Raw genomic sequence first — 50,643 nt, forward strand, 5'->3', positions numbered from 1 at the left:
ATAGGAGCTGATGTACAGAACAAGAGATTCTTTTAACTTTAAGTACTAGTAAGAGGAAGCATTTTAAAAATAAAGTTGACTTCTAAATTTCAAAATGGCCCATCCTCAGTACAAAATGGGTATCTTAAAATAGCTGATCTGTGAGCTGTGGCTGCACCCAATGAATTCCCATGACCCACTGATAGCTTCCAGAATTCACCACGTCMAAGAAGCCAGCGACACTTTGCTCACCTCCATCTTCTCAAGTGCAATGCRGTGTATATGGTTAGTGGCAGAAGGGCTTTTCTGACCTTCCCTTCTTCAACTGGTAAATTTATACGTGTATCCAACATAGCATCAGTTGTTAAAATCTGAGAAAGTAAGTTATTGCTTGATCAGTGGAGTATCTTCAGTTCTACCTTTGTGTTTTCAGATGAAATAATATCACAGAGTTCAGAATTTTTATCAGAATTAGGTCAGAAAACAGGGAGAAAGTGAGAGGAAGGAAGGAAGGAAGGAAGGAAGGAAGGAAGGAAGGAAGGAAGGACGGAAGGAAGGAAGGAAGGAAGGAAGGACCTGGAAAACAAGTTAAATTCCTGGATACATAGCATACCTAGGCAAAGGATAACCTGCACATGCATGGGGAAAAAGATATTATTGTAAATTCCAAAATAGCTGACTTTTTTAGTATCTTGATGGCGGTGGTATTTTATAGTTGCCTTAACTAATATATACCCCTTTAACTGAAGTATCTGAGGCCATCTGTTTCATTTTAGCATTAAGTCCTCTTGAAATAAAACTATTTTAAAAGTTTGGGAATAATGTTAATGGGAAATGCAATTATATACAATTGCTCCAGAATGCAGCAAAATGGTTAGAAGATTTTAAAATATTAGAATATCACCTGAATTGGCAGTGCTTTGCCCACCTGTGTAATTGTGTATTAGTTTTAAGATTGGCCATTTTATTTCTGAGGAAAGAAACAGACCTGGCTTGGAGCTGAATGCAGACTTACTCTTATGTTACCTCAGTTTTTGAGACTCTGCACATGTTCGCCTTTGAAACCTCACTTTGCAATTCTGCATTCTCAGATTTTKAAGATCCAAATGATCAAAAATAATAAAGATGAAGTACTACAGACAGACTTGAATTCTGTGACAATGAGAAGAGTTTCTTAGTTTTATTATTTCCAGCTATTCCCATGCAGAATGGCTTGTAGTGTAAGTGGTAGCAAAACTTTTCCGTGTTCCAGTAACACTTTCGATGCAAAGTATTCATGGAGAAAAAATATTTAGAAAACATACAGGTGTTTGTTTAACACATTTGTATGGGCCTTTTTACTGGAAAWTTTTATTAGATTGCACATATTTCACATATTGCACATATTTGCACAATTTAAAAAATTGCACATATTTCATTTTTGCTTTTGCGTAATGTTTAAGAAAAAGGCATTAATATATAGTAGCGTGACAAATATCTGTTGCTTTTGAACTGAAGGCAGATGTTTCTTACTTCCTCAGAGGGTACCACTCATGCTCTCTAATTACAACTAGAAAATTTAAGATTAAGATTCCCAAATAAAGAAATCTATGATAAAGGTTCCTGAATAAAGTAATGGAATAAGTGATAAGGCACTTAACTAACGAAGAATTAAAGGAATAAAATATAATTAAGGATATTTATCACAGCCTTAAGGAAGGCAAAACCAAACTAATTTGTATCTTTTTACATGCTTGATTACAATGATATTGTCAATATGAAATACTTACATAACTGTAAGGTATTTGACTTGTTACTGGATGATTATTTGCTTAAAACAGTAGAGCAATACAAACTCAGCAATGGCAAGTAACAAGTAAATTCAGAATTGCTTAACTGGCATGTCTGCAGACTGTAATTGTGGATGGCAAATCTTGTTTGAGGAGGGACATACAAAGGTGGTCCTCCAGGGATCATTTCTTTCCCTTTTTCAGTGACCTGGAAGAAGAGAGAGAATCAAAATTATTAATATTATGGATAATGTAGGGGCCAGGAATATTATACAGACCACAGAGAAAAGGCAGTCTGCATCACCAGAGTACTCAGTTTGCATGATATTTTAGTATTCTAAGACACAGCTAGAAACAAAGTACGAAGTAAAGTGATTAATAGGAATAAAATGCAACTTCCTGGAATAGCCCCTCTTCTGTAACACATACAACCTAGAAAAAACAGTTGCTATCTGCTTTGCCTTTGTATACAGAGCTCAGAGTGGTAGAAATCGGATAACTTGTTGCAGATATAGCAAATCTTCTGCTGGCAAATTTTCTTAATTTCTGCCTTATTTTAAAGTGCAAGTTATGATGTATCTGCAGCTTTCTGACACTTGCAGACTGTTTTATTTTTCTGCACCATCCTTGGGACTACCAGTATTTTCCGCCTGGCTCTTTTCTTTGGCAGAAAGCAGTACCCACGTTTAAGTAGCCTTTTAAACTTTCCTCACACTAGGTACTGAATTCGTTTGTGAGACACTGACTGGACCCATTGAAGTGGCCCAAGGAGCAAAGGATCAGCTGCCGTTCAAGAAGATCCAAACCATTAACAGTAGAAATCTCTAAAATCTAATTTCTATATGAGGAAGCAAAATTTTTCATGGGCAAACTTTTAGTTTTGGGGGAAAGGGAAGGAAGAAGCTCTTGTAAACCTCAGTGTTGCAGTTGTGTGATTATGGCAGTGAAGGTGGAGTAGCTGTTGGAGTTAAAATGTTTTGCAGTTTTACAGAGGAGGGTGCCCCAGGGATTGGTAACACGTTAACTGAGGAAATACTAGGCCAGAGGAAAAATGGGGAATAATCATGGGGGAGAATGACATGCTGAAGAAAGTCTGACCTTTTAAAACCAAATGCAGAACTTAGAGAGGTTGTTGCAGGTCTGCAACGTCTGTGGCTTCCGTTTATTGCTGTTAGAAGATAGCTCGGGAAGAGTTATGTCCTTCTCTGGTTTTCAGTCCTTATATAGGACTGAAAGAAGAGTGGTCTAATTTCGTCCCCAAAGAGCAGCATTAACTACTGCTGGCACTGGGTGTCTGAAATATAAAGCACCGGCAAGTTTCTAGTCTTAGTGGTGCCGAATGCTTCAGTTCTCAGCAGCCCCGTGGGTGTAGAGGAGGCTGGTGGGGTGTGATGCTGTGTGGGTGTCAAGCAGATACCCTGGAGGTGGCAGCCTTAGTAAAGGCCGTACTTGGGGGATGCATATCTCTGTTGTGGCAGCCAGTGACTGTGAAATGAACTTCCTGGTAATAGTAAATAATCAGCTGAGCRTAAGTTTCTTCTACTCTGTGTCCAAAAAAGGTAACTCTATCTTTCAATAATAGAGAAACCTCAAGTAGAAAATTAGAAAACTTTATTATTTCTGTACCAATTATTCTGTATCAAACGCTGCATTAAGTTCTGGGGCCATAATTCAAGGGCAATGTTGAATAAGTGGAGAAGGCACAATTAAAAAAAAAAAAAAAAAAAAAGCCTTTACAGACAGGAAGAACATTTCCCAGAGTGTCAGATTGCCAGAGATGGGAGAGCCCTCTGGCTCGCCTGGTGTACTATTCTTGTCTTGAATTATGAATGGGAGGAGAAGTAGTGGAGGGAGGTTCACACTGCTAATGAGGAGAAGGGGTGAAGGATCTGCAACCTTTCCCTACAAACACCTTCTTTGGGAAATGCTGGGTGTCACATGCCAAAGAAGGCTGAAGCATCCTGCTGTAGCTGTGTGTGCTCCAAGCCAGGACAAAATGAAAGCCCCGATGGATGGCATCCTCTGAAGTCTAACAAAGTTTTGAGAAAAGATCCTTCAATTTCTTCAACAAGGGAGAAAATTTTGAACCTTATAAATTCTCATATAGAATTCCTACATTCATTCCTTAGGACAGATCCAAGACAACTACAGCAATTTATTGCRGTAAATGGAACATATTCTTAGATTTCTGCATTATAAATAGGCAAGGTCAAGACCCCCAAATGTACCATTTGTCATCAAATTTAGCAAATCTAACAATGACTTATTTCATTCTGGTTTACAGCTTCAGATCATTAGGGTAACATTTAACAGTCATTTCAACATTTAACAGTCATTTCAACTTTTCATATACAAGTTGAGCCCAGTAGAAGAAGTCACAATCCAGTGGTCCAGAACATTATAAGAGGTACCGAAAATGAACTCGAGTTTGGAAACTGCTATTAATATTAAACACATTTAAAATGTAATCTCTTTGGAAAGATCTGCAGATTTTTAGGAATGTGAAAAGTAGCCTTTTAATTGACTCCACCCTCAAAGCTATAAATGSCAGTGGACATGGCAGACTTACTTGGAAAGCATTTTTTAAAATCTGGATAAAGGAAGGAATTATTTCAGGAGTTTGGCTTACTGCTCCCCTTCTAGAATGTTCTGTGGGACCACATAGCTAGGGCTACAGAGATGTCTATGTTCCTTCCAATTAACAGAATAAATACATTTTCAAGAATGGCTCGGTTCCTGCTGTGGAGCAGAGGGTGGCCTGGGTAACTCCTTTCTAGCCCATTTCCTCTCATATACAAGATCTTTATTTCATCCACCAGCCTGTAGTTTCTTGKTTTGTTTTGTTTTGTTTTAACCTCAGGAGCTCTCTGAAATTGGAGATGCATAAAAGGGACTGAAACCCAGGTCCCCAGAACAGATTTTCCTGAATAAAATCCTAAAATATGTGCCAAAAATGATTTTGCAGTAGACGGGAGAAGTTAACTGCCTTGCAGTGAGGTTAGTAGTAGCTTTCTGCTGTGTACGATTGCTATGTCAGATAGCAGCATGAGATCCTGAAGAAGGATGCAAATCTTTATTTCTGGCCTTTTCTGGACACCTAATTCTATTTCCATGGGAGACTGCCCAGAACACCTCCTAAAATTGCACTGCTTATAGGATGCGTAATTCCTTTAAAACACGACCGGAAACCCTAATGGTCCTGCTTTTCTTTGACCGTGGTAAACATTTGCAGTATTCATTAAGTGTTTGGGGAACCTAAGTGCACCTTCTTGCACCTGTGATGGTTCCAGTTATATCACCTAATTTGCAGGGACATGGGTTCACCATAGTGAGAATCTAATATTCCTCAACTAAAAAAATGCCTATTGTACAATGTCGCTTACCTATTTCATCCATTGTTTAATGTAAGGTTTAATGTAAGATATATTGCAAAATGCAGTACAGGAAACTGACCCACTCACAGTCATACTAATGTTTTCTTTTCCTCACCCTTGCTCAACATATCTCTGATTCTSTGTGCAGGGTGTGAATGTCCTGAGCACGGAGAGGGGACGTTGCAGGATCCAAACAGGATCCAAAYAGGATCTGCTCCCCATGGCTCCATCGTCTGGGTGGCTGCAAGTCTATGCAGTATTTCTGCAGGGGTGTTTTACACYGGTTAATTCTCACAGAAATGGGGCACAGAGTCTCTAGCTTTCTTTTATCTCCCATGCARTAAATAAGCAGTGGGTATGATACAATCTCTGAATGTATATGAACTGGTAGATGTAATTATTCATGAAGGAGATTGTTCTTGTTCATGTATGTGAGTCCCTGCTGAAGCTGTACCTGGTTACAGATGACTTTTGTCCTTGCACAAGAAGTGTAGTTACCATCTCTTCATGAGCTGAGGAATGAATGACTTAGTGATACTGAGTGCTGTGATTTGTTATTTCATCTATGTTTGGAAGATTTTTATTTTCTTTCATAGATTTTTGACCTCATTTTCTAAAGTATTTCTTAAGCTTGAAGTTGTCATATCTCTGCAGGAATTAAACTAGTTATCCCAGACCTTTATGGTCAATAGGAGAAAATAAATAAATAAATAAGTAAAGAGAAAGGAATTGTACTTTTAGGGTGTGATTCATTGCACGTTGAAGTAGTCACCCAAAAATAGGTTAGACAGACTGTGTCCTCATAGTACCTACRTGATTGTAAAGGAAACCTGAGGTGACCAGCTACATTGGAGGCAGCTGTAGTGCAGTGCAGTTGCCTAGAGCTAAGTAAGGTGATTTCCCAAAAAATTTAGTGGACAAGGTGGGCTATACCCTGTGTGCCCAGCTCACAGCAGACAATTGATATTGTAGATAATGGATAACATACTACTCAGCTGGGGGGCAATGGACAGGATAAAGATCTGAATCAGAGGGTGGGATATTCCATGAGTGGTCTATATATATTTGTGTGTGTCTGTGTGTGTATGTACATATATATATTTTGTTTGTTTGTTTGTTTGTTTTAAAGTAATGAGGTTTCAGAAGGACTCAGCTCAGAGGCAGCTGCTGAAATCACTTCTTGGTATACAGACTTCTTGGGACACACAGCCAGTTCTAAAAGGCTGTTTTTAGATCCTGGACATATCTGCCAGCACAGATAAGGAGCCGCCTGCCAATTCCAAATACACACACGACATTTACTCAATCACACACAAACATAAACAAGCAAGTAAACAATTTCCTCCCTCCCGTAAACTAATCAAGCTATTTCTCTGTCAGATGGAAAAGGAAAAAAGAAATGGCCTGCTATTGTTTTTTTTTTTCCCTGATTTTAAATACAAGGAGGGGCCTAGATACTATATTAATGCATGAGCCATTTAAGTACATAAATAGAAATATGCTTATTTAGGCATGTCTGGAAAAAAAATGCAAATAAAATTGTAAAACTTTTGCCAGCTTTGTCAAATGAGATTGGAATCCATCCATTATATGAGAGCCTTCAATTTTCACACTATGAATCAACAAAATCAATTAATGAATGCTGGGCATAATTGGCCAAATTGATTGCCATGTAAAACTTATTTATCATTATGGTGTTATCATTATGGTAGGGTGGTAGGGAGAAATTTGGCTCAGTAACTTCCATTTTAAAATGCCAGTCTTTCTATAGAAACTTAAGAGTTTTGGCTAGGAGTCAGTGACTGACCTTGTTTAAGATTCAGTATCATGATTGTTTTGGYTTGAGAAGCCTGATCCTGCTTTCATTGCCTTGGAAATTTCTCTCTTCTATTGAGGGGCTTTCAGAATTTAATTTGATTGAAGAAAAAGTGCCCTGGGACTTTCCATGAGTATTCAAGTAGTGGATAATGTGAATTTTTATGATGACATAACCACTCTTAATGTGGCTTCTGACTCATTCTTGATATAGTCAGGCATAATATTGGAGATGTTAGAGTACTGGGAAGATAGTGCAGCCAGAGAATGTGCCATAAGKATAAAAGAATAATTAAATTAGATCTCCTCAGGATGCATATTTAAATGGAGACCAAAATGCTGCATGTACAGTACTTGAAAAATAAATACTTGCACTGCCTAGTCTGTGATTCAGCTGTCATGTGAATTAAATGAAACTTTTCATACAAACTGACTTCAATGGAAGCACTTAGGAGAGTAAGTTACTCTCATGCAGAAGTGGACTAAAGGAGTCATAGATGTATTTCCTTTTGTCTGCTCCTGAAACCACCTGTAGACAGGCAGGTGCAGTAAGAACAGAACTAGCCATTGTATTTTATCTATTATTTGTGCTTCAGTAGCTGAGTCAGGAGGCTTGAGTTCTCTCCTCACTTCTGGCATAGTGTTGAAAAAGTCATGCCACCTTTGAGCACCACGGTTTCCTTAGCTGCACGTAGGAATAACAGGGTAGAATAATCTTTGAAAAGAGAGATTTGTAGATGAAAGCATGTGAATGAGGAGAATTTTATCTGCTGTCAGAATTCACCACCAAATTCAGTTCTTTCTCCTTTTGCAGTACTTACACTTTCCAATTGGTATTTCAGAGGTTATAAATACATATCCTGTAAGGCTGAGAAATAGCATTATTTAAGGCCTGCCAAATGGCATTATGAGGTCAAACARAACATCAAAAGTAGTTTAATTTTATTTCTGTTTTTGTAATGAATAAAGTGTAGAACTTTATGCCGTACAGATTTTGTTTGTGCCATGACTTAATATCGCTTTGATTTCACTGATTAAGATTTCTTGAACTTTGGAAGGCCACCCAAACAACAGGAAAACTGTTGGAAACTCAGACCCCACGCAGTGGGATTTGCTTCCATATTAAGACATTTAAATTCAGATGTCTGAACGTGAAATAGGAATCTGCCACTATAGTCAATAGAAGTGGAGGTAACATAGTCAGTAATGCCTCCAGAATGATATGGTCGACCAGCTAATGTAGACCAGTTTAGGTCTAAACACCTGCCACTTTTGGGGGGTGTGAAGTATCCCACTAGTTGTCACTGAAGAAAGCTGTGGGTCCCTTGTAAATCCCTTCTCCTACCCGCCTGCCAAAACATCTTGGAGCATCTTCAATGGTAGGAGATAACTGTAAGGCAACTGAATGCTCTAGACTTGATTCAGTCTCACCCAGGCTTCTAGTGCCAAATCTGGTGGTATAATGGGTGCCCAAGATACGTGTTTTGGGATGGCAAATATGTCTTTACCTGTGAAAGAAACATGCCCTTCTGGAGTGGCAGCTGCAAACCAGTGGCATACCTTGGAACTAGATGGATGGTCTGGGTACAATTAATTGAGTTGAACTTTCTGTATCTTGATTTAGGTTGTACTGAACCTCTTTTTAGACTCCACTGACTGTATTGACTAGATCTCTGTTGATTATAACGGAAAGATGCTGAGACATCTAGCTTAMATGAAGATGTATAAATTTAGGTATATTGGTCCTTAATTGATTTTTTTTTTCCCGCTATTTTAGTCAGAAACATTATTCTAACTAGGTTTTCCATTTCTAAAATATAGTTTACTTCTTTTACAACAGTTGCAAATATGGTGCCAGCCAGATAATGTAGTATAATAAAAACACTCTAGACACAGCTCTGGTTTGTCTCTGGAAATGAGGAGAGGCAGCAGAAACAGCCTTTTTTGTCAGAAACAGCCTTTTCTGTCATGTTCCCTGAGCACACAACGCTGGCCAAACTAAGATTTTGGCAGTAGGAATTCCCCTGTCTGGAGACCAAAGTCTGTAGTGATAGCAATTTGTGACAGATTGTTGTGTGGAGTAAACTGATACCATCCTTGTCTTGGCTTCAGCACTTCCCGGCATGGGACATCAATGGGGTTGTTATTTACTGCAGGAGTAACACCAGGGGAATCTTGTTGGGTAAGCACTGCAGGATCTGGTTCATAATATCAGCTCAATAAATCTCTACAGGAGCATGCCTGGTAATCCACTAGATATGTAAGGGATCGCTTTCCTGGAAGGAAAAGCAGTTGTTGGAACAGCCTTTTTCTTGGGAAGAGGGACTACAACAGGACCTTGGAATTTACGAATACTGCCTGTTACATTCCATAGCACACCTAGAGGAAGGGATCTTCTTTTTGGAAGACTGATGTTTATACAGCAGGTGCTAGGACGTTTGGGGCGGGAGATGGTTACACTTACTCAGTTTTAAGGCGTTAGGTTTTTAGATCTGCACAACTAAAGCACTTAAATGTTTGGTTTGGTGTTGTTAAAACTACTACTCTAGGCTAATACTCTTGGTATTTTAAAAGCTAGTAGGACTTTCAGTAAGGTTTAATCTCTTCAAGGAGATTTGTGAAATTTGACTACTGTACTTTCAAAGCTCCATTAAAACAAACAAACAAACAAACAAACAGCTTTGATTTAGTACCGTGGCTTATAGTAACTTCCAAAGTGTGTGTGTGTGGGGATATTTCCATCCCTGCTAGCAGCCAGGGAAGGACTCACCGCCGGGCTTGAACTTTGGAAGTCCTTGCTACTAGTGCGTGCCCTGCAATGCAGGATACGTGGAACGACAGAGCCATCGCAGCCACATCGCCATCGCCGCTGGTGTGGATGCAGCAGCTGTGATAATATTTCAAGTCAGGCCCTGATTAGTTAGGGAAGGTCAGCTATTTCTGACTGGCCGCACCCAGATAGAGAAACAGAATGAAGCTCTGCCATCCATGTCCTAAAATAGAAGGCCCTTTTCATCTCTCAGGCTTGAGTCAGCCTCATGGAACACAAATTAGGAGACACAAATCAACTGACAGAGTGTAGGGAAATACAGACGGAAAAGCAAGCAAAGAGAAAGTCCTTTGGATATGAGCTGTACTCTCCAAATTGCTCTTTAGTCATTTGATCCCAATTTTTCTTTTTTTTTCCTTAAGACATTAAAGCATTTGCTTGAAGATAAATTTGATAATGAAACTGAGTGTGGCAATATTTTTTGGAGGCTTCTTTGCATCTTTGGGAGTTTTGCTTTTTTTGGTGGCATTTGGAACTGACTATTGGCTTCTTGCTACGGAAATAGGAAGATGCTCAAAAGGACCTGAGGATGCTGGGGTTAGTATGTGGTTATGGGTTTTTTGTTGGTTTTTTTTTTGATTCATAACAAAAATTTTATGTGTATGTTTCTTGGATATATTCATTTTGTAAGAACTTTCTTCTTTATGAACTTTTGAACATCCTGACCTTCTAGGAGACCTACAAAGGTGATCCAAAGCCTCTTGTAACCAACTGCAATCAACTCTAAAATTAACTTGTGTTTTGTGCTGGTGCTTTTTCAGTATGGCATACTTTCCAAGAAACTGTAACTACAGTGACATGCTATTCCATACCTATATTCAGCCAAGATGTATTTCTTTGTGGACAATTTCAATTGGACTTGATTCAGCTAATTGGAAAATGATATGATAACCTATGATAATGGCTTTTTTTGTAGGAAGAGAAGGCTACTTTCCATCATGAAGGTTTCTTCTGGAGGTGTTGGTTTAGTGGAGATGTAGAAGAGAATAATGCTAGCATGTGGAAGTTCTGGTACAGTAAGTAACATTTTTCTTTTGAGTTATCTACAGTGGTTTGATCCCAGAGCTGGTTTTATTTTTCTTGTGAATCCTTGACTTCATACAGTATCTTGGGTAACAATGTTCCATAGCTCTCCTAAAATAAATTCTTGACAAATGCTTTCTTAATCTGCACTAAAAGAAACACTGAAGTCAAATCATATATTTTTAACTACCAAGTCAGGCTTTAAGTGTTGTGACTGTAATGTTAACCATGAGTCCATTCTTACAAGGATGATCTTCTGCAGTTTTTTGTTAGCAGACTGATTTTTTTCCTAAATGTCAGGAAAGAGGAAATTCTGTAAATTTTTCCTTGCCAAATTGCTTCAACTGACTCTAGCAGCAGGTTAAGGAGGGCATGGGGGATTCTACCGTAAGAACGGAGTAGGTATTTCATCTCCAGGAGAATCATTATACTTAAATTCATGGACTCCTGGACATGTATGTGAACTTTGGAGGCTCTCAGAATAGAGGAGGATGTTATTCCTCTACAAGGTGCTGTTGGTTTTCTTTCAGCCCATATTCCAGCAGATAAAATAGTGCTTTGCCAACAAAATCTTCCGTGAAGAAGAGGTCCATCAAAACTTCTTTTCCTGTCTTTTACCCTGTCTCTGAGTCACAGAGCTCTGTGCACTTGCTTGTGCAGGTGCCATAATAGAAGTTTGACCTTGATGGCCCCTCTTTTGCTAAATTGCTTGCTCAAGCTTAGATGACAAATTTAGTAGTCACTGTTGTTAATTTCCTCTTCTTTATCTGGAGAATTCTGCAGGCAGAAATAGGAAATTTAAATGCAATTTAAACTATAGCCAGCCTTTACCATTCACAGTGGTAAGGTGATGCTTTTTATGAGCATTTAATATAAAGGGTGAAATAACCCTCCTTTTGGGATATCGATTCCATAGATTGAACTCATATTTGTTCAGGCTATAAACTTTATGAAGATGCTTGATATTTTCTTCTTTCACAAAAGAAAAAATAATTCCCTTATTTTTTTTTCTTTGGGACGTACAATAGTGAGAGGGACATAATTATCCCTCACAAGAGGGATATGCATGCATGGGGATATGCATACAAGGGACATGAATGCAAAAGCACACATATGCATTGCATATTAATTGCTGTGTACCAGATCCTTGCCCCCAGCAAGCCTGCCTTACTGTTCCTATAGTACAAACTGAGCATGAGTGCCCTTTAGGGAATATGCTTGGCTAATTATCAGGGTGGATATCTCTTACTAAATCAACATACACTGTAAAGATATTGCCAAGGAAAATCTTGACTTGAGAAACACAGCTTGTCCATTTGAAGAAGACTTTTAAAATACTTTATTGTTAAGGCAATAAAACATTGATCTTTAACTTTCTTTTTATTTTAGCCAACCAGGCACCTTCTAAGAACTGCACACATGCCTACCTCTCACCATTTCCTCTTCTCCGAGATGAACACAACTCAACCTCCTCTGACTCTTATGACTCTGCAATCAGTAGGTGGCTTTTTTTTTGGCTGGATACAGTGTCAGTAGTTTCATGAAGACAATTTAGATGCTTCAGTATAAAACAGTGTTATCACTCCACACAGTTTAATTAATAGAGTTTTGGTGTTTCATACTTCCCACGCTTACAACATACTGTCACTGTTTAGCAATGTACTTAAATGAATACTATGCATTAAGTTTGGGAGCAGAATGGAAGTTATTTCTGAAAAAAAACCCATAGCTTTCCTTTTTAGTACTTTATCTCCAACATGAAAAGTAACTTTTTGGAGCTGAATGCACTGTATACATATTCCTTCCTATATATTTCAGTTAAACTATTTGTTGTTAAATTAACAAGGCAATGTAGAGTTCTACTGCTTTTGTACTTTAYGGGGAAGGAGAGAGTAGAGTCTTTAAACTGTCTAACTTTAGTCAGCTAACTCAGATATACTGCAGCGAGTGCTGGAGGTGCCAGTCTCCCTATTGACACTCTTGGGAGCTGTGGCACTAAAACATATATTATGTTAAACAGAGATATTAACACCAAGAAACTCTAGTGGAGTAACAGAGATGTAGGCAAGTACATATACATATATATATGCATATAAATAAATACATGTATCACAGTAGTTGAAAACTTCATGTTTGAATAATACCAAGAAATCTGTCTTTACAACAAAAATTGGTCACATGTCATCAAATCAAGGGCCTTATGCCAATGTATATAAAAGAAATCACTTCTAATAGCTATTTCATATGATTTCTAAAATAACTTGTGATGTGTGGATGCTGTATGTCTCTTATCCTGATGGCTTAATGACTCAAGTGCTCTTTTCCTGTCCTGAAGTTGTAATTATACCTTTGCTAAATCTGAAGTGTCTTTAGAATGCAGTCTTTATGCTGTGCACATGAAAAAAAGCTGAATTGATAATAATTCTGCTAATTTGTTAGCTGTTTGTCCAAGAAGAATTTAAACCTCATTCTTYGGAGTCAGGTATCTAATCTGTAACTTCACAGCACATTTAGAAAAGTTTATCTTTCCAGGTAAAAGTGACAGAATCATAAGTGCCTTATTTATCTAGGCAGAGTTTGTGTCTCACTCATACATTCAGAAAGGATCCTTGAACTATATTGCATGATTACACAGAAGTGGACAAACAAAGAATAAGGAAGAGAGAAGAAATATCATCAGAAGTTTAATTAATTTTAGTTAATGTTTGCTGAAAGAACCACTGCTCAAATAAAATTTATCTATCTATATTTCATTTGAGGAGATTAAAATAGACTGAACTGTACTATATAGATAATGGCCCATGTAGAGTATATTCAGTTCCATTTTTACTATATAAACAGATACAATTGGATTGCTTTGGAGCTCATTAAAACTGTTGAGATTTATTCTTTTTTAACGTATCTAGTTCATTYTCAGCATTCAAGTGGAGTTATTTGCAGTAGCAGGTATGCTTGTTCACGAATCTTTCACAACTTCGGTAAAGAGGGTTATGTCATTGTCTCTTCTGTTAGTTCAACATTAATTTCTGGTTTAGTCTAATTTGACAGTTGTGCCCAGGATATTTAGCAAACCAGCTTTTAAGCCTTGCTGTAACTGCAGTCACTAAATTGAGAAATACTAGAGGTGAATTCTGTTCTCGATTCATAGTGAAGGAAATACTGTCTCTGTGAAAGCCTGTGAAAAAAGTGAAGGTGCTGCATGTGACTTCATGCAAAATGGATTTTATCAAAAATTTCTATATCCACATAGAAAAAATTCTATATTCGCATCTAATACCTGTGTCAACTGTACAAAGAACAATGCACTACCAAAACATTGAGGTTATTGTTCATTTTGCCATATTTTCTGCTGTTTGGTGATAAAATATCTTCTTTTTCATGTCTCCTGGCTTTCTCAACACTCACTTTGCGGGTTAAAAAGAAATCTACACTTGGTCTCCTCACAAAGATTTATCATAAGGTTTTTGGTGGGTCAGTCAAGTCCTGCTTATGTTAGGGGTGAATAAGGAGAATTTTTCTGCCCTTTAAAAAATACTCAGCTTCTTTATAAAAAGATATAAAGCTGATATAAAGGCTTTAAATTTCATTAAAAAAACAAACATGCATGTATAACGTAAAATTTTCTAAATATTTCTAACTTTCTTTTAACTGAACTGCTACTTTTCAATTAAGCAGTTCAATTTTCAATTAAGCACATAGCTTCTTCTTTTACAAAGTGTTTGTCATTAGAGGTTTTGGGTTCCTATCAAAGTAATTTTGGTTTAACTGCAGCCCCTAGTGGAAACACAAGTGAGCTTTCTCAGTGGAGTCATCTGGTTCGAACAACTCGGGCAAAACTAAGTTTCCCAAGGAACATATAATCTCTGATAATTTTTGAGTGGTGTGGCTTGACCAAGTTCTCTGTTGACATAACTCCTTTGGTTTTAGTATCAGTAAGAATTTGACTCAAAGCTTTCCTGGGTCATAATTAAAAGAGACTCAGTCCATGCCCTCGTAGTTTATTTAGATCTTTTCATGTGTTGTTTTTAAGCTGTAATTCCTATGTGCTTTTGTAATAGTTCTGGCTGCAGACACTGGATGCTCTGAAGCTGAGAGTTKAGTACACTTGAATAGTGCACTTCGTAAAGTACATTTTAGACTAAAGCTTTGGTTCATCCTGCTATGAAAAACCTAGCTTATGCTCTGTGTGTCAATAGTTACTTAGGTGGAAAAGTAAAGGCTACAATGATGTTTATAGTGGGGTTGTGAATCTGTGTTTTAAAGCCTAAAGTTTCCTTCCATCATTACTGACAGATGCATGATCAGCTTGGAAAGGTTAGAAAGAGCTGCTTTGAATTTGCTGTATTTTTTAATCACAGTTATTATGGGGTTAGTTTATTCACTGGTTTTGTTAAGTATCTCAGGAATGGGAAGAAAGACTGATCTTGTCCCTTCCTAYATATCTTACCTGCAGTGTAGAAGTATGCGGCAGTATAAACCGTTTTTTATAGTTAATGCACTTTAAGGAGTCTTAAGGCTCTGCGATTTATCTTAACCTTAAATAGGCATCTAAGTGAAATTGGGGTAGCCTGACTGTAGGGAATTTCCGTAGTGGTACCATGGTTTGTAAGGATAGCTACTTTATTGTGCAACTAGTAAGTAAACCCATGCAGCACAGCATTGTGGTGCCAGCACATTCATTTGTATGATGATATACAAATGCACACAGTACAGGTTAAAAGCTAGGAATAAATTGAAAAAAAAGAATAAAGAATTTAACCCATACAAAAAAACCCATCCCAGGAGTGGTGGTATTTGCATGCTAAAATAAATGTGCTTACATCCATGTTTGTATTATCATGATCAGATTAGTTGGAGCTATCCTGTTAGGCTATTTTGAAATAGTAGTTAAGTGCTAGCTAAATTAATTAATTTTATTACACCATTAGGTTAGTTAATGTGGACATTCAATGAATGTCACATCTTTTATAAAGCTACTTCTTCATTTAGCATAGGAAAATGATAGGCCTGTTTTTGAAAAATGTACGAAGTCACACAGAATCACACAGAATGGTTAACTTTGGAAGGGACTTCTGGAGACCATCCAGTCCAACCCTCCTGCTCCAGCAGGGACACCCAGAGCACGGGGCACAGGGCGGCATCCAGGCGGGTTTGGAAGAACTCCAGAGAAGGAGACTCCACAGCCTCCCTGGGCAGCCTGTGCCAGGGCTCTGTCACCCTCACAGCGAAGAAGTTCTTCTTCACATGGACATGGAACTGCCTGTGATTCAAATTGTACCCATTGCCCCTTGTCCTGTCCCTGGCCACCACTGAGAAGAGTTTGGCCTCATCCTCCCTATGTCCTCCCCTCAGGTGCTTATATATATTCATGAGATCACTCAATCTTCTCTTCTCCAGGCTAAACAGCCCGTGCTCCCTTAGTCTTGCCTCATACGAGAGATGCTGCAGTCCCTTAATCAATGTTTCTCTCCACTGGACTCTCTCTAGAAGCTCCACACAGGTCCTCACACAAGTCATCTCATTGGCTTCAGTGAAATTATTCCTGAGAAAAAGCACAAGGTCTAGCACTTAGTCAAGAGATTAGTTTTAATCCTGAGTTAACTCTTTTCAACTTTATTTGGAAATAAACAGTAGTTCCTTAACTGCTGTAAATTGCCCTACTGCCTTCTGAAATGAAATTGGAAGCTATTTAATGGCTCTGCACTGACCCATTAGTTTAATTTGTAGCTGCTAGTACTATTTTTCTTGACCATTAGTATTTTATTTTGTCCAGTGTTGGGCGCATTGCCAGCAGTTAAAGTAGTGCTTAATATAATGTAGAATACAGAATGTTTATGAGACTGACAAGAAATTCTGGTTCAGCAGCTATTACATCTAAAATGGTGTGATCAGATTTATTGGGAGGTTTGTTATGGGGTAGAAATTAACCTAAAGTAATCTCGGAAATACCAGCAATGACATATGAAAATAATAATTGMGTAGTGAAATGTTAGAAGTAACCTTTTTCTAGAGGAAAAAAAAAATGCTGTTAGGTAATACAGTCACATAATTGCCCATGAGAGATTGTAATACAGTACATTTACTATTGTAAAACTCCCCAGCCACCAAGCAGTGATAAAGCAAGAAGTATTTAACAAAGCAATGTGTTCACACTGTGAATATTATATTTGTTTTACTGTTCAGATTATTTTTAAAAAGAGGTTATTACTACTGTGGGATAGTAAAGGGTATTAAGAAGCAATGAGCAAAGTTTCGCAAGGTTTACTGTGTTTCCAGTTGCACCTCGTGCTGCTCCTGGCCTCTGTGATCTCATTTACGGTTGTTTATCTACAGAGCAGATGCTCCTGATTTGTAGCAATTCAGGCACTTCGTCTTACATTGTGTTTTATACTGTAGGTGCCCTTTTGATACCTCCTGTCAAAAACATCTTGATGTCTCTTAACATTATACAGCGAGATAAAAAAGGTGGAACTGGAAAACTAGAACTGGAAACAGTTCACTTCAGGATTTGACTTTGTGGGTGAAAGCTGAAGGCAGCTTTTCCAAATTATTTTCCCTATCTGTAGTAATGATCACAGAGCTCTGTGCTCATTTATGTTTCAGAAAGGTTTTTAGCTTTACAYTTCTTAATAATTCATCTTCAGGATTAAATGGTTGTTTTTTGTAGGCCATAGGAAATGCATGGCCCAAGTCTTTTAAGTGGTCAAGATTTTAAAACACTTGCAGCCCRTAAGAGCAATAAAATATCTAGTATGTTTTCAGGAACTTGGAGTTAACATCTCCAGTGGAAGATGGGTATTGTATCGTGTTGTTGAATRACCTGTCCCTGAATAAGCTACTATGGACCTTGTAAGGTGTGTGCTGATACAGTATAAAAATACGTAATTGAGCTGACACAGCTGCGCAGCTTTGACAAATATAACACTTCTTCTCTCTCTTCTTGTACAAGGGTAACACCTTCCGGTATGAAATTGTGCCTTTATAATCAGAGCTAGGATCTATTATACTAGCAAAGAGGCTTTTGCTGTTATTCAGCAATTTCTCCGGAATTCAGCCCACTATTCAAACCTGCATACTTCTCCTAGTTTTCAAATGATGCAGGAATCTCTAGAGGGATCTAAGTTAGGATCTTTTGGGAGAAGAGCAAGTAGCAAGGCAAAATTACAAGTCATGCACTTTAGAGAGGGAACCCTTCAGCTGTAACGCTGCCGAGCTACCCTGAATGGTGCAAAGCTCAAAGCCAAGCGTGCCGCATGCGCCTCTCTTTTCCCCTAAGCACTGCTTTATTTTTAGGCCTGCCTGGCACTGCCAAGGCAAATGTCCCTCCCTGAAGGGCTGATGTACTGAGACAAGCTACAGAACCTGCTGTTTAGCTCTCCTGCACGTACAGCAATGATATCTAAGGTAAACAAGGCGGTAGTGCCTTGTACTTTTATTACTTTCACTATAGGAAACACCTGGAACAGCTCAAGTTCTTGAAGCAGCTAAATCAAACATATCTGTGAAACTCATACATTTAGTTGCCTGCAGCCTTTGAGGAGTCAAGGATATTCCTTAATCTCTAGATCAGAATTTGGGCTATCTTATAAACTGTCTCAGCAAGAACTGAAATGGTCCCAGCTCTTGCGACACTTTGTACAGGTACACTGAAACATTATTCCTTGAAACAGGCTCCATGACTGTCAGTCTTCCCTTTCTGTAAGTTATGAAGAAGTGTCATTCAAAATAGCATATTCTGTTGAAATCAATTTTCAGAAATGTTTGAGCAAATCAAACTTTTCTGGTAACATTTCTCAAAGACTTCAAACCTTTTCTGTGAAAAATAATTAATGAATCTGTGTATTGGTTTTGTGTTTTGGAAAAGTTTTTGTCAGAAATTAGAAACATTGCCATATGACTTAGGCAACTGACCATGATGATATTGAAAAGGCTTTTTCCAGGTCCATTTTGGCTAGTGTGTCCTATTATATAGCATGACTTTGAAGTACCCAGTGCCATCCATGTAAAGAGTTGGATGGTTATAGAGTGATTTAGCAGCATTAGGTTTTAAATGAGGAAGTAATGTCCCATGGACTTGGGGACTGCGCTCAGGCTTTGCAAAGTAGCCCCATGGGTAAAATAATAAGAAATTGCTTCAAAGACCCAAGACTGAAGGACTTGAGAGATTTACCTTTCTAGGTCTCCATTCACTGTCTGTTTCCATTAAGTAAATCATTTAACTATGTGTTTAACTTTAAACAGGTGCCTAAATCCCATAAGACTTACCTACTTAGAGCAGAATGCATACTTAACTGCTTTGCTGAACCACAGCCCTGTTTCTTASCTACTATTTCCATTAGTATTTATTTATATGGAAAGAAGGCTTGTATTGGATATGAACCAAAACAGGTTTCACCCTTCTGCCAGCCTTTTTCACCCAGATGATAGCACATTCATCTTTCCTACGCTTTTTAGCATGGCAGAAAATTATGTCTCTGAATCTTTGCCCAGATTAGAAAAGATGTTATTTAAGAAGTGCCGCTAATGTAAATGTGGGGAATGTGATCTAGCCAATACATTTACAAGACTGATACAAGCAAGAGTGTGTACTTTACCACGAGATAAGCTGGTAAACTTAAAAACTAYAGATTTATGGAACACATTAGTGGGGAAACACTAACCAATAATATCTAGTGCACCTTTAAATTCCAGATGAAAGCAAACCTGAGTTATGCCAGAATAGTTGCCTCTAACAAGCTCTAAAGATTTGAAACTTTCAGGATATGAACACAATGTAATAGTTGCTTAGATGTGTTTTGCCATAACAGTAAGTAGGTGCTGTCAAATGATAAGTGGCAGTTTCTTTTGTGACTCACTTTCTCTGACTTGCCAGCTGGCTTATATGCTTTCCCTCAGTTGGGTGGAAATGTTTTTCACTGACTGAATTGTCAGTGCTTCAAGATTTTCAGATCTGACGATGGAGAGCTGTGCAACTCATAATTTTACTAATGGGTTGTGTTAATGTACCAATTTTTAAATTCATGGGAGAAATTTATGTCACTCTTGTAGCATTTGTAAAATGATGACTTTGTTAAATAGATGTGCAATTAGCTAGCTAAAAAATAATTGTTAGAAAGACTCTTTTGGCCAGAGTATGTCACAAAACTCTCGGCTCATTTATCACCAGCTGCATCCATTAATTCAGCACTGCTTGGCACTGTATAACAGGGACTTCTGAAACATCACATTCTAAATTTAATAAAATACAAAGAGCTTTACAGCAGGAATAGGCCGCTTTAAAATACTTCACAACACAGTTTACATTTTCCTGAGTTTCTCTATTTTCCATACTTTCTCTTCTCTCCTGCTTTAGATTTTCTTCTGTTGAATGTGACTATACGTAAGGAGAATTATCCATTTTTAAAATTACAGGGCAGTTAAAGATTGTTATTGGTGAGATAGTCTTAGCACTAAGAATTTCAAGATGTTACAGCTCCCTGCCTCTCCCAGTCAATTTTGGTGAAACAATCATATCCATTCAGACCAAATATTCATCCTGCAGGATTATCGCTACAGCTTTGGTATACCATTTTCCAAAGGGCATAAATTTGGTCAAGCTAATGGCTATATTAAACATGCACACACTGTCTAACTATTAAGCAGCTAGATTTCATTCTTGATAACCTGATTCTTTTCCATGATCGTTAGATAAGAACTAGGTTTGGGTTAAAACCTAATTTGGTCCAGATGGAGTGTAATATATACACACAATGGCAYGAATATTTGGTTTGTTAATCAGAGAAGGAAAAAGAGAATGGGAAAAGAAAAATCTTTGTTAGCCAAATATTTGACTTGCTTAAATTCTAAAATATATTCTTTTTCTTTCTCTTCTTCCCTTTCTCCAGTTTATCGAGGTTTCTGGACAGTTCTTATGCTCCTAGGAGTGGTCACTGTTGTGATGGCTAGTTTCTTCATCATCTGTGCAGCCCCTTTTGCCAGCCATGTTCTGTACAAAGCAGGAGGRGGCCTTTTCATCACTGCTGGTGAGTATGCTGTTTGCTCAGTCATTTAAAGTTATCAGAATACATAGGATGAGGTATTGCTCCCAGTTTTGCTTKATCAAAAATTATAATTGTGTTAAAAAAATGTTGCCATCATTTGACTTATGGGACACCTGCTTTAGAGGTCATTCATTGTTCAGTTATTTAGTCATGAAGTTACTCTAAAAGCTGCTTTTAAATTAAGACAAAAAAAAAAATCCAAGATGTAACTGGAGTTACAGTGCAATTTTAGTCTACATGTTTAGCAGAAAAAAAAATCCTTCTTTATAGAAGTAGGATTCCTAAGGACTTTAGCTAAGGAGATTTTTTAATGGTGAAATAAAAGAAATGAAGATGACTTTAAGGAAACTGGAAGGCACAGCACATTTGCATGACCAACATAGAAGGAGTGTTTTGAATTGTAACAAGGTAGYGCACAAGACAGTACTCACATATGAGTCAGTAGGAGCTTTAAAACACTATGAATGACAACAAATAAATGAGTTTCTACCTTCATCTTTATCTGCACATACCACAGAGGATGCACCCACCCACCATTCAGCTGATGGCCCACTCTCAGTGGTGCTTTAAAGCACCACGTTTAAAGCATTTTTTAAAGTGTGAGAAAATACTATGCTGCTGTATAACATTCAGTTGTGTAAAATGATAATATTCTTTTGTGTATAAASTCTGATCGGAGTCAGTTCTGTCAGAGCGTTGTTGTATTTTGGGCTAGAGTGCTCATGTTGGGGTGAAAAAGATTCAGCTTTGGTTCTACTTGTATTGCTGGTCTTGCCTACTCACTTCACCTCACAGCTCTGCCTCCATGGGCTGATGATGATTATTCCCTTTYTAAGGACATTGAGTGGGCAATATTTTATAGTGTTGTTATTAGAAAAAGACTCTGGAATACTTGCATTTATTCCCTCGAGAATTACTCCTCCAAAATGGTAGGTAACAAGTTCCTCCATCTGGAAATTTATTTCATTCCAAAACAGGTGCTTAAGGCAGGTCATATGAATCCCCTATGAGGGAGCTCTGTATCTCTTTCCTTTTCTGAAGAAGTCTAGAGAGACTACTTTTAGGTGTCTGAAGTTAGGTGAGCTCTTATCATTTGTGACCTTGGGCCTACCTCTTTGCCCCTCTCGCCCTTTGTCCCTACAGAACAGACGTTTTCCAAGAAAAATCCTGAYTTTTGTTATGTATTTGTCTAGTTTCTTTCAACTTGACCACTATTCTCAATCAAAACTTCAGAACAGAAGTGTGTTATTGTTGCTACTACCATTGTTGTCATTGAAATGCAAAGATATTTAGCAAAATTGTGGTTTGATTTGCCAAAAGGAATTCCTGGCRGTAGGATCATGCACCTATTTTGCTAGTACAAGATATTTTGGCTTGGTAGGGGCACAGAGTTCCCAAACGAGCCCTTCTGCATCCACCCTTAATCATATTGGGCTAAGTGGACAAGTTACTTCATGTAAATATCCTTGTCCTATCCAAAATMTCATATTACTCACAGACTCAATACAGTGAATGGATTAAAATCATGTTGAAGGGAGGGAACACGCAGACATAAGAAGAGCTTAAAAATACTTTGCATTATCAGTTGCTAAAACTGTGTCCAGTGGGATGCCCTAGATAGCAACTCAGTTTCTTGTAGTGTAACTAATCAGTGGCACATTTTTCTAGATGGAGAGTAGGAAGGATTCTCAGTCCCAAAGACATGACAGCATGAAATTGCTATCTCATTTTTTTTTCCAATGAGAATTACTCATAACGAATATTAACTTAATTCTGGGATAACATGGGAGCAAAGTAAARCAAGGCAGAGCCTGATGCAGAAGAGAAATGTTTTTGCATGCCTCTAAATGGAAGGGCAATGTGCTCTGCAGTGTTCCCTGCTATACTGATTCCTTCCTTTATTTAGCTCCTTCAGGAGCCTGTACAGCCTTCCAAAAGGAAACAGGATATGGAAGGGGAGAGTGAGGTGGGATGGAGTATATTTGACATTCAGCATGTCAAGATGCTGATAATCAAGGTGCAGTCAGGGCATGCATCTATTTCGGCATAGATCTAGTGGGAAAATGAAGCAATGTTATGTGACAAATCATAGGGGAAGTCTGTCTTCTTGTAAGACAGAAAACAGCATTTGGATTTGAAGAAAAACATAGAAACTGTTTTGAAAGGGCCTGGATGTTGTCTTATGGTAAAGTTCATGTAGGAGTTAAACTGGAGAGAACAGAAGATTTCTGAGAAGTTAGTCACCATGGTTGTCCATGGAAAGTTGAAGACAGGAAGAACAGTCAATTTCTTCTTTATATTTATCTTTAAATGAAAATGCTAGATAAAGCAATTTTATTTCCTGTTACTGAACTGAAGAAGTACCTATATCTTTTTACTGCTTTAACTGATGAATGAAGCTCACTTGATGAATTAAGTAGCAGCTAAAAGCACTGACTTAAATGAAGAGAACAAGTTTTAACATAATCTGCTTTCCTATCATTCAGTTTAGACAATAGCTGAAGAAATTATTTGGAATGGCATTCATGTAAACAATTTATCCACACAAAAGTTAACTATTTTGTCTGAACTAATTGGTTAGATTTCTATTGTCAATTGTAAGAAACACCCTCTCAGAGGAAAATTGACCCTATCTGTGTTAGGGCAGATAGACTCTCCAGATTCTGGAGGAACAAAAAGCCTAAACTGATCCTGAATGTTATAGAATAAATTTACTTTGGAAGGGATTCTCTGTCACAATCAAGTTCAGTTTTCCATGCAAAGCAAGGCTGGCTTCAAAGTTAGAGCAGGCTGCTCTTAGAGGCTTATACAGTCAAGTTTTGAAATCTCCAATAATTTCTGTTCCATAATGTGTCTGGACAGCAGTCCTAGTGGCTGACAACCCTTACTGTGAAAACTACTTTTTTCTTATATACACCTTAAATTTAATTTTCTTATATCCACTTTGCTACAGCTCATGAGCATCGTCTCTCATGCTTTCACAGTCCACCTCTCCATCTGTCCTTATTTTCTCTATTATTCCATTTAGATGGAGTTTCTGTTTTCTTCTCCAAGCTAACTAACTCCAGTTCCCTCAGCCTCTTTGTGCTCCATCCTCCTAATCAATTTGCTGGTCATAGTCCTAGTTTGTCAGCAGTATCTCTTTTTTCACAGACCATCTCTGATTGGAAACAGTATGCAAGATAAGGTCTCACAAATGCTGAGAGGAATGATAACTTGTGACCTGTTGGCTATGCTCTTGCTAAGGAAGCTCCGTATGTGGTTAACCTTCATTTCTGCTGTAGCTGCCTCATTTCTTGCACACTGAGAAGGACCATTCTTGTGCTTTGAGGAAGCTGCTCTTGAGAACAATCAACTTTTCTGGGCCCCTCTGCCTTTCAAGGCAGCCTCCTTTGGATCCTTCCTAGCAGTTTTCTGAACAAGCTGAAGAGTTTTCAGAAGCTCTGAATCTTGAATGCCCTATTCATTTCTGTACTTCTAAGATGCTAAACTCTACCATTTCATAGCCATTATTGCCATGGCTAACATCATCTGTCATTTCCCTGACCTGGGTTTCCTTATTTGTGATACCAGGTTCAGTAAAGCACATCCTCTAGCTGGCTTGTCCAATGCCTCTCTCAAAAAGTTGTCCTTTATGCAGTCCTGCTATCTCCCTGATTGTACTTGCAATACTTCCCTYCTGGTAGATATCGGGGTAACTAAAGGCCCTAATGAGAACTTGGAATTGCAATCATAACTTTTCTTCCAGTCTTGGTTGGGCAGCAATACCCACCATTCCCCCTGTTGACAACATTTCTGATCTTATTTATAAGTCCCTGTTCCTCAGAATAACTCAGATGATATTCCCATGTGTAGGCAGCACCCCATCTTACCCRTTTGTTCTTCTTAAAAAGTCTCTATCCATCCACTGCATGACTGTAGTTAAGCAAGCCAWCCCACCATGTCTGTGGTGCAATAGCATCATCATCCAAGACAATCTCATTTGTGTACAAGCATTTGAGATGGGCTTTCAGTTGTGCTGCTTCTGAAGGGCAGTGTAAGCATCTCCTTCACTGCTGTGTCCCATGCATATGYCCTTCCCTCCCTGGCCTCCAATTATCAGGGAGTTTTGATCTCCATCTCCCAATAGTCGTTTTTTGCAGCTCTCCTCACAARRTTACTATGCATGTTGCTTTTCCACYACTTTGCCTGATGGATCTCTTCTCAGCAGTCCTTGTACTTCAGAGAAGGTCCAGCAGTCTCAGAAGCCAAAGCCTGTTGATGACACTGTCTGCAAAGCCAGGAGTTGATACACAGAGTGTGCCCACTTCTGCCCAAACCTTATCCATAGAACAGCAGATTTGAGACCATCATCACCATCTGTGCCCTCTGCTCTTATGCCTTACTCTCAGAGCACTGCAGTAATCGAGACAAGGTCTTTTTTCTAACATCACTGATGCCCCTGTGGATGAACAGCAAGGGATTGTAGCCCAGGTCCAATGAAGCCTCCGGAGTCTTTCCATGATGTCCCAGTTCTGGACCACAGGGAAGCAGCAAATGTACCAAGTCAGCTTCTCATTTAGCAGGTACATCTATTCCTCTCACAAAGGCACACACAGTTACCAGTTTTTGTGGCAACTTATTGACTGGCAGATCTCTGTGTTAAGCCTTTGAAACCACGTTACCTGCTTGAACCTGCAAATGAAGCTACAGATGTTCCTGTCAGTTCAAAGATACCACAGTCACTGTCCCTGTAATCTCACCTCCATGCCTGAGAGGATGGAGCAAGAGCAGGTATGGTGGTACAAATTGTAAGCTTTACAGTTGCTTCAAATATCATAGAAAAAAAAAAAGCAGAAAGTTGCCATAACCTAATCACTTAGAGCAGCCTTCACTATGTCCATAATTGACCCTGGGTCTGTTCCTGCAAGGTGTCTGGGCGGTGATTAGAAGTATCCCCCTGCACTGCTGTCAAACAAGTGAGCTCCCAGAAGGTGCGCAGAACGTTGCCGAGTCACCCCCTTACTGAACAGATGAGATTAGAAATAAATGTATGACTTCTGTTTGCTGCCAAAAGAGTGAAAAAAAAAAAAAAAGAAAAAAGCTGATATCTTAATTCTAGCTCTTAGATGAGGACRAAATCTGTCCTTAGAGATATGTGCCAACTCCCAAAACTCTAAATGGGATCCTCTGGGCACATACTCCAGAGTGAAATGTCAGCCATACTTTTTAAATAAAGGTCACAAAAAGCCAAGGTGGGAGGAAGTATCTGAAATAAAGGAAAAGTGCAATTGAAAAGAAAAATATATATTTTATATATGCATAAAAGTTTCCTAAAGTTAGAAAAACAGCTCTAAACTTCTAGGCACAACTAAAAAGCTCACATCATTGTTTCCAGCACCTGTTGTCTCCGTGTCTGCAGAGTAAAAGATTCATGCTATAAACAGCCATTCACCATTGACAAGTGAAAGGCATTTCTGTGTGGGAAGAATAAATACTAAAGGCCAGCAAACTGCCTCTTGAATTCATAGACATTTCTAAAGGTTCTATATTCTTTTTCGTCTGCAATATGCAAAAGTATTTGTTTGAAAGAAATTCAAAAGAATAAATGCAAAAGACAGAAGAGAGTGACCTCAGAGAAATCCATGCCTTATCACACTGCACAGAGCTGTGTATCAAACATGTGTGTTCTTAAAAAAAATGCAAAATGGAAAAAAAAACGAACAAGAAAAAGAGGAGGAGGAAAGTATTTATTGTCTTAATCTCTCTCAGACATATTTCATGTTCTAGGAATAATTTCCCCATCATTCCTGATTCATGCAACTGCTGTTTTATTTTATATTCACTAAAAGGCAAGGGCAAACGGACAYGCGCACACTATGCAAAAGGTCTAAATGCTGAAAATGTAGAAATATATCACAGTACAAACTGTTTCTAAAAATATCTGCTTTGTGAAGTTGTGAAGATTTTTTCAGTCTTAGTAATTGTGCCTGAGAGCTTGGCTAGAAAAGTTCATGACATTCACAATGGATAGTCAGTTTGAGAGTGCAGGAACCGTTTCTCAAAGTATCTATGCATTTTGGTTTTATCCTCCTTTATAATGATCAAGTATTACTTTTATGCTTGTAATGGATGCTTTCCCAATTCTTATTGGCATTACTAATATTTTGTAGRAAAGAGATAGGCTGGTGAGGACAATTTGTGGGTAGAGAAATAAGACAAATTAACAAAAATGTAGCTATAGAAATAGAAAATTTCTTAGAAATAGAAATAGAAAATTTTCCATTTTCCACAAGCAGTGTAAACTTTATATATAAAAAATATTCTCCAGCAGTACAGGAGCTGATTCTGATCTCACTTCGATTTTACGTGGGCTTTGCCATTGATTCAGAGTTAGTAGTATAACTATCTTCAGATTAAGTCCAAAGCTTGTGASTGAGGAAATATAAAGAAGCAGACTAATTTTGAACATTTTATCTTTGATTTTCCCTCAGAAATACTGTGTTCCTTATTTATAAATCGGAACAGTCAGATTTTGCAGTGATGGAAACTAGATTAAAGCACCAAAGTAGCCAAAGATACACAAATGCTTAGGAAGACTTTACACTGTCTTCAGTCATCATTTATTTATGTGTAGGCCAGTGTACTTCACCAAATGGTACAAATAACAAAAGTTGAATGTGGCAGAAAGAGTGTAGTTGTGTGCACAAGGTAACTGGCTGGAGAGGGAAGGGACTTCTGTTTATTAGCAGCTCTGCTGTGGGTATGTTACGTGACCGAGCAAAGCTGTCTCCACTCAAGAGGAGCAAAACTCCTCGGAAAACCAGACTCTCTAAACAGAGAACCTTAAATATCAGATTCGTTTTTTTTCCATGCCTTGTTTTAATTTCCACAAAATGGAGATTTGGTATTGACGTGACTATATATAATCTCAGTTAATACCTTATGGTCTACAAAGATACTTCATTTATATGTAGCTAATTGTGCATGCTACTCAGTCCCTTGGAAAAACTACATGTACTGTATTCTTATTACTTGTCTCAGGCCTTGCTTGAACCCTTAACATTTTTTTTAACCTCTGTGTTTTGTTAAAATGAGATGAASAGACATGAAATTATCCCATCTGAAAACAAAAACACTCTTCTTTTTTAATCTAACAGCCGATTAATGTAACCATTTATTAAGCTCACAACTTGCCTTTGAATCAAATATTTGATGGAATCAGTGTGGATGCCAGGAGGAAAATCTCTTAAAGTCAAAGAGACTTAGACCTGTGCTTAAAGTTAAACCCCACCTGAAGTGYTTAATGCAGAGAAAGGAACCAAAGCCCTAAACATCTAACATTTTAAGCAGATGTGTTAGTGATAAAACAAGCACATGATCTGCTCTCTGCTCCCACCACTGCTTCTAGTGTAATCTAGCACCTTCGGAAACGATACTGAAAGGGCAAAGCAGAGAGCCTATCGGTTCAGAAATGCTTCCTCCTTCCCTTTCCTTTACGCTACCATTTTGACATGCAGGAGCCTCAATAAGCTCCCGTATAGGTGCCTAACTTCCATGAAGTCATAACTCTTTGGAAGTTACGCACTTAATTATCAGTTACAACACACTGGTCATTGAAATCCTGTTGAAAGCAATGGAACTTAAGTTTTTTCTTAGGCTGATTCATTCTACTGTTCAAGGCATTTCTTAAACACACTGAACACTATAGTAACTAATGAGCCTCCATTACCAGATAGGAGCTGTGAGAACCCTTAAATACTCTTCTAGTGCCTTAATTAACTAAGATGGTTTGCATATTCTCCCTTTCTTTTCCTTTTCTCTTAAAGAAGGACATTTATCTCTGCTTGACATACATTTCTTYAGCAAATTTCCGTACCAAACAATTTACCACACACGGGTATTAGCAGCTTGCTGTGAAATCACCTGATGGACTCTAACTTTACTGAAGTTGTCTTACCACKCACAGCACCAGCTTGCTATTTTGTGCCTACGTGAAGCTACATCTTTTTTAACTACCTGGAAATTGTTGCTCCAGAGTACTTGAAGAGCTAGGGGTGCTGATTTTCAGTTTAAAGGACCTCTGGAAGAGCATTATTTTAATGGTAGAACATTACAACTAACTGGGTTACTTAACTTACGTCTTCCCAGGGGGCAGAGGTCAAAAGCACTTTAGATATGCAAGGTCTGGTTATGCTTATCTGTTGCAATAATAAAGAAATGTATATTGCTAGTTTTAAATGTTATTATTATTTTAAATTAAAGTTGCCTTACTTTGTAGAGAATATATATTTTTTTGTAGAGAATATAAATACAAGATCATGAACATCTGAAAATGCAGATACAGGCAACTGAAGAGGGAAAATTTCCAAAGTTCCTATGGATTTTGCCTTATGATTTATGCACCTTTCCAAGTCTTGGTGTGACATGAGCCTAATTTTTTTTTTTGGTTGAACTTTTGAAGAGCTAGCTTCATGTCTCTAGTAATTCCATTTATGAATAAGGCCTTGAATTTTTCTCCCTTTTCTCCCATGAGAACCTACCAGCTCAATCTGGTTCTGTTTTTCCTAAGTTGTTTACATTATCTGTTATCATTGAATGTTTAATGGCAGGATTTTTCTGCTCGACTTGACTTGTATTTGGAGATTCTTCAATTTATCATTTTTTTTATGTCTGGCCCTGTGCTCATCCTTCTCTCTGACTCTTTCTCCAGTTGTATGTTTCAACCTCAGGAATAAATTCCATCAAAATGAAATTTTGAGTTTTGCCTAGATAAAATACAAAATTGAATTTCTACTATTTAGAGTTGAAGGTTTTGTTTTGTTTTGCTTTTTAATTTATCCTGAATTTGAGCAAAACGTTATGAACTTTGCAAAAAGTGTAATTCTGGTGTTGTGTTTCATAAACATGCTGCATGCTTGCCTCAATCTTTTAGTCATTGTCCTACCATTCAACTGCATAAAAATTGCAGATGATTTGGGATTTTCAGTCACATTTTGATTATGCCTCAGGTTAACTACTTCAGCTCATTTTTTGGTGGGCTTCAAAAGGTAGTATTCACAAACATTAGGACTCATGTGCCCTTGCCTGTCACTTGTTCGTGATATCCACAGCGTAAAACTATTTTATATTGACAATGAAGGACCCAAAAGAGTATCAGCAAGTCACCAATTTGAAGTGCTGCAGCTCATCTTGTTGATTTTGCCTTAAGTGGATGACAGAGCAGAGACAAGAGCTGCTCTCTGGGAAGCTGGTAGGAATGGCAGGCAGGATGAGCGCTCAGAGCGGGGATGGAGGAGGAAACCACATTTTCCAGCACAGGTGGGCCTGGAGGCAAATATCTATGCACAGGTGCTTACAAAGGACACTGGAGGATTTTGCCCAAGTGTTATATTTTTTTGCAAGGTCACAGAGTTTGAATTTAGCAAGATTGGGGTAGAGAATTTAAACATCTCTGAGTTGTGCTCTACTGCTTTACAGCCAGTCAGCTCAGCTAAATAAGGATTCCCAGAAATATACGCTGGCTTCTTGTTGTAGCAACGTAAGCATCATAGGATGAAAGCAAAATGGGCTGGTATCTCCTCAATATTTTAATATCTAAATACTTAGCCCAGCTGCTGTAACTGTGCTGTGACAGCTGGAGCTCAGGGAACAAGTGGGTTCAGGCTGGAGCATGTGGAAAATTCAGGCTTCTGTCCCCAGTTTTCCAGTGGATCTTCTGCGAGTGCATCTGTGCTGCAGGCCTGCGTTTCTTAAGTGTCCACATTCCTCTGAAGTAAAATGAAATATTAGGCAAGCAGCTGATACTTTGGAAGGCTCTTTCTCCTTAGATTTGCTTCTGGTGTATAGTGACAAAGAGATTAACAGAGTTGGTAAGGACAAGTACTCCTGTTACTATCATGCGCAAACAATCCAGAGGTCTTTCCAAGGAGTGGTTGGGAAAACATCGTGAATTATGTGGTGGATTAATTCCAGGAAATGGCTGTGCCCAATCTGAGGTTAATACCAAAAGCCTGCTTTATAGCTGTTGTTTCATTATTGCTGGGTTTTGTTGCTATGATCTTCTTTCATAAAGAATATAGAAGATTTTGAATGAAATACATCTGAATTTGTCTTCAAAATATTTGAGCAGAATCAGAATGTAGTAGGTACTAAACAAAGCCCTTTGCATTAGAATAAGGAAAGCCTAAGGTAGGGAAGTGAGGATGACAGAAAGATTTTCAAAAGATTCCCCACTCTTTACCCCATCTATAAGATTATGATAGAAACAGTTCTATTTTGGGGGAGGAAAAAGTAGGTTTTTTTTCCTACATGGTCCCTTCCCCTCCACCACACCCCAGTATATCCAGAACAGTAAATAGGTACCTAAGGACAGCCCATCAGAAATAGATAATGTCATTTTTGGGAGGATTCCTTAAAGGATATTGGCTTATGTCTTTCAGTGTAAATCAGAAACAAGGTAAGGAGATCTTATTAGAGAGAAAGTAAAGGCCCMAAAAAAATATCCAGTGGCAGCTGGGGAGCCTTGCACACAGGGCTTCCAGCACTGGTGGTATTCCTAGGTATTACTGTAACCAGTATATGCTCCCTGCGTTTGTCTCACACTCTGCTGTTAAAACCTCTTTTTTCTTTTCCAGGCATCTTCTTTTCTCTGGTAGTCGTGATGTATGTCATCTGGGTCCAGGCCATGGCTGATCTGGAAAACTACACACATGTGAAAAAGATAGAGTGCCCGGACTTTGCTGTTTACGTGCAGTACGGCTGGTCTTTCATGCTTGCTCCTATAGGAGTATTTTTTGCTTTATTAGCAGGAATGCTTTTCTTGTTGATAGGGCGATCCATTTATTTGCACTCAGACTAGCCATACATAGCTAAAGGGAATGCTGGCATCTTAGTGAGACTTCATGACRATTTAAAAATGGAATTTTATACATTATTATGGCAATCCTAAGTATGCAGGCACACTTCTGGAATTACTTCTGTTACTTGTTTAAGGGTAAAGGACACAAAAACTCAATACAGGGAGAAACAACCTTCAGCCCCAGATAGTTGCTTTTAATTCTTTAGAAAATAGACACATGATTCTCCATGTTGTGTTATTAGCAGCATTAGATAATTTTGCAAGCAGAAGAAGTGAAAAAATATTCTGCAACCAAAAGCCCAACATAAAAAGTGGGTCAAATAAAGAATTGATACATTTGATTTTTTAGTATTTGTCTTGTACTGCTGCTTGAGGATGGTAGTACAAGATGGAAATGAAAAAAACACATTCAAACACAGTAATTTGATCCATCTCCTCTCCTGTTTCCACTACTTGCTGTAGCTTTAATACAAGCAAACATGTCTGCACTTAAAAATAGAGTGCAGTTGTTCGTGCAGCATCCATGTGAAGAAGAGAAAGACAGTTTCAGTGCAGAGCAATTTGGTGCTAGTCAGTACATGTAAAAGCCTAACTGCTTCTATTACACGCTTTTCTGTATACATGTGAAAGATGTATACTTTTATAGTCTGAAATCTGTGTTTGTTGGTTGCATGATTCTGTAAGTCAAAATGCCATAGTTAAACCACTAGCTAAAGTTATGCCAAAATTGTTCTTTGAAYTATAGTGCTCATATTTTAATCAAGTTTTAATACTTATCGTTTGGATGGAATAATTGGCTCATCCAATACATATTTTCTTGGTTGTGTAGATTTAAATAGAAGGGGAGAAAATGTAAAATGTTGTTTTTATTAAAAAAGGTTTATTGTGCAAGCAATATCCAGATCATGAAAATGTATGTTTTATGTAGACCTCATTTTCCTAAGTATTAAAAATCTGCATTTTAGACCAAATCCTGCTTGTCTGCTGGTCATCCCAAAGAAACTAATGAAACTAGGTAAGGCATCAGGAGGAGAAAGATTGGATACTGTATTGCAGCATTGGCTCGTGTGTGTGCGTATGTATGGAAAATGGGGTGAAGATGTGACTGTTTTGCATGGTATGGAAGCATTGGGGTGGGGTATTAACAATGGGCAACTTGGTCATTTGGCATTGAGCCCAAGCTGAAATTAAATCCATGTGATAGTGTGTAGTTTTCCACATTGTAACTCAAAGCAGAGTAGTTGGGGGTGGATGGAGRAAAATAAAGACTACACATTGGTTTCTTCTTTTGTATAATGCTTAATTCCACAGCTGTTATGAATATGAAAAGAATCACTAAGAGGCARGAAAGCAGTGCCCACCTAGAAGATGTGGTGGGCTAGATTGGCTATTGCTTCCATTTCGGGAACTTTTGTGATTGGAAGATTTCCAGCATTCCCTGCTGCTTATGTATTTTTCCATCATCAAGATTAGCTTTATACATTATAAAACAGGAAGACAACAAGGGCAGGAGGTAGAGSAGTAGGTACTATGAGGTTTGGAGTAATTACCAAATCACAAAAATATTTTTATTGGCAGCTAACATAGTGTTTTTAATTACTGTGTCAGAGAGTATGATGGCTGAATTTTAACCAAATATTCATAAACATATATGAACTCCATATAAATGATAGCCATCCGGAGAACATTAAGGTTGCACTGTAATGTGCTTGGTTAGCCAGGAAATGCAGGAATTAACCCTGGCCCTTGTGCATATGGTATTATATTCCTGCCCTTAATTACACAATCACATACTGTTTCTCAAACACTACAATCTGTTGGTATTTACCCCCTTTACAGCCTAGGATACTCACTGGCAATTGCAGAGGTAAATGCAATAATCAAGAGCTATTTGACTAAGAACCCCTCCTGAACCCTGTCTGCTTCTCTGCAGGGGAGACTCCTTCTCCATAAGAACTGCAGTCACTTTCTTGCAACTTTTAGAAGCTGTAGAAACTGAGAGGTGCCTCAGAGCTGGACTTCCTCCAGCAAACCTAACCATGTGTGCAGCAGCATCTAATAAACCCTGCAAGGAATGAGCCAAAGGCTCCCGTGGAGCCCTTAATTCAGCCCATGTGCATCTTCAGAGCTCTTTCCATTATGCAGCTAAATTAGCTACACTCTTATGTRCAACGCAGCCTCTCTCTGAGGGAACTGTTTGGGTCAGGCTGCAGGCGCAATGGCCATGGAAGATCGAAGGTGTTTCTGAGGGTTTCCTTCGAAACTTCAGGAAGCCTTTTCTGTCATCAGTAGGAATTGCTTAAGTACTCATAAAGTTTTCACACAACTTCACATTTTCGACAATATTCTGTAGTTCCATCAGTTTACTTTAATTGGATAGCACCACCTTCTAGTGGCAGAGCTGAGAGTCAYGTTCCTTCTGAAAAGAGGGTGGACAGGTTGCTTTCACACTCCAATACACAAATGCAGTCAAGCAGATCACATAGCTGTTTTAGATCAGGATATGGGTTTGGTGGTGGTGAGGAAGCTTTTCCATACAAATATTACCTAAGAACATAGTCTTACTCTTGATCCTTGATTTCATTTAATAACTAAGTACAAAAGAAGGGCTTTGTAAGATCTCCAGGAAGACAGACCAGCTAAGGAAACTTGCTCTGATCCTTGGTGGTGGTGCAAGTATTTTCATGTTTAGAGGTGAGTAAGAGGTTGTAAAGGGGATTCAATTCTGTAATCAAAATATTCTGTGAAATTGGTCATAGAACTATGTTCCTTGCAAATGTATTGGGATTTTAGTTTTCTTTTTTAATTGCCTGTTGGCTCAAAAATCTGTGGTAAAATCAGAGATTTTTTGCATAATGTGTCCAGAAAAGTGATCGTGAAAGGTGTGGATAGATAATAAACATCTGACCAGTTCAGCCACCTACACAAAGATGAACTTGCAGGTGTGTTGCGGACTGTGACTGCCTGTGAAGGAGGCAGTGAGAAAGGGAGGAAAAGAGGRAAAGAAAGGACGATGAGCATTCCCCCTTGTGCAGCTGTTGTGGATTCCAGGGGGATCCACTAACACAATGTGGTGAAAGCAGCTGCAGACAAAACCAGGCAGAAGAGGATTTGCCCTCAGTTAATCCTTGTTACTCACTGGGGTGGCTGCTGGAATTCTCTCTGGGTCTGCTCTTCATGAAATATGTGGTTGCTTATTAAGGTTTGCATTAGTGAGGTAAAGCAATATTCTCCTTTGGGGAAATGCAAAATAAAGCTTGCTCTATTTCTCTGCAGGGAGTCTCGCTACTGCAACTATAATGTGCTAGTAAACTGCTAATAGGAGAGCAGTAAGTAATATCTGTACTGCTGTCCACATGCTTGCAAAATCATAACTGTCCTGCACTTAACTATGTCTTAAGAAGTCAAGCTGAACCTCTTGCAGGAGCTATTTACCTTCTAATGGATCAGCTTGGTTTTCCTCTCGCTTTCCTGTTTCTGCTTGTATATTGGTCAGTGTGATTCCCAAGCAGTGAAGACTAGATAAAATATATTCACAGGAAATTCTGCTGTGTTAGCTTAGAGCACATCAGGACTGCCTTGTTGTAGACAACAGAGACACTGAAATTGAAAACAGAAGSCAGTCATTTGTAATCGGAAGTGTCAGAAGAGATGAAGAATCTCAAGTATTTTCAGTACCACTTTTCACTTCATGTGTCTCATTCATGTTTCCCGTTTAAACTGGTCTGTCTAACCAATACAAAATACTGCTGTTCCTCCCAGGAGACATGATGATAATAGTGATCAGCAGATTAGCAGATCTAGCATGGAGGTACAAYGAAATGGAGGTCTAGTAGGATCTCCTGTGTTAGACACCCTCAGACTTTGCACTTCATTTCTCCCTGCATCTGTAAGAGCCCAAATGTGTCTCACGCTGCCAGGCTTCACATTGCTCTCTGCCTGAAGTGGAGCAGTGGTACCATAGGAAAGTCATACTTGGTTATTTATTGTAGGTGAAACACCTGAGCCTATCTGTAGCTAATCTGAGCCTAAGAAATGCCAAGGATGCTTTTTGTAGAAACTCAGGGGAGTACACACACATGCAGAATGTGCCTTTCACATTGATAGGCAGCCCCTTTGACCTGGGTTGTAGGAAGGAGATGATCTCGGCAATGGTACTGCTCATCACTCTTCCATAGCCTGTGCCCTGGATACCCCAAGGAGACATTCTCTGAAACGACCTGCATATGGTTCAAGAATTAAACTGCATATGATCCAAGAATTAGGGAAAAAGCCTTAAATTAATGCTTCTTTAAGAATAAAACACATTTAAAACAGAAAGAAATCCAGAAAGATAATGAAAAACGTTCCCCCCCTCCACTTCTATCCCACATCAGATTGACTTATCCTCTGTTATGTGGTTTTACTTTGAAACAGATCACTCTCATTGCAACACGTTTAATGCTGCCAGCCACCACATGGTTGTTTGGCAGCTATTTAAAGCTCAGATCATATTACTCTGTCGCAGTGCTAGGCACCCATGTTCCAACTGGTATACAACTGATCTAAAGAGAAATCAGCTTCACGTTTTGTTCTCTGAAATTAAATGTGACGGCATGATCTCTATGATCCCCTTCCCCCCTTTTTCTTCTTCCCTTTTTTCTCTTTTTTTGTTTTTTTTCCTTGTGCATTATTACTTTTTGGAGCAGCGTTTTGCTAGCACCACAGGGGAAATTCAGTTAGGTTGTCAGCCTGATACAGTGTATTATCAGGCGCGTTAGCTTTTCCTCCCTCTTACATTTGCTTAAGAGCTTATAAACCACAGAGAATAAAAAGTGTTAAATAGAATGAAATGACCTGTCAAGGGTAGATAYAGTATTTGTGAATGACTTAAAAAAAATTCCACCAGCTTTAAGAACTCCAATCTCACTGACTTGAAATTTGGCCTCTTTCTCTTTTTCCTCCCCTAGTAAAGTATTTGATGGTCATTGATCTTTGATGATAGCTTCTTAAAAAGGACTAATTTTGTCTTCTCAAATTAAACCCAGACCTAGATTTTATAGCAGGAGAGGTAGCGATTATGAGATGGTAAATAGGTTTGAATTCTGCTCTTAGTATAATGAGCCTGATTTTGAATTTTACAAAACATTGAACAAAGTTAAGACTAGCAACTCCCAGGAAAGATTAACCAGTAAATGCTCTACCCTGTAGGGAATTTAATTATTTTATTGATGGAGTATTGGAGAATTTTCCATGTGAAGTAAAGTGACTGATCTCAAACCTAGGTCATTGCTGACTCTAATAGATGTATTGAACTGAAGAGCTGGAGTGATCAGCTTGCATTTAACCTCTCTCAGGAAATGGGAGTGCTGTACCCAGGAGGAACAGTGGGTATTGATTAGGAAACCAAAATTTTGGATGTAATCCTTCTTCCATTCCTTCGTTCTTTCTTTTCCCAGCAATTAAATCAAAAACGTTTTTCAAGCTTTAAAGCTTTGCCCTGAACTTTGAAGAGCAACTTCTGTTTTCCAGTATGTTCCTGGGACTAGTGCTAAGGTTATACTGAAACTTGTTTCTTTGGCACATCTATCACATCATCCAAGGCAAAGAGCATTACTTCAAGCCTTTTCCGAGGAACAGGCTTTATATAAGGAAGTGTTAAGGCTTCCTCTGAGAGCTTCAGAGCACGAGTGTGCATATGCCACACGCGCCACAGCCTCTGGTTAGATATCAAGGCCAGTTTGCAGAACTATGTGARCTACTTCAAGACTCAAGGATGGGGCTGGCCTCAGTAAGATAAAGTTGTAGCTTAACATGCTGCAGAACTCTRTGCCTTCTGCACTGAGTCTCATGATGTCTGTGTTGTGATGTAGTGTAGACAACTCTTTAACTCTAAAATGTTAGCACAGATATTGGGCTCTCTCAGCTGATAGTGACCATGCTGTGGTGGGCAAGAGTTGGCAAAAGAGAGAAGAACTGTAACTTGGATTATGCTCTCTGCTTTACCTGCAGAGACAGGGACAGCTGGGCTAGTATTATATACCCATATACACCAGAGACAAAGATATCTTCACCTTTGCCTATACAAAAAGCTTGTTTTTAAAGTTGTACCATGCARTATTAATTTATGGATTTCCCAATTGCTAACTGCTTTGGAGGAGATGAGCCTGGCGGGGTTTAGAACAGAACTTGGTATGTGCAGGTTGCAACTCTTCAGTAAGATTATATAATAATGTGTAAAATCCAAGCAGAGTCCCATCTTTCACTGGAAGACTTCTGATAGAACTGCCCACTTGGGCATCACCAAAATGTGTGTTCACAACAGTATCTAAAAAAGCTCAGCGATGGAAAAAGACGGATCTGTGAGGGAGCAACTTAGCAAAAAAGGTTTGGTCCCTGACAGATTTTCAAAACACACAGATTCTGCTGAAGAAGAGTGTCAAAGATAAAGTTTTAAGTGGGAAAAGACACTTCTACTCTGAGAACTTCTGAACTACTAATTCTTCTAGCGTAAGAYTTTACAAAAGGCTAACTAAACTGAGTCTGGCGAGACAGGGATGCCCGCCTACTGTTTCCTCTGTGAAAGACGAACTGCAGCATATATCACTTCTGTAGAGATTTGTATTTACTAGTTAGCATAAAAGAAGATACAGGTAATATCCACGTCACCCCATGTAAGCCATAGCCCATATATTTTAAGCAGGATGGAAATCCTGTCAGCTGACACCTTTGTCTGTCAGGCCGACACTATTTATTCTCACTCCGTGACTCATAAAAGCAGACCAGGGAAGGGAGGAATAAAGGTGGCAATTTTATGGAGAGSGGAAGGTTCAGCACTGGATATTCCCACAGCGAGGCTTGCAGAGGGACAATCGGACGTCCAAATCTCTGCGCTCGTTGCAGGCATGTGGGGAGATAAGTGGGGCTGCCGTGTGGGGCTGCCAAGGGAAAGGGGCACGGAGCACCCCGGCAGTGACAACGAGCCGCCGGCCGCTGGAGGGCTTCATTGCACCTCCCAGAGCACAGCTGGAAGCAGGCACGGGGCTCCGGCAAAGCTGCTTACACGTAAGAGGCGGCTGTGGGCTTTAGTGCTGTTAACAACAGCATAGCTTTTCTCCTGCCTTCATGGGGCATTTGCTTTGAGCTCAGATATTATCCGTATAAATCTTTTTTGGAGCTTGGTTTGGGTCAGCCTTAACATAAATAAAGCTAATGCGCCCAAACATAATTTATCCTTAATACAAGTTTTAAGTTACCTTAATAACGATGAACAGCATTTCTGGAGCGAGACAGCCCCCGGTGGGGTGCTAGACCCTGTGGCCCACTAGACTCCTGCTTCTGGGGTTCTGAGACACTTTTTGCTACAAGCAAGTGCTTCAACAATTTCTTCCTTAAATAATTAGCCATGAGAATGACATAAATATTAATACACAATATCCATATTAATAACAATAATACATGTTTTTATACAGTTTTATTCATCCACAGAGCTCAAAGTGTTTTTTAAATGAGGTCAGTGCAATTAACCCTCTCGAAGCACTGCTGTGAAGAATTTCCAGATGTGTTCATATCTGCTGTCACTGTGCATCAGCTGGTCACACGGTCCCATTGCTAACATCTTTAAGCTGGGGCCAAATCCTAAAGCAAAACAGCGGGAAGCCTCCCTATTAGATAGGGTTTCTGGTCACAGAAGCTGCTGCTGCCTAGGAGGAGGAAGAAAATTGACTGGAAGCATTTGCAGACAGCCCTACTGTGGTTAAAATGTTTTGGGATCACTGAAAAGCTGAAATGAGGAGGTGCAGCAGTTGGCAAAAACTGCAAGAGGTAGTGGGGAGAGGGAGAGGAGAGTTTCTTAAGTAACATGAAGCTTAGAGAACTGTCAAAATTTCTGAGATCGGCTCCTGCTCTTCCTTGAGGAAGAGCATTCCCAGTGATTTGGAAGAGGAGTGTGTGGGGGGGTTAAAGCTCTAAAAGGAGGCCTACAATTTTAGAAATGTCTCTCCTCTCTGTAATCYCTCAATTTTTATAGCATTTCCTGGGTATGACATTATACAAACTGYGCGGCTGACAAATCCTCCGTTTGCATTAGGTTTAAGTGGCTTCCCTCCCATCACTCCTCACTGTTAAAAATACATTTCAGAAATTACTATCCTGCCTCTGAAGACGTGTGATGACTCTGGTGTCTGTCATTTATTTCTAAAACATTTTGGCACTTTTTCTGCCAAATTTCCCCTTCGGCTTGGARTGGGGGGATGGCATAGCGTAGGGTTAGGGCAGGATTTCTCAGTTTCCCTGGTTGTTGCAAGCATGTGTTGCGGGATCACAGCCTGCATGCCAGGCACCATGGGATCCAAATGGGTAAGAATGGTAAATGGCAAAACCCTCATGAGGAAAAGAGAAAGGAAAACACAGGAAAGTCACAGTTTGGGCTGCCATGGRAATGGCCGCACTGGATCCGACCACAGATACAGGCCCTGTATCTTGTGCTCCTGCAGGGGCAGGCATATTCGCAGGACTGTGAGAAAAGAACATGTGTAAAACAACCCTCTCTYGGGGACAACCTTTCAGCTTCTGCAAAGGGGGACAAATTCACCCCTGCTTCCCCCTGCCCTTGCCACCCTGGGCCCTCTGCATCGGAACAGCCTCCTCGTCCCTGCAGCTCCTCGCTCTTGAGGGGCTGCCAGGCTGTGTGTGTGAAGCCTCTCAAAGAGTTAYCCATGCTGCAGGGATCCCTTCTCCCTAAAATAAGAGCCTGTCTCAATCCATGAGGGAAGGGGAACACCCAAACCGCCAAGGSGGGAGACCCAACCTGCCTGATTGCCCGAGACCCTTCGCTTCTCCCGGAGCGGAGCAGCAGAGGGAGTCTCCGCTCCATCCACTCATTGCTCCCAGCAGGTGTCACTATGGAATGGGGAAATGCAATTTTCCGGCTGGGAAAGCGCCCGCCGAGCCTCAGTGCAGGAGTTGGACTGCGGACTGAGAGCCTCTGTGGACGAATCCAGAACGTAGCCTTTTCCACCCAGGAAACTTTCACAATTAGATCCCAAAGGGATGCGTGTCTGCCCTCTGCTTTTCCCCCGCTGTCCTTTTCTCTCACTTCACCATGGGAGCGCTAATCAGGGACAGTAGGGGTTCTGTGAGTTTTTTGAAATATTCCCAAGAAACGAATAAGAAAATCCATCCTTCTTCACGGATCGCCACCTTGCGCAGTCACGCAGCACCGTGACGTGCAAAGTTTCCAGCACTGTTGGTAATTACCGATAAGCCCGGTTCAGCTCTCCGTTACATACAAAGCTGGGTAAACAAGGGGAGGGAAAAATTAATTAGAGCCCGTGTTTGCTAAAGCTGGCTCACGATTCCATCAGATCACGTTTCTGCTCCCTGTGTTCCCGCTGCACAAACATTTGGGTGGTCAGGGCTTGCTGGCACCCAGGTGTGCAGGAGGAGCTTTGCAAACACTGCGTCTCTCCCAGGGCTCACAGGCCTCTCTGGCCCCTGTGTTTGCCGCTCACAAAGGGTTTTTGGAGGCCTGGGGAGGAAAGGTTGGGTGGCTGCCTGAGCTCTCTCCTGAGCTCTACTGTGCTGTCCCCACATCTGCAGGAGCTACGAGGAAAGGGAAGACAACTGGAAACGTGAAAGAATGGGAAGGACAATCATCTGGAGACTTTTCAGATGTGTTTTGAGGAGGTGGTTGGACCAGATGACCTCCAAAAGCCCCTTCCAGAGGAAATTATTCTATCCTGTGATGACTGTGCCCTATGGCGGTGGCATCCCGTTTGCTTATGCATGTCCTTGAGCAGTGAGTGTACTTCTATTTGCTGCATATCATTGACCAGTTTTATGCAGTGGCAATGCCTGCTCTCCCACTCTCAAAGCTCAGGACCTATGTGCAGGAAGGCTGACTGTGTCATTTCCTTAACTGATTATGAGTCTAGTGTCCCCTCAATCGTCACCCTCAGCCCGGRGTCAGAACTCAGATAAACCTGCAAACTGGGGCCCTACTTGGTCACGGATGGGTGTTTTAGCATCCTTGGCATCATTTCCTGCCATGTTCATTTCGCTGAAGAATGCCCTTACAGTCAGTGCCTCAGTGATTTCTTCAGACTCCGCTCTGAAATGTAGAGACCAGTTTGGGTAATTACAGAGCAACTCTAAGGCTAAGCTCGCAAGTCACATCTAGTCATATAGCCAAAGCATGAATTCAATTGGATACATCCAYTAGGAGAACTCAAATGTCCTCATGCATTGTTTGTAGAGAAGGGTAAAAAAATGTATCAAGGGCAATGCAATTCTGGAAACAGCTTGCAGAGAGCACCAAATTGGCTTGATGTTTTGCTGGCAATAAATGATTTGGTGAGTCCTGGCATCTGCTTAGACTCGTGATGTGTTTCTCCTCTTGCAAAGAAATGCTTGGCAGATGGATCCATAAAATCTTGCCCTTAAGTGCACCCCTTTTATTGGTGTTGTTCATATGCTGGTGCACAAAGCTGTGTTTTATGGGCTGCTGGGAAAGGCTCAGATCAAAGCTAATGTACTCTATTTTATCCATGATACTTTCATCAAGAGGAAGAATTCAAACAATAGGAAATCATATATGAAGAAAATCATATTATTTCCCCTACATTTTTGCAGAGCTCAAACAATGAAGGTCCTGGGTGGAGGCTTAGTATCTGTTCCTCCTTTCACCCACTAGACAACATGCACACAGTTTGACTTAGCCTTTTGGGCATCCTCAAGGCCTTTAACCCGAAGCAATTGCCCTGGCAGAGTGCTTCTAAAACAAATTGTGAATATGTGAGTGTAATTAAATTCTCCCCTCTCCCTGTTGAGCTCCTGTTTGGAAAAAAAAATCATCCCTATGCTCTAATTTTTGTTTATTCTGAACACAGTTGCTGGATGTACGCCATTCTAATTAAACTGCAAAGTTCTTTTGTAGAGAGCTCAGATGTTGCTGAAATCGATGTCAAGCGTTACACAAGTCTGTATCATTTCCACTGATCTTTCTAAATTCCACTGGCATAGCAAACGAGTTGCAATAAAAAAGGACAGAAAAAAAAAGAAGAAAGATAAAGAAAAGAAAAAAAGACCCAAGATGTATTTACTGTTGCACTTTAACTGTCCTTGGGGTCCTCATGGAATTTACAAAACCAGGAGCAGACCCTGACGCAGGGTGTCAGCTGGCGAATGTGGGTGGTACTTGGGCTTCTGATAAAGATTCTTTTAGAAATTCAGCTGAGCAGAAGAAAGCCTCCTTCCATTCCCAGAACAGCCCTTTCAAATTAGGGCCTGAATTTGTTAGCATGGAGGGAGCAAACCATCGGCAAGTTGCTCCCTATGTGTCGGTTGGAGAAGTGAACCTGCTTTAATTCACATCATTGTCCCCCACGTCCAGCAATAAAATCCAAGACACTTGCGCTACGGGTGCAGGAGGCTCTGGGACAGCAGCCAGCTGAGCTGTGCACACTTGCTCTTACTCAATTAGCAAGTTGAGGCTGCGCATGTAATCGACACTGCCTACAGTGCCAAGCAGCCAGTTGCCCTCAGCAGCTAATAATACAGAACTGCAAAGTACAGTTAATTAAATAGCTACAATTTGTTCTGTAATATGGCCCCTACATACAAAAATGGCATGTAATTTCCCTCCACTGACGTGGGACACTGCTCTGAGGGTTGTCCCTTGTGGACCTGCTCTCAGGTACCATTCCTTCCCAAGTGCTGTGTGCAGGATCTTGGCCTTGGTCAGGGGCTAGCAGATGCCATGACTGGCACCAATAATGCTGTTATCTTTGGGCCTTTTTTTTTTTTTTTTTTTGCTAGTTTCTTTGCTTAGGTCTTTTATGAGCTGTTTTTGCCAGCATGCTTTCCAAAGAAAACATGCAATGGTGGAGGACAAGGTAAGAATTCCAGTTTTCTAGGCTAATGTGTGGAGGGCTAGCTGCTGTATGAATGCAACATTGCTTTTCCCTCTGTCTCTGATTGCTGCAGTGAGATTTTGTCAGGATCTGCTGTTTGTCTGGATCAGTTGGTGTTGAGGGGGAATAAAACATTTTTACATTTCAAATCATTGATTTGAAGGACAAAAAAAAATTTCAAATCCTTGATTATATAGAGTGCAGTTCTTGGGAGGCAAAAATATCCGTGCTACTGCACGGCAAGCAAGGTATAAGTCTACTGAAGTAAACTCGCACCAGGCTGAGAAGAGAACAGAAAACAGTACCACATATTTCTTTTAAAAAYAAACAAACCAAACAACTATAAAAGCTGGAAGAGACAGTTGAAGATAAAGATGTATTTGAATGATCTTGTAATTATATGTACACCAAGAGCCATTCAGTCGTCTCTCTATTCTTCCTTTGCCAACATTGGCGAGCAGGCAGAAACTAGGCTCTTCCAACCTTCTCTGTCATTTGCTGCTGCTTTCATCTGCTTTTCAGTTTTGAAATCAAACATTTAGCTCTCCCTCTTCTGTGGAGATTTTAAAGGTTTCTGTTGCATTTCCTTACTTGATTTGGCTTCCAATTCTCACAGCAATAGCTGGGCCCAATGCAAAAAGTTTGATGATTAGTTTGGAACATTGAATTATTACTCTTARGAGAAAATAGAGAGCTGTGAATCCTGAAGTTTGGGAAGGTCACCTGTAGTRACAAGGTGACATGCAAAAAAGTGTTAGGGACATTTAGTGGGCACAGATCTGTACCAAATCTATACCGCTGGATAATTGTTGAACATACTCTTTTTAGAGATACTGGGCGGTATAGTCTCTGCCCATAGCAGTTTACACTTTGACTTAGAACAAAATCTAACAACAATTATGGGMGGAAAGATCAAGAATTAGGAAGTAGTAATAAGATCATACAGTGAGTGACTGCCTACATGGACAATTAGATAGTTCCAAGTCATTTTAAAGTAGAGCTGTGTGAATAATTGATTTTTCACTTCAGTGGACAAACTGAAGAAAAAAAAAGAACTTCATTCTGGATTGATTTGAAACATAAAATTTTATTGGATTTCTTGGCAAAATGAAAAAAAAGTGAAAAAGTAGCTTGGACTCAAAGATGATAAATGTTTACATTGGTTGGGGGAGTTCAAGTGCTCATTAAATGCATTTTTAATTTTGAAAAKTTTAACTTTTGAAGAGAAAGGATAAAATATTTTGCCAATCTGAAAATAATTTATTTCAGTATTTTGATATAATTTTTTTTTTGTAAAAAGTGTTAGCCAAATGAAACCAAAGTCATGAACTATTTTGACCTGTTCTGTTTCTGCAGTAAATAAGGACAGTCATTCCACCTACCCTCCATGGGATAGCTCATTATTGGAAGAATGTTTGAAAATAGCTTCTGAGGAAAATGAKGGTATAATTTTTGAATAGTGATTTTAACTCACTTCTGTTTGAGATGGACGAAGGACATAATTCCCATCCATTCATCTGTTACAAAGATAAGAGTATGGAGAGAATATTCAAGTGAGATCATTCTATAGGTTTTTATACAGTAATAGATAAATAATAACCTGTAAATAAGATTTGACAAATAAAGTAGCTATTCTTAAGCAGTCCATCAAAACACTGCTGGTAATTTAGCAATTCTGAGAATTAAAACAATAATTGTGGTATCAATATTCAGATAAGTGACATGGATTTCTACTAGAATTATAAAGACATCATTTCTGCAGCAAAGTGGAAATGAGCGTTCCCACAATGGGTGGCTCCTGGCTACTTTATGGAGCTGAACACAGCCAAAATCCTGTGTCTGATTTCCCCAACAGCTCAGGTGTTAACACAGAGCAGGAAGCTACAAAGACCGAATCGCTGTTTTTCACGTATTATAGAAGAGCTGCTGCATCTTTCGTAGCCTGTGGTTTCAAGCTCTCTCTTCCTATATAATAATGGACAGATTAAAGAAGTATCACAGATTATTTTACCGGAATCCCAGAAGACACTCGTTTCATGGRCCCTGTGGGTGGTGATTTTTAGAATTCTTAAACAAGCAGGTTTAGTTCAGGATTTAGTGCTTATTTCAGGCTGTATCCATTTCCTTCCCCTTAACTCCCATATTTTCCTTATAGCAAAAATATWTTTCTCTGAAATATAGTCCACTCCTTATCAGTCTCACTGTCCCTCAAGAAGCATGCTTTATCTTTACTTGTCAGACCTTGCTTAAACACTACTAATTGAATTACTTCTTCTCACATTACCTGAGTTATTTAGAGCAAGAATAAAGGAAAGAATGAAATTGTCTGTTATGACGGCTGCTCCCATGTCCCTTTCTCACCTTCAGATAAGAGAAGAGGCTGCTGAGCAAGTCAAGGCTGAGTCCTGTGCAAGAGAGGAGGGTGTATTTGGTGTATGGGRCCTCTGTCCTGGTTGGGGCACACAGATCTATGCTTCAGATGGCTGTATTGACCTCTCCTAACGTGGCCCCGGCTCAGGACTGTAGGAAGTTTTTTATGACTCTCTCTGCTGATGCCTAAGCAGTTATTCACCTTGATCCAGGTATGTTACAGAAAATAATGGGCACTATATCTGTATTTGATGCCTTTGCTTTTCTTTTGCTTTGGCTGAAAGTCTCTCTCTCTTTCTCTCTCTCTCTCTCTCTCGTTTTCCTCTTCCTACTATAATTTCCCTTTCTTTTTTCTTTCCATACAAATTTCGAGTCTGACTTACAGAATTGATGGAGGAAGGCCAGACCCCAGCACAGCCCTTAATCTTCAGGGGAGTAGGATTTTGCCCATATCAGGCCCTCTTTCAGGTGCTGCTAAAGCAGTCAGACAATAGATCTGTTTTATATTAAAGCTTTATTAGGGATAGTCAGTCTTTTTTTTTTTTTTTTTTTTAATGTTTTTCCCTGTTTTCTTCTCCAGAAGATGGAAAGAAAGAGTCACACCAAAAGTAACTCATTGGGCATGTAACAATAATAAACACAACATCATCATTGTCATTAATGGTCGCACCATGATGATGCTGTTATCAGACGGGAGATTGCCTTATCGTGACTTCAGTGGGACTCGGTGCAAAACAATGCTTCTTATGGTGTAGAAAGAAACAGAAACCTGTTTATGACTGGCTAGGAATGAGCTGCCTCATTAGTGTGGTATAAAATGGGTGTAATTCAGCATTCCCCACGATCCTTTGTGACGTGTTGACAGGTGCTGTCATGCACTATCACTTTTAGGTTATTGCACTCTATTAGGCTACAATTATAGCTCATTTAATACGATATGACAGTGGAAATGCTCGTGTGAGGTTACAAGCAGCTACACTTACCAGACAAGCTGGCAGTGATAGGTATGGCTGCAGGTAAATAGTGCAGGGGGCAAATTCCCCTTCCCGCAGCCACAGCACCGAAAGCTATGAGACTTGCACGTGCGGCTCTTCCACTAAAACATTGGTGTCTAGCCACTCCATCACACTGCCCCTTTTTCTCCCCCTTCCCCAAATGCCAATATTACTGCTTTCAACTGTGTCTCCTAATGCCGCTCCAACAGTTTGAAACCACAGTAGGGGGTGGAGTAGTCTTGAAGAAAAGCTGAAGCTTTAAGCAGCACAAAATTTATAACAGTTGGCAGCCCAACATCTCATCTTATACAAACAACTCGGTTTCATTTTTGCTTCCTGCTGTGCCACTAACAAGGCAGGCTRCAGAATTCACCCATTGGGTGACTGGGAGAAGTAGTAAGAAGCACAAACTGATATTCTTTTCCTATGGTGGGGAGACTGGCAGAAATGTTGGGCCCCAACACTTGGATTTCATGCATTAACAGAAAAAAAAATGTAAAATTGATACTGGATAAGTTTTTTAAACTAATAAAAAATAAAAGCTAGCATTTGTAACTCAAGCATTGTAGGATTTTGTTAGTACAAGAGTCTCACTGTAGCTGTTTAGGTGATTATTATAAAAAGAAACCAGCCAGTCTGTATTTTTGGTCTAAGCTCTACAGTAAAGTGAGTGACTTAGACTTTTTTTCTGCTTAAAAAAATATTTCAGATGTACTGAAGTCCTCAGTTCATTGCTGTGTTTGCACATTGAGCAACTGTAGGGTAYTTTCCTGCTGGGAGTTGCCATACACTTTAATTCAAGGGTTTATATCTAAAAGCCTAGAATGTGAGTCTATATGTTGCTTTCAGAAAAGCAACTTTCTGGTTTGTGCAGCTATGGTGCTGTAAAAGCTGGGTTACCCCATATGGGTCAGGGATGCCCCCTTTCTGTTTCATGCCTGTGCAGAGCCTGAGTGATGCTCCTCAACTCCTTGTTAATGAAGCATCTCTTTTGCATGACAAAGAATCACAGAATCACAGAATMASAGAATCATTAAGGTAGGAAGGGACTTCTAGAGATCATCTAGTCCAACCTCCTGCTCCAGCAGGGACACCCAGAGCACGGGGCACAGGGCGGCATCCAGGCGGATTTGGAAGACGTTCAGAGGAGGAGATTCCACGGCCTCCCTTGGCAATCTGTTCCAGGGCTCTGTCACCCTCACAGGAAAGAAATTCTTCYTCATATGAAGAACATGTTTGTGCGTTGAAACTCGTTTCTCCATCAGCAGCAGCCATACACTTGGTGCACTTACTGGCACCTCCCTCCCTCCTGAACAACCTCCCGAACAACCTCCCCTTCCCGCAGTAGCTCAGGTCCCCTGGCCTCCTCACATCTTCATGTACAAACTCGGGTAAAGCAACTACGGCCTCTGGTTTCTGAGGAGACCACAATGCTACAGAAATATCACAACATCACAGATAATCTCCTCTGCTGCAAAGAGTGTCTTTTTTGCATCTCTTCATGCTATTTCATGCCTCCATTACAAGAGAAGAAATGAATTAATGCAGAATGTTGGAAAGGAAGTGTGAAAAATGCTAATATACTCATGCCCCAGTTGCCTTAAAGTAATTGGTGGTTTGGAGCAGAATATTGCAAGTCTCCTGTTGCTCTTTGGGGCAGAGCTGCTTCTGCAAAACAGAGAGACTTGTGCCCCTGATCGCTTGATTCTTTCTGGCAATCTCCCRTTTGATCACTTTTATTTATTTTTTACTATTCCAGTAATAGAGACAAAACAGTGAATATTAAGATAAACAAAAATGTCCTTTATAGTCACTCTTTGGCATTTGGAATTGGTTTGACATTTGGAAATGAATTAAACTAAATAGTGTCTAAATATATGGAGTATATTCATTAGCAATGGATGCTTTGGAAAAAGTTGATTTAATATCACAGCTGTCTGCCCTTTTCTTCATTGTTTTAACCAACTTGCACAGTTGCTAGCTTTCCTCTTTTTTATTTATAAATGTACTAAAATTTAAAAACCTGCTTTAATACGCCAGTAATATCACACACTTAAAGGCCACTAAGAAAGTGCAAGTGTTAATATTGTCACAGCAAAGTAAACTCTTGCTATGCTGAAGGCTGAGTGCTACAAATGATAGTGCTGTGTGTACCCAGGAACGCATGTGTTACAACTAAACAAGAAAGAAATAAAACTGTGACCAGAGAAGCAAAAAGCAGCAAGCAGAAGTCTCAACTCTTGTTTTAATTTTTTTGTTTTGCTTTGTTTGGTTTGGTTTGGTGGTTCTTGGGGTTTTTTKTTKKTTKKTTTTTKKTTTTTTTTGGCATAAAAAGCTATCTCTGCAAATTCAAGGACAACTGGATTCAAATCTTCTGCCCTTGGGGAGTGTTTAGTTGGCAGAAATTGCATTCTCCTTATTTTGTCTATTATTTTATTATTATTATTATTTTTGTCCATACCTGAATAAAGCCTCTTGGCAGTGACTGGCGAGGTTAAGAAGGAGAATGCGGATTAAATTATGCTTGAACTAAAAATGCAAGTGCATTTCTAAGAGGATATTCTCTGGATCCCCAAGGGAAGTGTTCATGTGCATGTGGGTCCTCCCACCTTGGCTGACACGTAGGAGGCAGCTGGAGATGGGGCTGTGGGGATTTGGCAGAGCAGCGATACCTTTCCTATGGGCAAACGGGCTGTGAAACAGCACCGGCATAAAGCCTTTCTTCTTGCAACCTTTGGTGATTTTATTACTTCTTGTAATACTTCATGCTTGTAACAAGTCTCCTTTATATCTTCTGGAAGCTTGGTGAGTGACTCTGTAAGCCAAAAAAAAAAAAAAACAGGAGATAGTTGCAAAGATCTAACTATTTTTATTTAAAACTAAATGTAAAATCAGAACACAGAAACAGATCTATTCCTCACTTCTGATTTGTGAATGACAGGCTTTGGTCACACTCCGTGTTGCAGATACAGGTTAAAGTCTTATCTAAAGATAAAGACTAAAGAGAGAACTTTGAAATATCTACTTGGCATTTTCTTTGAGAACGAAAATTTTGAAATGATTAGAGATCATTGTATAGAAGAACAGTGATCTGTTCTCAGAACAGAACTCACATCATTTTTGAAAATAATAATTCACATCTTGAAAATAAGAGCAAAACCCTGCTGAAGGAATTATCACTTTCCTCTTTGTCTCCAAGAATTGTGACCTGTAGCTTTCCATGAATCAAATATGTAAGACTGAGGTGTGTGGAAAAAAGGAGAAAATGTCTGTTACATGCACTTTGGTAGTAAAGCAGTAATGAGTAGAGGCATCAGGTTATTTTTTTTTAAGACTAAAAAAATATTGAACTATTGAAAATCAGATTCCCTGTGAAATCAACATTCATATCTTTCTTCCTTTGCAAACTCACACTGAGAACTGAGGTTCTCATTAAAATTTGCCCAGTGGGACACATTTCTTCTCTGTCCTTCAGCTTTCATGCTTATATTTACTTTCTCTCTTTCTTTTTTATTTCTGTCTTCTTTTCTTACATTCTCCTTCTTTCTGTCTTTCTCTCCCTCTTTCTCTTTCTCTCTTTCTCTCTTTCTCTCTTTCTCTTTCTCTCTCTCTCTTTTTCTCTTTTCCTTCCTTCCTTCCTTCCTTCCTTCCTTCCTTCCTTCCTTCCTTCCTTCCTTCCTTCCTTCCTTCCTTCCTTCCTTCCTTCCTTCCTTCCTT

The 50,643-nt window shown here is 39.5% G+C and overlaps 1 protein-coding gene across 2 annotated transcripts; it reads left to right on the forward strand.

Moving 5' to 3' along the window:
* The first annotated feature begins 10,163 nt into the window (after positions 1-10,163).
* Positions 10,164-31,858, forward strand: TMEM182 (transmembrane protein 182). 2 transcript variants are annotated; one of them, XM_026041886.1, is made up of 5 exons: positions 10,164-10,304; positions 10,684-10,783; positions 12,180-12,287; positions 20,675-20,812; positions 31,447-31,858. In XM_026041886.1, the coding sequence occupies exons 1-5, from the start codon at positions 10,164-10,166 to the stop codon at positions 31,668-31,670; spliced, it is 711 nt and encodes a 236-aa protein (XP_025897671.1). In that variant the 3' UTR covers positions 31,671-31,858. The 2 variants fall into 2 exon arrangements, with proteins under 2 accessions (XP_025897671.1, XP_025897672.1); XM_026041887.1 differs by having other exon boundaries at positions 10,690-10,783.
* Positions 31,859-50,643: the final 18,785 nt, after the last annotated feature.

Source organism: Nothoprocta perdicaria, unplaced genomic scaffold (assembly GCF_003342845.1).
Source record: "Nothoprocta perdicaria isolate Ctin4 unplaced genomic scaffold, notPer1 scaffold_299, whole genome shotgun sequence".
Lineage (NCBI taxonomy): Eukaryota > Metazoa > Chordata > Aves > Tinamiformes > Tinamidae > Nothoprocta > Nothoprocta perdicaria.